The sequence below is a fragment of the Chiloscyllium plagiosum genome, unplaced genomic scaffold (assembly GCF_037043375.1).
Source record: "Chiloscyllium plagiosum isolate Xiang-an unplaced genomic scaffold, Cpla_swu_hap1 HiC_scaffold_42, whole genome shotgun sequence".
Taxonomy (NCBI): domain Eukaryota; kingdom Metazoa; phylum Chordata; class Chondrichthyes; order Orectolobiformes; family Hemiscylliidae; genus Chiloscyllium; species Chiloscyllium plagiosum.
This window is the reverse complement of record NW_028270180.1, coordinates 45,550,336-45,622,424: the sequence shown is the minus strand read 5'-3', so window position 1 is coordinate 45,622,424 and position 72,089 is coordinate 45,550,336. Positions and strand designations below refer to the sequence as shown.

Here is a 72,089-nt window from a genome sequence, read left to right as displayed (position 1 = left end):
CTGCTATCGCTCTTCATTTCGACTTTAATATAGTGTGTATTGCTCGTAAATTTCCCGTGCAGTAAAGGGCAAGAACAAGATTCACTATCCAGTGTATACCAGAGTGTGAGGTGCAAAGAAAAACTTTTGGAGCGGTTTGTGAAGTTAGCCACTAGAGTGTGACTCGGATCCGTGAATGTTGAGAACAGCAGTATAATAACCCACTACCATAATCGCTCGGTCTCCTCAGCACATTTTGTAGAGGGGTGGCATGTGACCTCATCAAGTTACATGCAGTGAAAGCCATGGCTGAGAATTTTCCAGAGGGGAATCGAATCCACACCAATGTGATTCACTTTTCACCAGAATTTTAATGACAGCAAATTCCAATAAATAGCCATGCTCGTCAGAATGAATAGCTGTCATTAATACATTCTGAGTCAGAACTGTGTCAGAATCAAACAGAGAACAAGACTTTTACGTCATATTCTCACCTTCATTTGACTCATAATTTCTTCAGTGACTTTCTCTCTCACGTGGAGAAGCAGCCATGGAGAGGGAAATAAAGGCGATGTTGTGGATCAACGGCCTTTCTCATATGGCTCAACCTGAATTACATTAAACCGCAAGAAACATTGTTTGTTCGTTTCATTTTAATTTTGCTGCAACCTGACAATGTTCATTGTAATATCGCAAGTGAATTAGATTTATCTCATTGGAACGATTAATGTTGTATTCAAATTTGCTCCGACTTTATTTCAGCTTAAGGAGAATACTTCTTATAAAAGCAGAGGGTTAAAGTCCAGTTTTGTTGCTCGTTACTTTGGCAGATTTCACTGAGTATCAAATGGACCAAACATCATGGTGTTTGTCCTCACATCTTTAACGCATATGATTAAAGCACGACGTCGATCTCCAAGCAACTGGTCACTTCTTATTCATTATGTAATATCTTCCCATCGCAATAGAAAAAATCCGCTCAGTTCCATTTACAATGCTTGAAGTGGAATATTATGCCAAATCTTTCAAAATTTAGAGTTTTAGAATCGAATCTTATTCAGCCACACATCTTCACGAAAAGTCTTTACATTTAAAGTCAACCAAATTAGACATTGCTTCCCCGCAACTTCTGACTGACTACACCCCACCCCTACTCCTTACCTATCCACATAAATTTCCTTGTATGTCACCAAATGTGCCTTTTCAAATATTTTGAAAAACAGATTCTCGGAGTGACAGCGATTCTGTTCTCATCATTTCTTTGCCCTTCAAAGGTTTTATCAAAAGATTTGAATGTATGACATCGAGAAGTTTACTTACTTGTAAAAGGAAATTTTCCACCCATTTACTCAGTCCATTCATTTCATAACCGAAAAACCCCGCACTCAGTCTTCCTTGGTTCAGGGTCAACTGTTCTCAATTTTCCAAGAAGACAAGTGAATAAAATCTCATCCTCAGTACACCTCGCCAGCATCTTCTCTAATGGCTTTACACCCCAGTAAACACCATCATTATCCTCTCCGATGGAATCACAGAATCCTACAGTGCAGAAAGAGCATTTCAGTCAATCGAGCCGGTGTCGACTCTCTGAAGGTCATCTCACCCAGACCAAGCTCCCCTCCCTATTCCCATATATTTCACCTGAGGAAGAGTGAGCCCTCCCCCTTATGATTCCAAATAAACCAGTTGGACTATAACCTGTCGTCCTATGACTTCTGACCTTGTCCCCGCGTTACCCATGGCTAATTCACCTAACTTAGTTAATTCACTACCTGGACACGAGAGGGCAATTTAACTTTGCCGATCAACATAACCCTCCAACCGAACAGCAGTGTGAATTACTGACACAATGTTCCATCATACTGAGCAATTGCTGTATCATTTTTTAATGGCTTTATACCCTGGTAACTCAGCCTCATCCAGGCAAATCAACCAAATTCAATGTATCGAAACAATACTCTGTCCATTACAATTTCATTCGAGCTGAGGGAAATGGTTCTGCAATCATATTTGAATGTTTTCCGCTGTTTCTTCCTCGCCATCCAGCTTCCAGTAAACACTTCAATCCAGTACAAGTCTGTCAAAAGATTTTAATTCCAACACAGATATAATGTACAGTTTGCTTAAGTCACGTGTTTGTACTTTCACTGACACTCTGCCTCCCTGAGAGCTGCAGCCCTTCCCCACACTGATTCAGGCAGCACTGTCCTTCCTGTGGCATGCGCCATCGAGAATGGAAGGACAGGTATCAGTGCCCGAACTTGGGAATGGAGTGACAGTTTTAAAGCATTTACACTTTTCCCAGCGGAGAATTGAGCCCTGTGACAGGCGGGGACAATAACCATTCTACTACCGAGGACAGGGGTGTCAAAGGAGGCCCTTCAGCCAATTGTGGCCACACTTGTCAAAAACAACTGCCTAATGAACTGAATCGCATTTCTCAATGCTTATCCCACAGCCTTATCTGTCTTGGCATCACAAGTTCACATCTGAATATTTATTCTGGTTATACAGGTTTTTGCCGCTCTGAACAATGCAGGCAGTGTATTCTAAATTCCAACCACCCGCTGGCTGATCAAGCTTTTTGCACATCCTCTCAAACGTTTCTGCCTTTCTCCTTAAATCTCTGGCCCCTGCTGATCGATCCCTCCGTCAATGGGAAACTCGTTCAGTCAAATCAGTCCATCCCCTAACTCATTCATGACTTATCTACATCTCCTTTGCAATGCGACAAACAGTCCACTCTGACCTGTATTTCTTCTCAACTGAAACTCTTCACCCCAAACAACATCCTGGAAAATATCTCATGCAATGTTCTCAGTGTGATAACATCCTTGCTATAATGTGACTTGCAAAACTGCACACAACACTCTTGCTTGAGCCTAATGAGCATTTGTTTCAAAATTTCTGGATTAGTATGAGGGCGATTCTGGCGAAGCAGAATTTATTACCCATTCCAAATTGCCCAGAGGGCAGTTGAGACTCAACCATATTGCTATGAGTCTGAAGTCACATGCAGGCCAGACCAAATAAGGATAGCAGATTCCATCCTGAAATGACATCAGTAAACCAGATGTTTATTTTTCAACAATTGTCAATCGATCTATCGGAGTCATTAGATTCTTCATTGCAGATATTTGATGAATCCAAATTTTACAATCTGACATGGAGGGGCTCAAGCCCGAGTACGCGGACTATTACCTCGGTTTCAGAATTATCAGTCCTATGAAATTACAGCGAGACCAACGCAGAAAGCCACAAAAGCTGGTCTTTTCCAATAAAATCTTTTTCCCCCAAAACTGCCCTGGGTCTTTTCCGTGGGCCTGATGCTCCAATTATCTCTGGCCGATGTCAGTAAAAGCTTTTACATGGGGATTGATTTCACAACCGCGGTATCCAAATGGATTGACTTGTTTGGAGGTCCCGATGGTAAAGTTGGGGCACATTCACCCAACAACACTGACCGCAGCAGCAGCACAGACAGAACAGTATGAATGTGAAAGAGAGTGATAGATTGTGCATTGCCTCAGAGAAATGGGAGGAGGGACGGAAAGGAGGTTTAATGATCGTTGGAAGGAGAGAAATCTCCGACAACGGGTGTGTTTGAATCCTGATATATGAAACGCAGAGATGTAAGAGAGCGGAATTTGAAGGTAAAACAAATGATTTCTTACCATGTGTCATAAAAAGGACAACGGAGAGAACACGTAATGTCGTGTATGGTTTCGAACCGAGGTTGCTGTGGTCACAATGCAAAATACAGATGACCACGATCACAGCAACAACAGAACAGGATGCTTGCAAGCATCAATAAGTGTACTAGCAGAGGAAATGATCGGAAAAACAGCAAATGTACAATATCAGTACTCAGCAAACAGTGACAGGCATGTGGGAACTGAGAATGAGTTGAATCTTTAAATTCGATGTCTTCAGAGGCTGTGGAGATCCTTAAATGAAAATGTTGAAAACTGAGATTGATAGATTTCGCCAAAATATCAAAGACTCGGGGGACAGTACAGGATATTGTTGAAATGTATGTTTCAGTAGCGTTTTAGCTTAACGTCGGCGACTTCACCAGCTTCCTCAAGGCAATAACCAGTGTTGCAAATAATCACACATAATCTCAGTTCACAGCCTCGATTCAGAGAAACTGTGGCACAGCCTCCCAGATCCAACCGGAAATGGGGATGGGATGAGTGCGCGATTTTACTCTCTGGTTCCAGTGATACAATAGGTGACAGTGCGGTCCTTCTATGATGGTATAGAGGCGCAAGAAATTCCTAGGTTGAGTATGCTCCTGATCAAGGGAATAGTTGTACCCGTTTATACCATCATAGCGATTTATAGTGCATCTTGCTAAGACGGCTGAGTGGCACAATTGAAGCGTGTTGAGCCGTTAACTTTGCAGTGGTGGGTTTAACAGATGATTTTGCTGTTTGGATCTGTGTTTCCGACACTGGCGATGGAAGCTGCTTTTGCTTGCATCAGCTCAGAATCAGTTTCTTCCACACAGTCAAGACTGACACCTGGAGAAGGTGGTGTTGGGGTGATATTTTGAACTGGTTGTCCTTGGGGGCTGGGACATGGAAACGGTGATGTTTAAGTTCGATGAATAAAACCCCGAATGCAAGCCTGACCTCAGGAACAGAGATAATAACTTTAATTTCCTGCAATCCCATTCATTCATGTCCCTTATGCAGAATCTTCACCCAGTCCTGCCTACGAGAGACTCCAGGGCCAGAAAAACATGAGCCGACCCTTAATTCAAGAATCCCCATCGTTTGGGGAAGCAGGGTAGTCGGCCCTTCCAGTCCAGAAGGTCCATCCGAAATGCATCCCACCAGGACCCACGGTATTCCCTATCCCATAAACATGCATTTCCCATTGTTGATCCCTGTAACTGGCACATCTTTGGTCAGAGGGAGAAATAAAAACGCAAACACACAGAGAATGTGCAGACTGCCCATTCTGTGTAGACAAAGACCCGAGGCTGGGATCGCACCCGGGTGTGTGGCGTAGCCAGGCAGCAACGAAGAAGGGGCAAAGAATAAATGTTATCCTGACCAGTGATAATCACACCCTGTGGGTGAATGAGAAAGAATGAAAACACATTCACAACATGGAAAACAGGATTTGTATTTGTGTGGCCACAATTTGAAAGGATCGTTCACCCTGGGTTGTAAAAAGGACACCGATACCACAGAGAAAGCAGGGAAATGAGGGAACTGCAGGAAGAGATTCAATTAACCACAGAAATGGAAACTCATTTAATCAGTAACACTGGGGAGAGGCCGGTCACCAGTCCCGTGTGTGGGAAGGGATCACTGAGCAAAACAACCTCCGGAGACTCCAGCAGGATTACACATCCCATCAGGTGTTCCATTATGCTGTCAATGCTGCAGTTAATCCCAACCAGCTATTTGTTCCATAGCGTCAATCATAGAGTCATACAGCATGAAATCAGGCCCGTCAGTGCAACCAAACATGCTGAACGTACTGCCAAACTAATCTAGTCCCATCTGTCTCCTGCTGTACCCGCTGAGTGGTTATAATGCCCTTGTAGTTTTACATCCAAAAATCCAAGTAATATTTTGGGGACAAAGGGTTCAGGTCCTGGCATGACAGATAGTGGAGTTTGAATTCAATAAGCACCTGGAATTGCAGAGTCTCGTGATGACCTGAATCAGTTGTGTGGAAACTCCCATCTGATTCACTCATACCAGTTCGTGAAGCAAACTATCATATTCATCTGCTCTGTCCCACAGGAGACTCCAGATGGATAATATTTTGGTTGACTCTTAACTGTCCTCTGCGAAATAACTGATGTACTAGGCATGAATGAATTTATTTTTAAAATCCCACTTTCCCATTCATGTTTGGATCGAATTGTTCTTTAAATGTTGCAAATGTACCCTCATCCATCACTTCCTCAGCAAGTTAATTGCACAAGTAAAACACCTTCTCTAAAAAAAAGCCTCACATGTCTTTTTTTAACTCTCTCTCTCTTTTCATCTTAAGCATATGCCCTCTCATCTTGAAATCCCCCTCCTGGGAAAAGGCAGCTATCGGTAACTCTAACTTGCCTCTCAAGAAGTCATAAATTTCTGTCAGGTCGCCGCTCAAACCCCTAACCTAGAGTGAAAACAGTCTCAACTAGGAGAAAGTGAGAACTGTAGATGAGGGATCAGAGTCGATAGTGTTGTGCTGGGAAAGCAGAGCAGGTCAGACAGCATTTGAGGAGCTGGAGAATCGACGTTTCAGGGAAGAGCCTGATGAAAGACGCTTGCGTGAAAAAATGATTTCCCTGCTCCTCGCATGCTGCCTTACCTGTTGTGATTTTCCAGCACCCCAATCTCAAATCTGAAAATAGTCTCAGCCTATCCAGCCTTTCATTATAACTCAAACATTCCACACATGGCAACATGCGTGTATACCATTTCTGAACCTGCTCCAGCTGAATAATATCATCCCTACAACTGGGCGACCGGAACTGGACATAATACTGCAGAAGAGGCCTCATCAATGTTCTGCAAACCTTCGACATAACGTCCCGACTGCTATACACAAAGGACTGAGCAATGAAGGGGAGTATGTTAAATATCTTTGAACACCTTGTCTGTAGGTGATGAAAACTACAAAGAATTATGTACCTGCATCCCTAGCTTCTGTGTTCTCCAACACTATGCAAAGCCCTACTCTTTTTGTTGTCCCAAAATGCAATACCTTCCATTTAATCAGATCATACAACAGTTAGTCATGCAATTAACCATGAGGAAGAAAGCCGCAGACTGCAGGGAGATATTAAACAGTTGGAAATAAAAATGGTGAAAACAATTCATTCCAGGGAAGTAGGTGATGGTGAAGGAAAATCAAACTTCAAACCAGCCGCCCTCGCTCCAGTTGTGGCACTCAGTTGTCTCAGCAAGATGCTGTGTAGATCGCTATGTCATTATAAACGGGAACAAATTTCCCTTCAGTCCCGCCTTTGCCCAGGAGCATTCGCAACCACGGAACTGCTTACGCCTCTAAACCGTCATAGAAGTACCGTGCATTCTCCGGTTCTGTCACTGGAGCCCTCGAGTTTCTGTGCGACCTCATTCCCATCCCGATTTCCCGCTGGATCTTTGTGACTGCGCCACTCAGTTCCTCTGATTCTGGGGCTGGGAACTGGGACTCGGTGGCAGCAGTGGTTACTGCCTTGTGTGGGGGGAGCTGGTGAAGGAGCCGATGTTAAACTGCATTGCTATTGGAGCATACATTTCAATAAAACCTGCACTGTCCCCGGAGTCTTTGATGTTTTGGAGAAATCTATTTATCTCAGCCTTCAGCATATTAATGATGGAATCACCCCAGCCTCTGTGAGCACCAATGTTAAACGGTCAGCCCATTCTGAGTTCCCATACATCTGCCACTGTTCGCTAAGAACGGATATTGTGTTAGGTTCTCTGCCTAGCATTGTCTATGCTACTGTACTTATAGCGCCCAAGTCGCGTGCTGGATTATGGGATGCCGCGATCCGAGTCACGGCAGAAGTTTCTCTATTCGCCCCAGTTTTTGTGAAGCACACAAAGGTATAAGTTGTTTTAACATGGTAATTTTGTCCAAGGCAATGATATTCTTCCTTCAAATTCTGCTCGCTCATAATTCTGTGTTTCATATGTTAGCATTCAAATCCACTCGTTCTCAGAGATTTCTTCCCTCCGACGATCATTAACCCGACTTTCCGTTCAATACCCCATTTCATTAATTTGGGGATGCCGGTGTTGGACAATGGTATACAAAGTTAATAATACACAACACCAGGTGATAGTCTTACATGTTTAATTGAAACACTAGCTTTTGGAGCGCTGCTCTTTCATCATGTGGCTGTGGAGTCATATCCTATTTCATTAAGTCACTGCCGAATCTAACACTGACTCTCACATTGATACCGTTCAGTCTGTGCTGCTGTGGTCACTTTTGCTGGATGAACGTGCCCCAACCCCACGATCTGGACCTGCAGACCAGTTGATCCATTTGGTTACCACTGTTGGGAGATCAATATTCATGTAGCAACTTTTACTGAGATGGACAAGAGATTATTGGATTGTCAAGCTCAGGAAAATGACACAGGACAGTATCGGGGAAAAGCAACTCCATTGGAAAAGATCAGTTTGACCGGTTTTCTGCAATGGCCGAGCGCTCTTACCACTGGACTGTTAATTCAGACATCAGGGACTCGGGTTTGACTCCGACCATGCTAGGTGGTAGAATTGGGATTCAGTAAATATCTGGAATTACGAATCTAATAACTCCCATAAATCCACGGTCAATTGTTGAAAAAAAAATAAATCCATCAGTTTCACTGACGTCCTTTTAGGAAGTAAACTGCCTTTCTTGTCTGGTCGGGCCTCCATATGACTCCAGACTCACTGCAATATAGTTGAGACTCAGCTGCCAGCTGTGTACTTAGAGATAGCAAAATATGCTGCCGAACCAGCGATGCCCTCATACAGTAACAGAATAAAAGAAAACTTTATTTGGCTCTTGCTCGAGTACTGTGTGGAGTTCTACAATTCACATTATAGCATGGATGTGATCGCACTGGGAACAGTGCAGGAGAGATTCACTGGGGTATTGTCGGGCTGAATAGTTTCAGTTATGTGGACAGACTGCGGTTGTTTGTCGCCGAGCAGCGGAGATTGAGGAAGACATGACTGAGATGTACAAAGCAATCAGGGGTACGGCTCAGATAGACTGAAAGAAGCGTATCCTGTTGATGGAGGGATCGAATACCGAGCCAAGAGATGTCGGGAAAAGGCAGAAAGCTTTGACTAGATGTGCACAAAGCATCAGAGAGGCGGAAACCCTTTACACCTGAAAAAAAGTTCAGTTGAGACTTTGTGATGCCAAGACATATAAGGCTATGGGCTGAATGATGGAAAACTTGATTCAGGTCGTTAAGCAGTTGTGTTGGAAAGTCCGGCCACAACAGGCTGAAGGGCCTCCTTCGACGTTGTTGTCCTCCACAGTATTGTGGTTAGTGTCCCCGCCTGTCACAGGGCTCAATTCTCCGCTGGGGGCATCGTAAAAGTTTTAAACCTGTGGCTCTGTTCCCCAGTGAAGGTTATTAATGCCAGGCCTTCCATTCTCGATGGGATATGTCACAGGAAGGACAGTGTTGTCTGAATCAGCGTGGGGAAGGACTGCAGCTCCTGGGGAGAGAGAGTGTCAGTGAAAGTGCAAACACGTAACTTTTGCAAACTGCACTTTGTATCGGTGTTAGAATGAAAACCATTTCATCGATTTGTTTCTGACTGAAATGTTTGCTTAAAGCAGGAACCTGAAGGAGAAAACAAGGTAAACCCATTCAGATCTGAGTGCAGAAACATTTCCTGTAGCACGAATGAGGTTGTACAGAGCAGAATCGCGTTTGGATGCATTGAATTATGGTTGATAGGCGCAGCTTGCTTTCACTAGGCTGAGTTACCAGTGTATAAATCTATTAAACATGATGTAGATGGTGCTGACTGTTATGATATAATTGCCGTGTGGCTCCATAATTTTAGATCTGCAGTTGAGGTGGATTGACCATGTTAAATTGCCCTGTCATGTCCAGGGATTGAAATCACTAAGTTAAGTGAATTAGCCATGGGTAATGCGGGGATAAGGTCAGCAATCACACGATGCAATGTTTTATTCCAGTAGGTTTATTTGAAATCACAAGTCAGAGGGCTGTTCTTTCTTCAGGTGAAATATATGGGAGAGAGTCGGGGGCTAGGGCTGGTTGTGATGCTCTTCAGAGTGACCCTATAGACTCGATTGGGTGAATTGTACTTTCTGCATTGTAGGCAATCTGTGATTCTATCAGAGAGGACAGTGCCAGCGTTTACTGGGCTGGTAAGACATTAGAGACGATGCTGACGGTGTTTAGTGGGGATGGGATTTTATTTATTTGTGTGTTGAAATATTTGGAACTGAACCAAGGAAAACCGAATTGAAGTTCTCCAGAGTATGTGAGGTTTGGAGGGAGGAAATAGGTGGTAAATTCACTCTTTCAAGTTACTAAATTTCTGAACGTCAGGTATTCAAAACAATTGATGTAGGACAAAGAAATGATGGGAGCAGAATTTCTGTCACTCAGAGAATCCGTTTCCAAAATATTTGGGAAGGCACATTTAGAGACACACAAGCAGTGAGTTTCACCAGGAGAGAGAGAGACAGCCTGTGGCTGGGTAAAAGTGATAAAGTGGGGTGTGCGGGATGGAAGGTGCGAGGAAAGAATGTCTAATTTGGATAAATTGAAATGTAAAGAAATATCAAAAACGTATGCAGCCGAAAAAGAGACAGCAAAAATTTCAGAGTTTTGAAAGATTTTCATTAATATTCCACATTAAACATTATAAATGGAACTGAGCAGATTTTATAGATTGTCAAGGAAAGATATTCCATAATGAATAGGAAGTGACACGTCGCTTGGAAATCGATTTTCTGCTTTAATTTCATGCCTTAAAGATGGGAGGACAATTGCCATGATGTTGGGTTCATTAGATACCCACTGAAATCTGCCAAAGTAACTGAGCATCAAAACTGGCTTTTTCTTTGGAGTTAAACTTTCAGTTTTCCTCATCAGTATTTTCTTTAAGCTGAAATAAATTCGGATCAAAATTGAATACAATATTAAACATTTCAATGATACCAATCCAATTCACTTCCGATCATTGCAATAAGCCGAGTGAGGTTGCAGCAAAATTAATAAAATGAAGCGAACAAAACTGCATTTCCGGGAACTTTACTCAGTTCAGGTTCAGCCATATGAGAAAAGTCATCGAGCTAAACCATCACCTTCACTTCTCTCTCCATATATACTTCTTCACGTGAGGGAGAAACTGTCTGAAGAAATTATGAGTCAACACTAAATATGCGTTTGAATGTGACGGGAATTTCTTGTTCGCTGGTTCATTCTGAGGCAGTTCCGACTCGGAATGAATCAAGGACAGCTATTCCTTCCAAGGATGGTGTCAATTCCTTGGATTTTGCTGATATTATCATTCCTTTGAAAGCAGAAACATAATGGTCTGGCTTCGATTCCGCTCAAGGAATTTCTCATCCCCTATTAGCACCATATGTAATCTTGGCAGGGTCACGTGTGAGCTCCTTTGCTATGCGAGGAAATGGCCCCAAGGTTATGGCGACGGGTAGGTAATTCATTGTTCACACGTGGATACAAATCCTACTCTGGTTGTTACTTCAATTAAACGCAGCTGTGGTTTTCCTTTGTGACTCGCATGTTTAGTATACATTACATGGAGAATCTTGCTTTGCACTTCATTGCACCAGAGATTTGAGATAAACTGATACCTCATCAAAGTCGAAACAAACCAATTTGATTCTGTTGTAAGTTGAATTGGGATAATGAAAAGGAGTGCGACTTTTGTTTCCTCCCTTCCTTTCATCTTGACTTTATATGAATATACATCGAATGAAATAGAAACAAATAAGGAGATTTCGGGAGCAATAGTTTATCCAGTGGGATTGTGAATGAGTATTTTGATGTAACACTCCACACAAAGGTCTGATCAGTATTTCAAACAGTCAATTCGAATTGGAACTGCTGAAAACTTCTCCAATGAAACAAACCTTTCAATCTTTCACAAACTATTGCCGTGTGAATCACTATGCGATCGATCATCCAGCACGATCACCAAGTTGCCAACAGCATTAGATCCACCAATTTTCTTTAGCAATCCCAACTTCTGCACATATCCATCTGCGGTGTGCCCACTGCCATTTGTTGTTTCCAGGCCACAACACATTTCTTGTTCATGGGTTTATCAGCCTTGTTCCTGATTTTGCTGACAAGTTTGAGAAACCTTTTCTACCACTTCATCCCATCCCCTCAGAATTCCAAACTTATCAATAGAATAATACGTTCGACCAAATGATGTAGGATTGGAAGTCGGCCATTCAACCCATCGAGTCTGCTCCACCATTCAACGAACTCATGGCTGACCTGATAATCCTCAACTCCATTCTCCAGCCTTAAGTCGACAGAGCTTCATCGTCTTTCTGGTTAAATATCTGTCTGGCACATTTTGAAAATACACAATAACTCAGCCTAAACAAAAGTTTCTGGAAAGGGTTCCACAGAATCACTGGACCCTGAACAAAGAAAATACTCCTCATCGCTGAATTAAATTGGCAATAACTAATTGTGACTTAATGTCCTCTGGTGCTCTCCTCGTACCAGAGGCCAAACTACCTGCCCGTAACTACCTTGTTGAGAACCCATGAATATTGAACGTTTATAAATGTTATTATGTGATTATAGAGCTCCCCTCCGCCTCCTTTGTTTTAAGGAGAATAAGACTCTGGTGCGGCCGCATCTGGAGTATTGTGTGCAGTTTTGGTCGCCATACTATAGGAAGTATGTGGAGGCACTGGAACGGGTGCAGAGGACGTTTACCAGGATGTTGACTGGTATGGTAGAAAGATCGTATGAGGAAAGGCTGAGGCACTTGGGGTTTTTTTCATTGGTGAAAAGAAGGTTTAGGGGTGACTTGATAGAGGTGTACAAGATGATTAGGGGTTTAGATAGGGTCGACAGTGAGAATCTTTTTCCACGTATGGAGTCAGCTATTACAAGGGGGCATAGCTTTAAATTAAGGGGGGGGGGGGGTAGGTATAGGATAGATGTTAGGGGTAGGTTCTTTCCTCAGCGAGTCGTGAGTTCATGGAATGCCCTGCCATTAGCAGTGGTGGACTCTCCCTCATTATGGGAATTTAAGCAGGCATTGGATAGGCATATGGAGGATAGTGGGCTAGTGTAGGTTAGGTGGGCTTGGATCGGCCCCACATCGAGGGCCGAAGGGCCTGTACTGCGCTGTATACTTTTAAGTTCTATGTTCTATGTTTTAATCCCAGCCTAACCAATCATCTTACGAAGGTCCAGTTTATCCAATGTTGACAACATCCTCGCAAATCTCTGTTGTCCCCTGCAGCGTCCTTACATATTATTAAGGCAAGTAGAGAAATTTATGCGAGGAAACGATTGAAATGTCAAGCACAGACGGGAAATGGAGCTTGAAAGCAGACAGCGACTGGAATCAGATCGTTCCACACAAGGACGGAATACAGTAATGATAACTCTGAAAAATGAGAATGTAATCATATCCCACTGACATTCAATGGCTTTACTGTAACCAAACTACCCCATGTAATCGTCCACAGAGCTAGTATTTTGGGAAAAAAGGATATGAACTGGCTATAAAAACACTTTGACAACAAAAACATGTTATTTGGTAGACATTTTTTGATTATAAACTCAATTCGTGTCACCGTGAATCTTACATCGTTTGCAACGCACAAATGAGACGTGGAACGCGACTCTCTGCATTTGCTGAGATGGGTGTAACTTCAATAACACTGAAGGAACTGGATACCATTTACGACAATGCAGTCACTTGATTGTATCTTCTTCAATACCTGCAATATTCATTCTCTTCACCGCTAAGGCACAATTCAACAGAGTGCACCAACTACAAGATGCACTGGAGTAAGTCATCTGGGCATTTTAACAGAACGTTCAAAGCTGTCCTGACTATAAGGACAATGTTGGAAGATGCAACGAAACGTCACCATTTGCAAGTTACCCTCCAAGGCGCATAGCACCGTGACTTGGAAAGGAATCAGTGATAAACTCATTGTGTGGTGAAACAGTCTTGATGGGCAACATTTCATATTTCAGCCTTTCATCATTTATCTTAGAATTTTTAAAAAAATGTTGATTTATGCGGTGACCAGACTTGTGCTCAGTCCTTTCGCTCTTCCCTAAACTGGTGGTTGCTAAAGTTCTACTATCATCCACAGCCTGTGGTCAACAACAGAAAATATCCGAAAACCCTCTCAATCAACTGATTCCCCTTAAGATTAGAGTGGTGTTGGAGAAGCACAGCAGGTCCGGCAGCATCTGAGGAGCAGGAAAATGAACGTTTTGGGCAAAAGTCCTTTATCTGAAATGAGACTGGGACCATATGGGATGGAGAGATAAATGGGAGGGGGTGTGGCTGGGGGGAACGTAGATGAGAATGCAGTAAGTGGATGGAGGTGGGGGGTGAACATGATATGTCAGAGAAGAAGGTGTAGTGGATATGTGGGAATGAGAATGCACAGGTGGGACACGTCAGGAGGACGATGTTGAGCTGGAAGTTGGGAACTGGGGAAAGGTAGGGGAGGGGAAAATGAGGAAACTGGTGAAGTCCGAATTGATGCTATAGCGTTGAAGTGTCGTCAGGTGAAAGATGAGGCTTTCTTCTTCCAAGCATCGGGTGGTGAGGCAGTGGCGATGGAGGAGGACCAGGACCTGCATGTCCTTGGGAGAGTGGGAGGGGGAGTTGAAATTTTGGCCAAGGCACACTGTGGTTGATTCTTGCGAGTGTCCTCGAGATATTTTCTGAAGTGCTCTGCGAGAAGACATCCAGTCTCCCCAGTTTAGAGGAGACAACATCGGGAGCAACAGATACAATAAATGACGTCTGTGGAAGTGCAGGTGAACCTTTTATGAATGTGGAATCCTCCATTTGAGCCTTAGACGGAGGTGATGGGGTAGATGTGGGTGCAGGTTTTGCAGGTCCTGCAGTGACAGGGGAAGGTGCTAGGAGGAAAGGGTGAATCATTGGAGGGCGTGGACTTGACTAGGTGGTCATGGAGCGAACGGTCTTGGCAGAAAGTGGATAGGGGTGGCGTCTGTTTAGAGGTGGCGAAACTGCCATCGGATGATGTGATTTATGTGGAGGCTGGTAGGATAGAGGATGAGGACCTTGTTGCGGTTGGAGGTGTGGACTTTGTGGGTGGAGGTACGGGACATGAATGAGATGCGTTGGATGGCATCTTCAACCAGAAAGGAGGAGAAGTTCCGGTCTTTAAAGAAGGAGGACATCTGGTGTGTTCTGTGGCGGAACTGGTCCTTTGGGAGCAGATGCGATGGAGGTGGAGGAATTGGGAATACAGGATATCATTTACACAACAGGTGGGCTGGGAGGACGTATAATCGAGACAGCTCTGGGAGTCAGTGGATTTGTAAAAAGTGTCAGTAACACTGACCTCGAGTGAGAAATTTCCTTCCCCACCACTATCCACTTTTCACAAAGACTGTTTCCTCCACGACTACCTAGTCAAGTCCACATCCTCCAATGACCAACCCTCCCCCCCCAGCACCTTCCCCTGCCACCGCAGGAATTGCAAAACTTGCACCCAAATCTTCCCCCTCACATCCTTCCAAAGATCAAATGGAGCCTTCCACATCTATCAGATGTGCATCTGCACTTCCACACTTGTCATTTATTGCATCCATTTCTCACGATGCGGTCTCTTCTACATTGGGGCCACCGGACATCTTCTCGCAGAGCGCCTCACAGAACATTCCCAGGACACCCGCAACATTCAACCCAACGCCCCATGAACAAACACATCAACTACCTCTCCCCACCCACTCTCCTGGGCCTCCTCCACCGCCATTACCTCACCACCTGACGCCTCATCTTCCACCTCGGGACCCTTCAACCCCAGGGCATCAATGTGGTATTCACCAGATTACTCCTCTCCCCACGTCCACCTTATCAGAGTTCCAGCCTTCTAGCTTGGCACCATCCTACTGACGTGTACCAGCTGTCTATCTTCCTTCCCACCTATCCGCTCCACCCTCTTCTCCGACCTATCACCTTTAACCCCACCTCCATCCACCTATAGCATTCTCAGCTAAATTCTTCCCAGACCCAGCACTCCCGTTTTTCTCTCCACCCTCGAGGCTCCTAGCTTTAGTCCTGATTAAGGGCTTTTGCCCAAAACATCAATTTTTTTGCAACTCGGATGCTGCCTGACCTGCTGTGTTTCTTCAGAACCACTCGAACCTTGACTCTGATCCCCAGCATCTACAGTACGCACTTCCGTCCAAATGATTCCCCTGTCCATTGATCTTCAGCGATCGTGAATGTCCACTCCATTATCTCTTTGTCCGAATACTCACTGTTATTGTTTCTTCTCCCCAAATTCATTAACTCTCGTTGATCTGGATTCAATTCCATTCCGCATTTTACTTTTCCACCTGACTCATGCATCCCTGCAGTCCTTGGCATTCTTCACCAAAGTAAATTACACGACCAATTGTTATATCATCAGCAAACTTGCAAATCATGGCTTCTACAACTAAGTCGAAATCATTGGTCTACATCAGAAAACAATGGCACTCCACTGGAAACAGGCATCCAAACAGGGTTCATTGCTGTTTGGGATAAAAAGCTTCAATAACAGCAGAATCGAACTCCTGCTGTCACTTGTAAACTTCCTGGTGACTCTGTCAGTTGGTCTCTTCTCACATATGTGATCACTTCTCACATATGGGAGTGGTGAATGACCTGTGCCCATTGTGACTGAGCAAGTGAGTTTACACCTCTGCGGGTAATTGAATCCCTTCCTGCAGTCACCCCATGATCCTGACGTCTTGGCGCTGCGGGTATTCTTGTGTCTATTTAGTTTGGATATCAGTTGAATTCGAGTCCACACAGACACGATTCCCATTTTCCCTGTTGTTCATGTATTTTTATTATTCCTTATTCTCCCGTTGAATGTGGCTATCATTGGTCTGAAGACCATTTGTTGTTCATTCTAATTCACCTTGAACTGAGTCAGAGTGCATTCATGGGGGAACTACATTGTCGTGGGTCTGGAGTCACATGTTGACAGGACTTGTTACGGTCGGTAGACTTCACTTTCGAAGGGACATGAATGAATGAGTTTTCAGTATATTAAAGTTATTGTCTCTGTTCCTCAGATTGGGTTTGTTTTCCAGATTTTATTCATCGAATTTAACTAACAGCAGCTGCCACGTTCCAGTCTCCAAAGATTACTCGCCCAATAGATCGCCGCTGCATGAACAACTCCCTGCTGCATTTCTCCATTCAAAGAATGACATTGTCCATTCAGATTATCCCAAATGGAGAGAGAATAGGACGCGTTTCTGTGTTGGAATGGAAACAATGTACGCTGGATTGGAGTGTTTACTGGAGCAAGAGAGTGATGTGGAGACGATGTGAGCAAAAGGAATTCTTACTGTCAAAGCAACAAAATACCGCATTGTTAAGGAAAATCTCTTAGAATGCCTTCAATACGTCGACCTCTCACTTAAGGCTCCAGCACGCTTCCTCTGAGACAATTCTCAGTGCGGGTTAATGCTGCTGCTCAATCTTAATACTGTAATACATTGAGACCAATATTCCTTCCACCCCGCCTTTGAACAGAAGCACTCACAGGCTCAGCATTTCACGCGCTTGGATATACAGACAAAATCTTTTCCCTGGTGTCGGAGAGTCCAGAACTAGAGGGAATAGGTTTAGGTTGAAAATGGAAAGATATAAAAGAGACCTAAGGGGGTATGTTTTCAAACAGAAGGTGGTGCATGTATGGAAGGAGCTGCCAGAGGAAGTGGTGGAGGCTAGTACAATTGTAACATTTCAAAGACATTTGGATGGGTATATGAATAGGAAGGGTTTGGAGGGATATGGACCCGGTGCTGGCAGGTGGGACTAGATTGGTTCGGGAAATCTGGTCGGCATGGACGGGTTGGACTGAAGAGTCTGTTTCCATGCTGTACATCTCTATTACTCTATGACTCTATGACTGGGCCTTTATCAATCATGTCACTAGTGCCACAGCATAGCATCACGTGCTCATGTCCACCGCCACTTCCAGTCCCTATACATATCCATCCCCCATCACGAAGGCCTCAAAGCCCTCCGCTTCTTCCTTTCTCGCTGAACCAACCAAAACCCTTCCACTGATACCCTCCTTCGATTGACTGAACTGGTCCTGTCTCTGAACAACTTCTCTTTCCAATCCTCCCACTTCTTCCAAAGCAAAGGAGTAGCCATGGGCACCCGCATGGGCCCCAGCTATGCCTGCCTCTTCGTTGGATATGTGGAACAGTCCATCTTCTGCAGCTACACTGGCACCACCACCCACGTTTTCCTCTGATACATCGATGACTGTATCGACGCAGCCTCGTACTCCCACAAGGAGGTTGGACAGGTCATCCAATTTACTAACACCTTCCACCCCGACCTCAAATTTACCAGGACCAATTGCCACCAGGACAGAACCCCACTGGTCCTCACCTACCACCCCACCAACCTCCAGATACATCATATCATTCTTCGTCATTTCCGCCACCTCCAAACAGACCTCACCATCAAGGATATATTCCCCCCCACCACTATCAGCGTTCCGAAAAGACCACTCTCTCCACGACTCCCTCGTCAGCTCCGCATCCCCACCAACCTAACCTCCACTCCCGGCACCTTCCCCTGCAAACACAAGAAATGTAAAACTTGCGCCCACACCTCCCCCCTCACCTCCCTCCATGTTCCCAAGGGATCCTTCCATATCCGTCACAAATTCACCTGCACCTCCACACATATCATTTATTGCATCCGCTGCACCCGATGTGTCCTCCTCTACATTGGAGAGAAAGGCCGCCTCCTTGTGAAACGTTTCAGAGAACACCTCTGGTACACCCGCACCAACTAACCCAACCACCCCGTGGCTGAACACTTTAACTCCCCCTCGCACTCCGCCAAGGACATGCAGATCCTTGGCCTCCTCCATCGCCAGACCATGGCAACAGGATGCCTGGAGGAAGAGTGCCTCACCTTCCGCCTAGGAACCCTCCAACCACAAGGGATGAATGCAGATTCCTCCAGCTTCCTCATTTCCCCTCTCCCCACCTTTTCTCAGTCCCAACCCTCAGACTAAGCACCGCCTTCTTGACCTGCAATCTTCTTCCTGTCCTCTCCACCCCCACACTCACTCCGGCCTATCACCTCCAGCTTAACCTCCTTCCACCTATCGCATTCCCAAACGCCTCTCCCCCAAGTCACTCCTCCATACCCTTTATCTTAGCCTGCTTGGCATGCCCTCCTCATTCCTGAAGAAGGGCTTATGCCCGAAACGTCGTTTCTCCTGCTCCTGTGATGCTGCCTGACCTGCTGCACTTTTCCAGCAACACATTTTTAAGCTCTGATCTGCAGCATCTGCAGTCCTCATCTTTTCCACCGCCACTTCCAGTTTGGTATTCGCGGCTGTGCCACAAAGTTTGTCTGATTCTGGTTACAGGAACTGGAGTTATGTTACTGACTGCAGCAATGTGTACTTCCTTGTGTGGGGAAGTTGGTGAAGAAACTGTTATTAACACATAGTTAATAACACATTGTTATTGAAACATACATTGCACCAATATCCCGCACCATCCCCTGAACCTTTTTTTTCCAGAAATCTATCAAACTCAGTCTTCGACATGCAGTATTCGATGGAACCACCACAGCGTCTGGGGATATCGAATTTCAAGATTCAGCTAATTCTGAATTCCCACATGTCTGCAGTCGCTCACGTTATATTCCTGCTGTGTATCTGCTTCTCTTCCTAACGCATCCTCTGTCACTGTAATGATTGCTGTTTTTAAACGCGGGTCTTTGCATGACTCAGTGGTGGTTTGAATGTTAAAACATTCTGCATTGTGGCCGCAGTAAGATCGTTCGAATCCGAGTCACTGCATTTTACTCCTTGTGATTAATGCTGAAGAAACACAGAAAGGAATCAGTTGATTTTACATGAAGGCATTCTTTAGATTATATTTTTTTCCATCAAACCCCTCTCTCTCACACATCTCTGCGAGTCATAAACAGGATCCAGACTCACCATTCTCGGAGAATTCCCTCCCTCCCGCAAACACATGCCTCCTTAAAGTTCCCCGTCCCATTTCCCTTACAATCACTTTCACATTGATCTCGTTAGGCCTGTGCTGCTGCGCTCACTGTTGCTGTGTGACCATGCCCAAGTCTTACCATCGGGACGTTCAAACCAGTTGATCCATTTCGATACCGCAGTTGTGAGCTCAATCCACTTGGCGCAGCTTTTACTGACATGGAACAGCGATTATTGAAACATCAGGCTCAGGAAAAGGGCACAGGGAAGCATTGAGGAAAATAAACTTTATTCAAAAAACACCAGTTTCTGTCGACTTTCTCATCATTTATTTCACTTGTTCATTCGACTCTAGCGAGACTATTGTGTGTAGTTATGCAGGGGGCATTTGCCAGGGTATTGTCTGGCTGAAGAAGAGAGATTGGACAAACTGGAGTTGTTTTTCTTCGAGAAGAGGAGATTGAGAGGGGCATGATTAAGATGTACAAAGTACTGAGTGATATGAATAGCGTAGACTGAAATATATGTTTCGCTTTGATGGAGATTTCAATCACGGGGGCCATCGATTTAAGGTCAGAGGCGGAAAGATTAGAGTGAATGAATGGAAAAACGTTTTCAAACAGTGAGTTGTTGAAATGGGGAACACAGTGTATGCAAGGGTCGGAGAGGCAGAAATCCATATAACTTTCCGAAGTATTCAAATGTGAATTTATGATGCCAAGACATACAAGGATGTGGGTCGAGTGATTTGAAAAGGAGTTAGGATAGTTAAGCAACTGTTATTGAGCAATACAGATACTCCGTTCCAAGTACGGATTATTGATACCTGTCCTTCCATTCTCGAACGGACATGTCACAGGAAGAACTGTGCTGTGTGAATCAGCGTGGGGGAGTACTACTGCTCTCGGGGAGACAGGGTGACAGTGACAGTGCAAACACGTAACTTCTCAAGCTGCACCTGGTGCTGTTGTTGAAATGAAAATCATTTGATACTTTTGCTCCGTAGTGAGGTGTTTACTAATAGCAGGTAGGTCAGGAAGATGTACATTCTACTACCCTTTCCCCACTGGCCCACACCACTGAATACCGGCACTATGCAGGACAATTGCTCTCTGTACACCATCGTCCAATCCTCTATGACCCCCAGCACTTAACCATTTGGCACCATTACACGAAATCCCAAAAGGTGTAATGCTGCTCGTTTACAATGTCTCCCCTCACAGTATAATATTCCACTGATTTATCTGCCCATTACTCAATTTAGCAAACTGCATTTCCTGCTCAGAATGTTGTCTCATCGAGACTGTGGAGAGAAAAACAAAGCGGGTGACAAACATGAGTACACATACGTTCTGTCGGCAAGCAAACTAAGACCCTGAGCTTCCAGGTTCCTGTCACTGCAACATTCCACTGTGTACCCATGCCTCCATGTCAGTTTGGTGTGCTGCAGAGCTCCCGCATCGCACAGCGCGAGTTGGAAGAGCGAGTTGGAAGAGCACGTCATTTCCTACTGAGAGACCGTGCAATCTTCAGTTCCCAACATTGAGTTCAATCATTTTAGATCCTGCCCATCTACGCATACCATTCGTTCCAAAGGCGGATCGTTGGGCTCTAAAATCTCTCCCCAGATGCACTAGAACTGCTGATTTTGTTCAGATATTTCTGCTTTTCTTTGGATAATTTTGTTCAATTCTGATCGCCAGCCTTCAGGAAACGTATGTTTGCACGGGAGGGTGGTCAGAGGAGATTTACCAAGGTGGTGCCTGAGCTCGACCATTCCCCCAGCGAAGATAAGAGAAAGTGAGGGCTGCAGGTGCTGGAGCTCAGAGTCGAAAGTATAGTGCTGGAAGAGCGCAGCACGTCAGACAGTATCTGAGGAATAGGAGAACCGATGCTTCGGGCACAAGCCACTGCCATTCCATTACCAGCCGATGCCTGGCGGAAGAACGTCTCATATTCCACCTTCGGACCCTACAACCACACGGGATAAATGTGTATTTCAACAGCTTCCTCATTTCATCTCCCCCACATTATCCCAGTCCAAAACCTCCAACTCGGCACTGCTCTCTGGACCCGGCCATCAATCCCCCTCTCAACTACCACTTCTCCCTCACCTTCATCCACCTATCGCTTTCTCAGCTACCTGACCACCAACCCCATTCCCCTTCCTCAAACCCCACACAAAAGTCTCATTCCTGACGAATGACTTATGCCCGAAACATCGATTCTCCTGCTCCTCGGATGCTGCCTGACCGGCTGTGCTTTTAAAGCACTACACTCTCGTCACTGCAACGATAGAGGAGCTCGATTGGGGCTCTTAATCTGACAGTGGAGAAATCTGAGAGAGGAATTGATTAACGTGCACAGAAAGGGGATAGTTGTGTGTGACAGGAATAAAATTCTAATGGGTAGAGTTAATACCAGGGATATAGATAAAACGCTAGAGAGAGGATATTCAGAGAAGATTTAGGAAGAACGTTTGCACCCTGAGAGTGTTGTTTGTCTGGAATTCACTGTGTGAACGTGTGGTAAATCTAACAGTCATCCAAACACTTCAGGAGTATTTAGCCGAACACTTGAGGAGCTAGAGCATGTACGGATAAGGACCAGGTACTGGAAAGTGGGGCGAGGATAAATAGATGTTTGATGAAAGACTTGAACACCGTAACGTTGGGTGCAGTAAAATGTAGGCTATCTCACCTCTGTAGCACAATGAAAGTCGTGTTGGACTTCTACTGCATTGTTAAGATTGTGATTCAATGTTTGTGGGTTTGAATCCCAGCAGAATCGGAGCTTCGTTCAGATTTCAGCTGAATCAATGATTGTTCTGCTGACTCATCATCAGTTCCCATCGTCTGGAGTTCTCGTCCCCGCTACCGACCAGAGAAGATTCCTCACCTTCTTGGTGGTGAGTTTTGAGGGAATCGCATCATTTGAAACATGATCAGTCTAGAATACGCTGCTCATTCACAAAACCAACTGCTGAAGCCCACTGTCTCTAAATGCATTTCCCTCCCACGGTTGCACAGAGTTTTTCGTTTTATTCAGTGTCTTTTCGCCTTTGGGTGACAGGTTGATGTGGATGGGCTGGGAAAAGACATTGACGTGTTCGCTCAGCCATAATGATATCAAACGGCGGGATAGCGCTTGCGGGTGAAATGGCCCCTTCCTATTCCTCTCTGTCTGTGCTGTTTCTGACAGAGGGTCTTAAACAATAACATGATGAGGACCCTGTAAATCTACACCACGGAATACCAAGCACCTCCACTTTATCCCACCGCTCTCACAGCTGGAATACACAGCTCCTGTTGTAGCCTTAGATCAGACAGTGGAGGGTTCTCCCAGGCGCTCTGTCAGATTCATGCTCTTTCACACAGGTTTCCAACTGGACACATGGAACGAACGGCTGTGTGGACATTGGGGATTCAGGGACAGATTTCCCCTTTGCCTGGCTAGAGTTCTGGACACAGTAATAATCATGAATGTCGGGCATTCTTGATCTTACTCTGGATTTTTATCACTTTACAATTTAAACTGAAATTCAATTTACTCTTGCATGACATTCTGATATCTTCAGTATTCATGAAAACTCTACAACATGTCCTTGGATGTAACCATGTTGAATATTGATGATGAGTGCAGTATATTTCTTGTTGTCTGTAGGAACATGCAGAAGGAAGATAGTGAAGTGTCGTTGAATCGAATTCTGTGCCAAATTGAAGCCGACCGAATGAGAAGTCCTGAGACAGCGATAATGTAACTTTGTCTGTAAACAACGCAGCGACCCACAGAAACCCAGTTTTCAATCATGTCTATTTTGCACAACGATTTTCTGTGTCCCAACTCCTGAACCTGATGCTCGAAAAGTCACAGGTCCATATCAGTTCCTCCTCCTCTGCCTTAGCTTTAATTTCAGAACCACAGCAAAAGTAGGCCAGGCGGGTCGAAGGTCCCAGAGGTACGATTCTGGTACGCTTTGGGCTTCCTGCCAGCGGCTCCAGTGGAGCAACTGATCTGCGCTTGGTACTTAACAGCGTGTAATGCCTCAGTTGTAATTCCAATCGTTATCTAAAGCTGCTTTTACTGACGTTAATCAGGAATTATTGGATCATCAGACTGAAGCATAGTTGAAGAATAATGTCGAATAAAGCAGCATCTATTCTAAAACTCCAGTTTCTGATTTGGGAAAAGTATCAATTGTTAACAGAGATGATATTTTAGCTTGATGACCTTTTTCAAATCTTTAACACTGCACTGGATTATATTCTTGAAAAGGCTTTTAAACTCGTTTCATATTATCCTGTTTGCTGCAAACTCACACAGCTCATTAAACCGTTCGAAAGGAATTAGATTTATTTCTTTGGGTAGATTGAAAGTTGTCACCGAATCTGGTAAAGCCATGACAAATAGTTTCGATGCTGTGTGGAACAAAGGGTTCAAACAGGAATGAGGATGAGTCTTGTCGCTGGATTTTTCGGACGGAGATGAGTGAGTATTCAAAGGAATCAGTCCCGTTTATGGTCATTGTGACCAAATGTTCAATGCAACAAATGGCAATGATAATGATGCTTGACATCGACAGGTCCGTTCCTACTCACTGGAGTCACCATTGTATTACAGATCACGTGAGCGGAGGAGATGATGATCCTTATAGCAAACTGAGACAGTGCGACAGTTAATCCCACGTCGTTTGTCTCACTCTATACCATAAACCAGTTAGCCAGCGGACTGAGATAACCGGCTTCTATTTAATGCAAAGCGAAAACAAACAGCTCAGCACATTAACAATCTGTAGTAGTTCACGGAGAACCAGCTACTACACCTTTCAACACCATTAGATCTTCTTACACTTAACATGTTCAGTTGCAGGTATTTAGCAATTTCTTTCCGATGAACGTTGAACAATTTGTGAGTGCGTCCATTTTGCCTCCCCATTCAGGCAGCTCAGAATCCCTGTCCCTGTTAAATTCGCTCCTTGTGTGTCTGCACGTGGCCTTTCAAATATGCTGGAGTCATCTTCTAACATGTTTTCTTCTGCTGAAAAATCATCTCCGATTTCAATAACTCTCAGAATAAAAGTACCTGCCGTCAACGCCTTTGTCGTTCCTCACTGATGTTGAAGCTTTAACCTTTACTTATACATTCACCTGAACGAGGGAATTTCCCTCTATTTATCCTTTCCAACATCACATCAGCTGGAAAATCTCCATTAGGACACAAATCAGTCATTCCTGATTTGAGTCGCGTGATTCTTCGTCTATTCCACCATCCAATTAAATCCCTTCTTTTCTTTCCTCGTGGCTTTATCTCCCAGTAAACCTCCTTTCCGTCATCTCTAACGATTTTGTGTCAAGGGAACTCTGGCCATATCCTTTTTAACTATATTCCACACCCCAACCCCCGTCTATTTCATCATCTCTTTATATCGCAGTAAATGTCATCCTGAGAAATGATGCTGAGTCTAATTCAACTCATTAAAACTTACCACTATGCTATGAAGTCTCATTACTGGCACAGGAAAGGTGTGGGCTATTTTGCTTGCAGCTGAATCGTTTGGCTGCAGCAACATTGGGTCAAATCGCAGTCACACAGGTGACTGTTGTTCTCATTTTAATTTCTTCTCAACGGATGTTGAAGTAACACAGTGAGGAATCAATTAATATTGTAAGACATGTTAAATCTAAGGTTATGAGAATAGGGCAGTTTTAATTAACATAGACCAGAGATTGTTCAAATCTCAGGCACATGAGATTGACAGAGAGCGATGTTGAGCGAAATACACTGTCTTGGCAAATGCCATTATAGAATATAGAATATAGAAGAATACAGCGCAGTACAGGCCCTTTGGCCCTCGATGTTGCGCCTATCCAAGCCCACCTAACCTATACTAACCCACTATCCTCCATATACCTATCCAATGTCCGCTTAAATGCCCATAAAGAGGGAGAGTCCACCACTGCTACTGGCAGGGCATTCCATGAACTTACGACTCGCTGAGTGAAGAACCTACCCCTAACTTCAGTCCTATATCTACCCCCCCTTAATTTAAAGATATGCCCCCTTATAATACCCGACTCCATACGCGGGAAAAGGTTCACACTGTCAACCCTATCTAACCCCCTAATCATCTTATACACCTCAATCAAGTCACCCCTAAACCTTCTTTTCTCTAATGAAAACAGCCCCAAGTGTCTCAGTCTTTCCTCATACGATCTTCCTTCCATACCAGGCAACATCCTGGTAAACCTCATCTGCACCCGTTCCAGTGCCTCCACATCCTTCCTATAGTATGGCGACCAAAACTGCACACAATATTCCAGATGCGGCCGCACCAGAGTCTTATACAACTGCATCATGACCTCAGGACTCCGGAACTCAATTCCTCTACCAATAAAAGCCAGTACGCCATATGCCTTCCTCACCGCACTATTTACCTGGGTGGCAACTTTCAGAGATCTGTGTACATGGACACCAAAATCCCTCTGCTCATCCACACTACCAAGTATCCGACCATTAGCCCAGTACCCTATCTTTTTGTTATACTTCCCAAAGTGAATCACCTCACACTTAGCTACATTGAATTCCATCTGCCACCTTTCTGCCCCGCTCTGCAGCTTCTCTATATCCTGCTGTAACCTGCCACATCCTTCCTTACTGTCAACAACTCCTCCGACTTTCGTATCATCCGCAAACTTGCTCACCCAACCTTCTAACCCCTCTTCCAGGTCATTTATAAAAATGACAAACAGCAATGGTCCCAAAACAGATCCTTGCGGAACACCGCTAGTGACGGCACTCCATGAAGAAACTTTGCCATCAACTACTACCCTCTGTCTTCTTCCATCCAGCCAATTCCTAATCCAAACATCCAACTCACCCTCAATGCCATATCTCCGTATTTTCTGCAGTAGCCTACCATGGGGAACCTTATCAAACGCCTTACTAAAATCCATATATACCACATCTTCCGCTTTCCCCTCATCAACCTCCTTCGTCACCTTTTCAAAGAATTCAATAAGGTTTGTGAGGCATGACCTGCCCTTCACAAAACCATGCTGACTATCCTTGATCACATTATTCCTATCCAGATGTGCATAAATCCTATCCCTTACAATTCTCTCTAAGACTTTGCCCACAACAGAAGTGAGACTCACCGGCCTATAGTTACTAGGGTTATCCCTATTCCCCTTTTTGAACAAGGGAACCACATTTGCTATCCTCCAGTCTTCTGGCACTACTCCTGTAGACAAAGAGGACATAAAAATCAAGGCCAATGGCTCTGCAATCTCCTCCCTTGCTTCCCAGAGAATCCTAGGATAAATGCCATCAGGCCCATGGGACTTATCTATTTTCACCTTTTCCAGGATTTCCAACACCTCTTCTCTACATACCTCAAAGCCATCCATTCTACTTATTTGTGACTCAGTATTCACATTGACGACAATGCCCTGTTCCTGAGTAAATACTGAAGAAAAGTATTCATTCAGTGTCTCCCCAATCTCTTCCGCCTCCACACGCAACTTCCCACTGCTCTCCTTGACTGGACCTATTCCTACCCTAGTCATTCTTTTATTCCTAACATACCTATAGAAAGCCTTAGGGTTTTCCCTAATCCTACCGACTAAGGACCTTTCATGTCCCATCCTTGCTGCTCTTAGCTCTCTCTTCAGGTCCTTCCTGGCTACCCTATAACTCTCAATCGCCCCAATTGAACCTTCACGTCTCATCTTGAGATAGGCCGCCCTCTTCCATTTAACAAGGGATTCCAATTCCTTATTAAACCACGGCTCCCTCGCACGACCCTTTCCTCCCTGCCTGACAGGTACATAATTATCAAGGATACGCAATAGTTGCTCCCTGAACAAGCTCCACATATCATTTACACTCTTGCCTTGGAGTCTACTTTTCCAAGCCACAACTTCATTGTTATGAAGTTGTGGTGTAATGTACTTTTAATGGTGCTGAAATGTCTGGCTAGCACAAGGAGTCCAGAACAAGGTAACAACATAACATTAGGTCGAAACAACTAACAGCTGTGTTACATGGATACAAAAACAAATTCGAATTCGGCCAATCAGTTTCAATTATGCCCCAATCAAGTTTGGATGTTTTACAATGTTAAAACCAATTAAACGATCCGACGTTTTGTGGGACAAATATCGGCCATTTTGAACAGCTACCGAGAGCGGCAAAGAACAGCAAAGAGAGCATCCAAAAGACCAACAGATGGAGGATGTTAGTAACATCTCCAAGAGCTGCCTATCCTGAGAAATAGATTGCATAGAAAAGAAGCATCAACACCGACTTGGAAATAAAATCTACAGAGAAAGATACGAAGAGAAGATTCGACAACTGGCTGGTTTGTAACTTGATTTTTTTTGTAAATGTTAATGGGGTCGGGGTTCGGGAAGGTATTGTAGAGCACAAGGTTTAGAGAAATGAGTTGTAATTAGTTATAAGTTGATTATTCTCTTTCAAATGTTAAAAAAAAAAGAATTGTTATTTTTAACTTTAAATAGGGATTTTTGGAATAGTTCATTGCCTCTTGAATTTTTACAGAATACAGTACGGGGTGAATCCTTTCTGTTTTGTCGGTTTACATTTGCAGAGGGGTTTACCCCGTCACGTAACACCAATTCCTGTGGTTGCTTTGTTGTTTCACACATTTGTGAACTTTGCCGCATTAACGGTTTTGAAGTTGTCCCCTCTACAGAAAAGGTCCGTGCTTTTGCACCATTGTACAAAAGGTGCAGTGTGTCTAAGCGACAGGGCTCCCTACAATAACATCCGACGCTGTTTCAATCTATCTATCCTGATATCGACCCATGGAAACAGCATTGCGCAGTCTCCTCGAGTCTGGAAAACAATCCCTTCACAGAAAATGTTACATCCCGCTCTCAAGCGGCTTTTCTTTCCATCGCTTTCAATTCCTCACAGAATCCGTTTAAACAGAATTTATCACTGAGTCATTTGTTTATGTTCAAATCCTGTGAGCAGAGGGTCACAGTTGGAGAGTGCTGAGCCCATAACCCAGATGGCTGACCATACTCTGTGAACTATACTCTGCTGTTCATCATTTCACTAACAGCAGATAGATTTGTCTATGCTCTGCAAATTTTCACGCCTGTTTTAAGAAGCAAGATAAACATTTCCTGGTACTTGCTCTTGTTGTCACACAGACCACAACAACAGCACGAGTCTAGATTGTCTGCACTCCGACATCCGTTTTCTTCCCAGGGGTGTAAAGATGATGGTCTGAAACGATTTCTTCAGTTCCCTGTCACTCTGGGATGATGTGAGCTGTGAAATGTATTCTCTGAGCTTGGGGTAACGTTATAAAGCTTATACATATCAGGTGCAGTGTGCCTGAGCGACAGGATATGCTGCAGTAACATCCCATGCTGATTCAGACAGCAGAGCCCTCGCTGTAACTTCGAAGAGGACACAGACACAGTTCCCGATGACTGGAAGAGACTCTCTCTTTCCCTGCAGTTCTGCTTCAGAATGTTTCATCTGTTTCAGATGGCGTTATTTGCACAAGGTTCCCAAAAGAAGATAGATTCCTGTGTATGTGCAATCTCCCTTTTGTACAGCTTTCCAGAATTTGCATAACTCCCACTCCCTCTCGCCGCCTACCCGATCCCTAAACCCGTGTTTGATATGGAACTGTAGAGCGCGTTCACGTTTCTCTCCCACTGATTGCCATGCCACACGCCAGACGAAAAGCTGAAGGCTGCGGGAAACTGCTGTGGTCAGCGCTAACAGAGCAGCCCAGCGGGAGCGTATTGGGCTCATAACCCCTAAATTAATGGATTGAAAACCTCCTCTGTTCGTTGACAATTCCAGTTTCAGTGTGTGTACTGTCCCCGCTAGTGTTCCTGTATAACATAGCTCCATTCTACGTATTGCATGTTGTTTCACTTTCCGCTTCCTTTCACTCAATGTATCTGAAATGAATACTTCGTACTGATACACCCTCCAAATTTACACAGGTGAGGAAACACACTTGTGAAGGTCTGGAAGCTCTTTTCCTCTGTCGGTCTGCTCTGATCTGATTCGCAAAATCATTTGCCAGAGCTGGGACTAAACTGGTGAAGGTGAGGTATATCAATTGTAGAGTGGTCTATGCGCCTGACGCCCTGCAGTTATTCCCTATGCTGGTTCGAACAGCAATGTCCTCCCCGTGAAATGAAAAGCCGTGAGTGACAATTGGATCAACTTGTTGGAGACAGCATTATGACACTGACACAGTTGCGCATTATTATAACATAGATGGCCAATTATCAATAACCACAGAGATATACAAGCTCCAGAGAGTCTCCATGGACTCGATGGGCTGAATAGCTTCTGTCGGCGCGTGAGTGACGCCACACGTTGATGCTGGCCCTCCTCCTGTCTCTGGGATGATGGTGAAACAATGTTTCATTTTAACCCTCCCTTCCGCGTTGGACTGTCTGCAGCCCCGCAGCTCAGGGTCGTGGGGATGACTCTCAGTGACTGGGGTTTCATTCGCATTCTCTTCATCTGGGACAGGTATTAGCTGCTGCCCGATTGCAGCGTAACCGATGTCACTGTTACAAAAGTCTTTCTGCAGGTTGCTGTGAAGATGGATTCTGAACAGCAAACAGGCTGCACAAAAATGCCCTCACATGAATTTACATACGGTAGAGAATCCGGAGTACATTCTGTCTTTCCCAACAGCCAACTCTCAGATAAATGATATTTTCAGTAAGTTCCCAAACAAACTTGCTGATTTCCAGCATTTGATGGAACTGGCTGTGCCGATCAGAGCGAGCCTAAGAGCACATCCACGCTTGCCTCCCCTCAGACTGCCTGCCATTGGAGGGAAATAGCTGAATACTCTGCCGATGGAGTCCAAGCGGAAGAGACAAACAGCACTGTCCCGTGAACAAGGAGACAGAATAAGAAGGCGATATTCTTGAATCTCTTTGGAGCTTAGGAATCCGAGAGCAAAGTGTAATGTAGTAATATTTGAGTGACTTTGAGCTGGTTTGGTGTTGGAAACGTAAGAATGTCACTTGTCTAGGGACATTATCGTCGCTTAGTAGCTTGAGTTAATACTGGCATGTCAGAATTTCTTACTTCATGTCGCCATCGAGCCTTGGTTGTTTGATTTCACTTTGCTCGGTCGTCCTATCAACTGTTTGATAAAACCAAGGTGTAAATCATGAAGTTGCACCCCTTGAAATAACGTTGAGTTTAGGGGTAATAAGTGTCATGGTAGTGAGCATGGCACAGTACCACATGCGGTGAAAGTGAAACAAGTGTTTCAGGATGTTCACCCACACAATCCCACTCTGAATAATTCCACCATCTGGATGTTTGCACAGTTCTGGGTTTGACCCTTCAGGAAGTGGGGACGGGAAAGGATTGGAAACAGCGCTGAACAGGTTGATGGGAATGGTCTGGTACATGACGAATGTCAACAATAAAGGTCATTTGGAAAGTTGGGGCAGTTTTCCTTGGAGAGCAGAAGGCCGAAAGCTGGCCTTGTTAAACCTTTCCAAGACATGAGTGGGATAGACAGAGGAAATAAGGAAGGGAGAATGCTCCCTCCGCCTGAAAGGATCGAGAACGAATCGGCAGATATTTAATGTCATTAGTAAAAGAAGAAAAATGTACATGAGGAGAAACGTTTTCACATAGGCAATGGTTAGGGTCTGTAAACCACTGCCTGACATTGACAAAGACGCAGTTTCAATCGAGTTACTTAAAAACTAATTCGATGTTTATGTTGAAAGTAAAAGTGTGGAGATTACAGGGAGAAGGCAAGACAATGATACCAAAATAGAAACACATTTATCTCTGTGGAGAACCAGCACAGCTAAGGTGTTTTGTGACACATTTGTGATTCTGAGTGGAATCATAATTAGACCAACAGAATGTAGGGAGTTAAACAACGGTGATATCGGCAAAACCGGGACACATCTGCACAACAGAATCTTAGCCAGCACGTACATGTCACAGGGAGGATGGCGCTACCTGATAATCCTGCATGGTGTCCTGCGGATCAGATACAGCACCCTTCATTACTCAAAGAATGTCAGGGCTCTGCAGCGTGGCCAAGCAGCCTAAGCCTCAGTATTCAGGTTCCAATTTGGCAGGTGGTGGAGGTCGGAATTCCACTGCTACAATTTCCATCGCATCAGCTGCAGCATGTTAAAGTGCTGTGGTCAAAGCACAACTGCGGGTCTGTCTCTTGGAGAGTAAAATGCAATGTGGGAGAGTACAGATTTTCTCCAAAGTGTCAGTGTCCGTGCTGTCATGAGGTGTTCGCCTTCCACAAGGTAAATCGCGGACGCAAGCAGCTCTCCTGCTGCTGTTTCATTCCAGGCAAGTTGAGTTTTCACTGGAACCGAAGACAGACTGTTGTTTCATTGCTGTTGTGAAACAAAGTCCTGCGGTGACTCTACTCGTTGTTATTTGGTTTTCTGGCGCAAGGGAAAATTATTCCAATGAATTGCGATGTCATATGTTCTTAAATTTCTTCTATTTCCTTCTTTTCTGTCCTGGAGACGGCGGAAGGGAAAGCTAATCTAATCGAGAATGCGATTGATGAAATTGACTTTCTATGGCCCATTCTTATTGTGTTCTTTCTTTCTCTCTTTTCAGCACTTTCTAGGAAGTGGTAGTGCACTAAGGTTCCAGTGTGCTTGAAAGAATAATTTGGAATAGCCCTGCTGTTAAGGGTGAGATTAGTTTATGGCTCATGCCCTCGGACTGTCTCACATTTAGCATTCATGCTTCGCTGTGTCTGAAAATGCATTTGGTTTGTCATTTTTGTTTGTGTTCCGTGCTAAATCGTGACTGTTTTGCCATTCGTTCAATACGTTTCGAGATAACACAGTTTGTGAGATAATTTCCAGCAGCAAAAACTCTCAATTGAGGATCCGGGAATATTTCACGAAGTGTGGTCTGTCGGGACAAAAGTAAGGAAGTCTTTCAGTTCTGCAGTTTTTCACAATGCTACCTTTCCGTTGAACAATCGAATAGACTAAACTATTGCGCCACAGCGAGCGATGGCAAGCCCCGCTAATAGTAATCCTTTAAGGGGGGGGGGTGTAAGCAACACAACGTTATTGAAGTATCCAGCATGGGAACTCTTCGGTTTATCTCGTCCATGCTGACCACATTGCCAAAATTAAACAAGTGCCATTTCCCACTATTTTGCTTCCAGTGTAGCTTGTTTCTATAGTGTAGTGGTTGTCACACACGCCTCACCCATGAAAAGTCCCCAGTTCGAATCTGGGCAGAAACAGCCCTGGTGAAACGTTGTTAAGTGTTTTTCCAACCTGCTTCTGAACATATGCCATTCTGTTTAAGAGTGTAGTTCCCGCGTTCTAATCCTTCCACAAAAAAACAGTAACACATTTGCATTCCTTGCGCAGATGGCCCATTTCAAAGCCAAGGAGAAAGCTGATGTGCTGGTGTCACGGTGAACCATGGATTCCTAATTTAGCCCCTCTGTCAAATGTACCCCCAAGTCCTCTCTGACAGGCCTCATTTGGAAGCTGTCTGCGTTATTCAACGTGCGAGAATTAGCACCAGAAGTCCTGAATCATGCTTTTGCACGTTCGCGGCTCATTCCGTCAGCAACAGCAATGAACGAATTTACACTCTCAGAGGAACGTCTGGACTTGTGCTGTCATAGCGTCACTAATATTAAGGTGTGCCCCGAGATCTAAGCCATGTTGGAAGTGGGAATTCGGAAATAACAGCCAGGCTACCGAATGCCATTGCATCCATTTGGTTTTCTTTAAATCATAGATGAGCAGAAAAATGTAAACGGGGAGGGGAGGGGGAGGGGAGGGGGGAAGCGGGATAACAAAGTGAGGCAGTTGCAGCTCTGGTGAAATTCCTTCTTTGTCATTCACTCAGCAACCAGAGACCTGAAAGGTGACTCAGGCGTGAGAGCTCTTCAAATCGAGAACAAAAAGCACTCAAGTGCAGTTAGCACATCTTTGACATCTTGTGGGGTGGGGGTGGGTGGGATAATCTCCTTTTGACTTCGGTAAATATGTTCAGAAACTGCCTTTTGCATTGACGTGAACAGAAACTGCATCTCTAATAAGCATAAATTTTGTGAAATTTACTGAGTCGATTCCCACACAGGTTTCCAACTCAGTTGGCAGCCATGTCGCTCATGTCCAGGTGGAGACATCTCTGCAGCAAGTTGCATGGTTAATGTAACAGACAAGAAAAGTGCCAACTCGTACTGGCACCGAGGTATGAGCATGCTGACATTGTGATCTATCTTCTCGGATTGTACTGCTACCGCGGCTTTTCAGAGAACATTCCCTGTGACGCTAATTCTGCAAAACAGACACAGTGGCTGAAACTATGCTGCATGATATGATGTGGAACACGGCCTGCTCAGCTTTGTGTATTTTCCCTGTAGTACGGTGTGTTTCATGTTCTGTGTAAACGTGAAAGTTGATCTGTTTCGACCAATGGCGAAATCATTTACGAAAGCAAGAATCGACATTCCAGTAATGTCATGGATATTTTATCAAATCATGACGGAGCTTACATTCTCATACTCGCATATACATTTGCAACTGAAAAGAGTCTCAGAAGATAGATTCAACTTTCCATTGATTTTTTTGTGGATTGATGGGTTACCTTTATCTGTTGCGAAATTGATCTTGTAGTCGGGCATATCCCAGCTGCGATGCGGGCAGGACAGGGATCTCGGAGCACAATTGAAAATGTATGAAAATAGATGACACGCTTTCGGGTGTTACCGTGGCCGAGCGGTCGAAGGCGCTGGAACCAGGTTTCAGTCTCTAAGGGGGCGTCGCTTCCAATCCCACCACTGCCATTTCTGTGGGCCAACAACAAAGCTGCAGCGTGTTTAAGTGCCGTGTTCAAAGCAAACAAAAAAAAATACTGGTGGGTTTGCTACTTGGAGAATTAACTGCGGTGTGGGAGAGTGCAGACTCTCTCAAAGGGATCAGTGTCGAATATCTGGAGTGCGATCTTTCCTCTGGCCTCAGAGCACTGTCCACGGAGCAATTGGCTGTCATCGCACAGATTCCCCTACCTGTCACAAACAGGCTGCTGCAAGTGTTTCTGTGGCTGGTAAACTACTGCAGGCCCTGGATTCCTGTCCATTGTGCTATTGATGCACCTCTGTGCGAGGCAGCTTCCCCGAAACAGCCAACCAGAGTGAAGTGGACAACCGAAATGCAACGGGCATTCACTGAACTGAAACAACAACTAAACCTCACTCCTGGTCTGGGAGTCATAGATTACTCACAGCCCTTCTATCTTTATGTAACCAAGTCAGAAGGGTTCGCATCTGGCATTTTAACACAGCTTCATGGGGATCTCCGTCGCCCAGTTGCGTTTTATAATGCTTAGTTACCATCTGTTATGAGCAGAATGCCGGCATGTTTGTGCAGGGTGGAAGCAGCCACAATAACAGCGGATAAGGCCACCTCCATTGTGCTAGATAACCCGTGTACTGTTTTGGTCCCACTGTCACTCTCCCTGCTGCTTAATTCAGCAGCAATCCAACATTTTACTACAACTCAGAGAACTGGTCATGAAGTTGAATTGTGATCGATCTCGGCATACCTTTCCCTTCACTGCGCCCGAACTTTGAACCCCGCCACTCTAATTCCGCTCACCTAACATGATTCTGCAGACAACCACAACTTCTTGGACCTGGTTCAGCATTCCTGACAAAGGGATCCTGCCAGAAACGTCGATTTCCCTGCTTCTCGGAAGCTGTCTTAACTGCTGTGATTTTCCAGCACCGCTCTCATCTTGACTCTAATCTCCAGCATCTGCAGTCCTCACTTTCGCTTGGTTCAGCAGGTGTCCTGACCAGTCTGAGAAAACCCGGTCCAGATTCTTTTCACCAGCGGCTCTTCCTTCCGGCCATCAGACAAATACACAATAGCAGGCCAAGCCATTTTCACCCCCATCACCACTCTCGAATCAGCTGCATTACCAGATGGGGTGTCCACACAGGCGGCAGAGTTCTTTTCTCTCACCAGAGCCTGCCTCCTGGCACAGGGCAGGACAGTCAATATGTACACAGACTCCAGATGTGCCTTTGGAGTCGTTCAGGACTTTGGCACAATGTGGAAAGAAAGAATGTTTATCAGCTTTGCAGGGAGACCACGCAAACATGCTGCGCTCGTTGCCAACATCCAACAAGCAGTCCTGCTACCTGCCGCTGTCGCATTATAAAATGTGACGCCAATAACTCTGCCACCGATCCCGTCAACCAAGCAAATGCCTCAGCTGATGCAGCCACCCGGGAATCTGCACTACACCTTGCCACTTATGTCCTTCAGACCCACACGGTGGTGAAACCTCCAGAGTCCCCCGACTCTCTCGATGCAGACCCAACAGCACAGCAAACCGCCACGCCAGAAGAGAGGGCCGCATGGGTCCGCATTGGTGCCATACAATTACCGTTCTTACAGGTTCTTACCCACCGCTGCATCATTTAACTGAAAGCCCACCTGCACTTATTGGCCCTGGTGGTACACGTAAATAACAAACAGGCAAGATGCTGTCAGCCATTCCTGGCATGCAGCGGGAATCGCTGAAGCTGCCTTAGCTTTGCTGTCACAGTGCCTCATCTGTCTACCAAAAAATGCAGGGAAGCCGATAGCCAAACGTGACTACATTCCAGTTCCTGATGGTCCATTCACCCACCTTCTATTTGACCTTGCCCTCACACCTCTGAAGAAGGAATAAAAATTTGACCTAGTTTTTGTCGACATGTTTTCAAAATGGGTAGACTCATTCCCCATCAAAAAAATGACGCCAGAGCAGTGATAAAGTGTATCCAGCAAGACGTTATTACAAGAGTTTTCTATCTCCGGGTGCGCATAGAAGTATACGGGGGATGCTGCCAATTTCTCCGCGAAGCTCATTACTGCTGACTGTGACGCCCTCGGAATACCCAGGAGATAACACATTCTGTACCACCCCCCGTCATCAGGAATATTGGAGAGAATGAACAGCACCCTCAAAACCACCTTCCCCCAAATCACTCGGGACACAGGACTGGCTTGGCCAGACGGCCGCCCACTGGTGCTTCACACAGTAAGTGGACAGGGAAACCGAGCGACGGAAATTACACTATTTGAAGTGCTAATGGAACGTCCCATGTCCACAGCCACCGGACCCCCAAAACTAACCAATGACACAGCGCTGCTCTGAACACAGGAAGTTCTCTTTGATTACGTTCAAGCCATCAGTAGAAAGATCACTTTAAACCAAGATTTGCGAAAACCTGCGATGTACTTGGGTGCTTCTAATCTTCCTGCTGGTGGAAACGGAATAAAGATTCGTGCACCTTCAATCTTTCACTGTGTATCAAACCTGCACACACACAACATGGGTGCTGGGGAAAAAATAAGCACTGCTGCAATGAGACGATAGTGTGGGGGTACAACAAAAGAAAAGCAAACAAAAAAAAGCTGCCATGTCCACCCCACGGCAGGAACGCCTTTACCCGTTTAAACTGGGCACTATGTAAGGAGACAGTCCCTGCCGAAAGATTCTCTCTCCCCGGGATGGAAAGGACCACTTTTGGTCTGTCCCACGACCAGAACAGCAGTCAGGCTCCAAGGGAGACCAGAATGCGACCCAGTGAAAGAGGGCTCCGCCTCCACAGAAGGATAACCAAGCAGAACAGGATACAGCTCCAGACACCACAGTGGGATCCAGCTGCTCGCTGCAGCCATCGGGATGATCACTCTTGGTCTGACCTGCACACCACCACTGATTGGTAACAGGGCACACAGAACAGAGCACTTAATCCACCGTGAGCCGTGGGTGAGCATTTTCCTTGACATGACCCACATTTGTGCCCAAAGGTAAACCAGACCAGCTGCTGGGTCTGTGCCCGTATCCCTGGACATTCCCACAGCGGCAGTCCCCAGGGCGCAGTCCATTTTAAGACGAATGTGAAACATTGGTCCGAAACCCTAAAATTGCTCCTTTGTCTCACAGAGCAACGTGAGATATAACTTCACTCCGAGCTGAGGATTTGTCCACGTTTCAGACTCTCAAAACCTCCAGTATTGTCTCAGTCCCTAGATGAAATTGATCAAGAACCTCTCAGAGAGTCTTCCTGCATTCTATACAGATGTCTTCCCACAAGAGGAGTGTTCGCCAGCTGAATGTGTAAAGTGATTCATCCAGTTATTCTATTTACAACTATACACAACTGTACTGTCACAATGGAGGGAACACATTCACGCATTTCAACTGGAAAACGCTGTTTTCAGCCTTTGCGCCAATACAGTGTTTAGCTTTGATACCCAATGGCACATTGTTACAGCGAGAAAGCGTTTTCTATCTGAAAAAAAAACCTGTCACTTGATTACACCTCCTGCGTGGACTCCAATCCGTTCACATCTGACACGAGGCTTGCTTTTCTCTCTGCTGTTCATCACATCCAGGAGAGAACTGTGGCAGAAATGATTGCTGTCTTCATCGACCTAAGAAGTTCACGCCGATTGCTCACCTTGTATTCAGAACTACCAACAAGAGAACTTTTCAACAGGAACACAGTTCTGCCTTCTGTGCAGGGGATCATTGCACAAGCACAGTATCACTCTTCTCCCAGGCCATGCACAGTCATTCTTCCTCGAACGTTCACAGTATCCGACTCTAACCAGACCAAAACCAGATGGTGCTGGAAAAACTCAGCATCTAAAAAAAAGAACTCCGAGTTAACATTTCGATTCCAGTGGCCATTCCTCTGAACTGACGATAGCTTGGAAAATGTTGGTCTACCTGCAGAAGAAATAGTGGGCGTTGGGGGTGGGAAAGGTGTAAGTGATAGGTAGGGATACAGTTCAAATAGAGAGAAGAACAGTTAGACGAAGGATTGGATGATGATCTGGCTGGCAGGGTGAATACCACTTAATGGAGACTGTCAGTGGCGAACCATATGTAGAGGACTGTTACTGTAACAATGTGTCATTGGGTATCAAAGCTACAGTTTATCGGCGCAAAGGCTGAAAACAGCGTTTTCCAGTTAAAATACGTGAATGTGTTATGGAAGGCCATGTGACAACAAGGCATGGCGTTTGGGATAGGGGGATAGGACAAGGGAGAATTCAAGCTCTAACAAAATAAATTGATTTGGGGCCTGGAAGGCTGCAGACTCCACAAAAGGAAACTGAGGTGGTGTGCTTCCAGCATGCGGTGAGGTTCGCTGTAACTCTTCTTGAAGACAGAACTTAGATGTTCTGCAGTTTGGTGACCCAGTCCAAACTTCGTTTCCCAAAATAGTGGAAACCACATTGCTAGCAGTGATTGCAGTAGAGTGGATTGCGTAAAGTGCAGTTCATGTGTTGCTTCACCTGGAAGGTGTGTTGGGCGTTTGGAAACAGAGGGGAGAAGACGTCAATGGATAGGTGAGGACAGACAACAAGCAAAACGAGATATTATTACAGAAATCATAAGGACAAGAAACCTAACAAAAAGGCACTTCACCTGAATGCTCGTCGCACTTGTAACATGGTTGAAGAGCTAATGGCACATATCAACACGAATGAAAATGACTTAATAGACATTAGAGAGACACGTCAAAAGGATGGCCATGACTGCAAATTCAATATCCAGGAGTCCTAGATTACTTGGAAGGTCAGACAGCAGTGTAAAGAAGATGGTGTCTCTCTGTTATCAAGGCCGACATCAGGGCAGTGTGGAGAGACGCTATAAGTTCGATGGAGAATGAGTTTGAATTAATTTGCGTGGAAAGAAGAAATTCTCTGAAGAAAAAGTCACTGATAGGTGCAGTCTCTAGGCCAGTAAATTATAACATCACATTGTTGAAGGCAATAAACAAAGAAATCAGCAATGCCTGTAAACATGGGTCGGCTATTATCATTAGGGATTTTAATCTACATGGAGCTTGGTCGAAGCAGCTCAGTCACAGTACCTTTGAGGAGGAGTTCTTTGAGTGTACCCGTGATAGTTTCCTTGAACAGAATGCAATGGAACCGACGAGAGATTAAGCAACCCTCGATCTGGCCCTGCGTATTGGAACAGAAATAATTAATGATCTCATAGCTAGGGATCCTCTTGGAACAAGTGATCACAGAATCGCAGAACTTAGAATTCCGTTGGGGAGTGTGAAGATAAAATCCAATACCAGGGTCCTGTGCATGTGCAGGGGAACAACAATAGAACGAGAGGGCACCTGGCTCAAGTAGACTGGAAACAAAGGTTACGTGGTGGGACAGATATCGAGCAGTGGAGGACTTCCATCAAAGATTTTTTTCTGGAATTGTTCAGCAAAAGTATATTCCAGTGAAAAGGAAGGACTGTAAGTAAAGGGATAATCTGCCCTGCGTGTCTGAGGAAATAAGGGAGGCTATCAAAGTGAAAGAGAATGCATACCAAACGGCAAAGAACAGCATGAAACTGGAAAATTGGGAAAATATTAAAGATGAAAAAAATAACTAGTAAAGAATACAAAGACGGATAGCAAAAGTTCCTATATAAATATAAAAAGAGAAAAGAGTGGCTCAAATAAAGGTTGGTAATTTTGAGGATGAGAAGGGGCACTTTGTTATGTGATGTGATGAAATGGCCGAGGCATTGAACAGGCATTTTGTGTCAATCTTCACAGTGGAGGATACTAATAACATGCCAGTGAGTGGCAAAGAGACAAATGTAGGTGAGGACCTGGAAACAAACATTATTACGGAAGAAGTAGTGTCAGGCAAGCTAATGGAGCTGAGGATGGACAAGTCTCCTGGCCTGGAGGGATTGCATCTCAGGGTATTAAAGGAGATGGCGGGAGAAACAGCAAGTGCACTAGTGGCAATTTTCAAATTCACTAGGCTGCGTGGCAGTCCCAGCAGATTGGAAAAAAAAAACTAGTGTGACACCACTGTTTAAAAATGGAGATGGATAAAACATTGGGAATTATTAATCAGTTAGCTTAAGTTCTGCAGTGGGGAAGATGCTTGAGTGTATTATCAAGGAAGAAATAGCAGGGCATCGCGATAGAAATTGGACAGATGTAACGTAGGTTCCTGAAGGTTCAAACAGAAATGCTATGTTGCAGCTGTACAAGGTGCTGGTGAGGCTAACCTTGGTGTACTGTGTGCACTTTTGGTCCCCTGAGTTGAGAACGAACGTACTGGCACTGGTGGGGGAAGGGGTGCACAGGAGGTTCACTGGGTTGATTCCAGTGTTGAGGGGGTTAGCCTATAAAGAGAGACTACATACATTAGGATTATTTTCTTTGGAATTTAGAAAAATGAGGGGTAAATCTTACTGAAACATAAAACATTGAACAGAATAGATTAGAGAGAATTATAAAGGATGCTTCCACTTATGGGTGAAATTCGGAGAGGAGGGCATAGCCACAGGATTAGAGGGAGCAGATTTAGGACTGAGTTCAGAAGGATATTCTGCACACCGACGGATGTTCATATATGGAATACCTTGCCCAGCGAAGAAGGTGACGCTAGTGCAACAAATTGTTTGAAGAGCGATACTTCTTTTGAACAATAAATGAAGTAAGGGATACAGTGAGAGGGCGCATAAGCGTTTTTGAGTCTTTAGAAAGATCAACAATGATGTCATTGAACGGCGGAGTAGGCTTGAAGGGCCGGACAGCCTATTCCTGCTCGGGTTTTTAGGCTCTATGAATTTATGTCTCACAAAATCAGCGATGCAGAGGGAAGACTCCATGGGGCGAGTTGGTTCAGATGTTGGGAGTGAAGGCAGAGTGCAACAGGGTTTCCTGCTGGAAATGGTCCCTGTGGATGGTGGGCAGGGACTGAAGAGGGATATATGTCTGATGATGGTATCTCGCTCCAGGAGTTCGAATTTTTTTTTAAAAATCGATGATCAATTGAATCACCACTGCGAATACATTAGCCAACTTTTATAGGTGCGCAATTGAGAGCTTTATGTCTGGATGTATCAGTACCTGGTATGGCGCCTGTACCATTCAAGATCGGAGATGTCTACAGCGAGTGGTGAGCTCGGCCCGGAGAATCACAAAGGCCAACCTAGTATATGTTTACATCTATGCTACTTAACATTGAGATCTGTTTGTATTGATTGCAAGATAAAGCTTTTCACCGTGCCTCACTACACGTGACAATAAATTCAATTCAATTCAATTCAATTCAATTCAATTGTGGAATGTTGACGCGATGAATTTTTGGAGCAGCTTGTGGTGGAGCCAAGTCGGGAACAGGCAATACTGGATTTAGAGTTGTGCAATGAGGCAGACGTGACAAGGGAGCTAAAGGAACCCTTAGGAAGCGGTGATGATAACATGATTGAATTTACCCTGCAATTTGAGAGGGAGAATATACAATCAGAAGTAACGGTACTAATGTTGAATAAAGGCAATTGCAGAGGCATGAGGTAGAAGCTGGATGAAAGTGGTGAGAAAGGAACCTAGCAAGAAAGCAGGAAAGTGGAAATGCAATGGCAGGACTGTCTGAGCGTAATTTAGCAGACACATCAGAGACACATCCTGTGGAAATTGAGGTATGGTGCAGGGTGGTTGAGGCAACCATGACTGACTCAGGAAGTCATCGATAGCATAAAAGCAAAAGAAGGGCGAAGGGCAGTGGGTAATCAGAGCATTGGGAAGCTCACAAAGACCCACAAAGGGCAATAACAAAACAAATGAGTAGGGAGAAGATTAAGTGTCAGCTTACTACTTATATAAAGGAAGACTGCAGTTGTTTCTTTATTCATATAAACGCAAAAGAGAGGTAGAAGTAGACAATAGGCCACTGGAAAATGACACTTGACAGACAGTAGTGGGGAAAAAGGAAATAATTGAGGAACTGAAAAATTACATTGTGCCAGTCTCCACAGTGGAAGACATGAGTTATACCCAAACATACAAGAGAATGGGGGAACAGATGTGAGTCTAGTGGCAATCATTGAGAAAGTGCAAGAAACACTGAATGGCCTGAAGGTGGATAGATCAGATGGAGGACCCTCCAGAGTTATGAGGTAGACAACTGAAGAAATAGTGGATACGTTAGTGGAGAACTTTCAGGCATCAGTAGAATCAGGAAGGGTGCTACAGGACCAAAAAATCACAAACGTGACACCCCATTTTAAAAAGAAACCACACAAAAGCTGGAAAATTACACACCAATCAGCCGAATCTTGGTTGTGGATAAGGTCCTGGAATCCATTGCGTAGAAAGAAATTTCTGAACATTTGGAAGTATCTGTCAAAATAACGCAAAGTCAGCATGGTTTCATCAAGGGGAAGACATGCTTGACAAATCTGGAAGATTTCCTCTTTGAAGAAGTAACAAGGAAGGTAGACCAAGGAGAGCCAATGGTGGTTATGTCTCTGGACTATATGAAGGCCTTTGATATTTGCCGCACAGGAGACGACTGAATAAGATAAGGGCACATGATGTCAGTGGCAAGGTGCGCTCACAGGACCGAATGCAGTGATTAGGAACAAAAGAATCCTTCTCAATATGGCAGCTGGTGACAAGTGGCGTTCCTCAAGGCTGTGTTGGGACCACAACTTTTCATTTTCTCCATTAGCGATCTAGATAAAATACCTGAGGGCAACGTGTGTCAATTTGCAGACAATGCAAAGACAGAAGGACAGGTAGCATGAGAAGGCGGGGATGCTGCAGAAGGATATGGACATGTAGGGCAAGTCTAACATTACATGGCAGATGGAGCAAACGGTTGGAAAGTGTGAGGCTATGCACTTTGGCAGGAAGAATAAAGATGCGGACTATTGTCAAAATGGGGCGAAAGTTCACATGTCTGGAGTGCAAAGATACTTGAGAGTCTTAGCCCAGGACTCTCTCAAGATGAACTTGCAGGTTGAATCTGTAGTTAGGAAGATAATTGCAATGATGACATTTATTTTTGGAATACTTGAATATAAAAGCAGGGATGCACTTCTGAGGCTCTATAAGGGTCTAGTCAGACCACATCTGGATTACTGTGCGCACGTTTGGTCCTCAAATTTCAGGAAGGATGCTCTAGTCCTGGGGTATGTTCAGAGGTGATTCACGATTATGGTCCCAGGAATGAAAATATTGACACATGAGGAACGTTTGAGGACTCTGGGTCTATACACACGAAGTTTAGAAGGATAAGAGGAAATCTAATTGGTACTTATAGAATCGTGAATGGCCTGGACAGAGTGGATGCTGGGAAGGTGTATCCATTTTTAGTAGAGACTAGAACCTAAAGGCACGGCCTTGGAGAAAAGGGAAGACATTTGAGAGCAGTAATTAGAGACAATTATTCAGGCAGGAAGTGGTGAATGTATGGAATTCATTGTCAGATAAGGCTGTGGAAGCCAGGTCTTTGATTATATGTAAGACTGAGGTATGTAGCAGCGTGGTTGTCAAGGGGATCAAGGTTTATGGGGCGAAAGCAGGAGAATTGGGTTTAGAAATATATCTGCCATGATTAAATGGCAGAGCAGATTCACTGCGCTGAATAGTCTAATTCCTGCTCCTATTGTCTCATGGACTTATGCATCGACTGACTCCATCTGCAGGTTCCCCTCCAAGGAATGTGCCAGGCTGACTTGGGGCATTGTCAGCGAAGATCTGATTGAGTTCTCATCCAGACTTGATCGGCAACATGGTCTATTTCAGCCCTCCATCCTTTATGTTATCATTCCTCCGAAAAAAAAATATTAATGCAACGACCAGACTTGTGGCCGGTCCTCTGACTCTGCTCTGAACAGGCAGTTGCTAAAGTTCCAGCATCACATCCCTGCTCTTATATTCCCACCTACGGTCAAGAACAGAATGTATCTCTAAGCCCTCGAGAGCACTTGATCCCTTGTGCAATAACCTTCAAAAATTCGTGAAAGCCTACTCCAATTTCACTTTTTGTGATAGGGCGTTGCATAATGTTGTGGAGCACGGTCGCCGGGGATGCAGGTACATAATTCTTTTTCGTTTGTTTCACATTTAGACAGAATGGTTAAAAAATGTCATCTTGCCTTCGTTGCTCAGTCCTTTGAGCGTAGGAGTTGGTACATTATGTTGAAGTTGAATAGGACATTGGGTGAGGCGTCTTCTGAAATATTGCGTCCAATTCTTGTCGCCCAGTAATCGCAAGGAAATTGTTCAGCTGGAGTAGGTTTAGAAGAGGTATACTAGCATATTGCTCGTGGGGAAGGTTTGAGTTATAATGAAAGGCTAGATTGGCTGAGAATATTTTCTCTCGAACACGGGAGCTTGAAAGGTGACCTGATAGAAAGTTATAGACTATTAAGAGTTCGGATAGAGTTAACTGTAACTGTCTTTTTTCCAAGGAAGTGGACTTTTAGACGAGAGGGCAAATGTTTAAGGTGAAAAGAGAGAGATTTAAAATAAGGCATGAGAGGCTTTTTAAATAGAAGATGGTTCATGTATTGCAATTCACTTCCTGAGGCAGTAATGAATGAAAGGAAATTTACAACATTTACAGAATATTTCGATCTATAAATGAATTGGAAAGTTTCAGTGGGATTAAAAAAGCCATTCATTCATGCCCAGTCCATTATTTATTGTCCATAGAGCAGTTCAGAATCAACCACGATTTTTTGGATCTGGAATCGCACCCCAGCCAGACTAGATAAATATGGCAGTTTTCTTCGCTAACAGGCATTAGTGAATCAGATGTACAATAGCTGATTCAACATCATCATTATACTCTTCAGCTCTAGCTATTTATTGAAATAAAATTCCAGCATCTGCATGCCAGGATTTGAACCCGTGTCCACAGAATCATATCTGGACATTCGTATTGACAATGCAGTAATAATATCACGACGGCATTATTACGCCTCAGCAGCTACAGGAGCCATCAGATGCGACTCTTTTAGTTTGGCATGATGTTCAGCATGAGCTGGTAGGAGTGTAATGCCTGTTTCCATGCTGCCGTGAGTCTATGACTATAAGTCTATAGAAATGGCAGCTGGTTGTGATAAACATCAGCATTGTCAGTTTAGTTCATCTCCTTCTCGGATATGTAATCTTGCTGGTTACCCCGGAGGTTCGTTTGCTCACTGAGCCCTTTCCACACACGGGACTGTTGAACAGTCTGTCCCCAGTTTGACTGAATAAATGAGTTTCCACTTCAGCAGTCAACTGAATCTCGCATTTCCCTGGTTTCTCTGTGACATCGGTGTCATTGCATCTACCCAAGGGGGAACGATTGGTTCAAATCATGTCCATGCAGACGCAAGTCCCGTTGTCCTTGTTGTGAATGTGTTTTTATTCTTCCTGATATACCCACAGGGTGTGGATGTCACTGATCAGGACAGCATTTGTTGTTCTTCCTGATTCGCTGCTGTCTTGCTGCATGAGAGACATGGATTTTATCCCAGTCTCGTGTGACTGTGTGCAAATTCTCTCTTTGCTTGTCTGAGTTTCCTCCCACAGTCTGAAGGTGTGCAGGTTACTGGGATCAGCCATGCGAAATGAAGGGGGAAAGAAATAGGTATGCAGTGTGGGTCTGATAGGATGTGTTTCAGAGGGATGGTGTCGACTGGAAGGGCCGAATGGCCTGCTTCGCCACACGATCAGCATTCTCGGATTAAGGGTCAGCTATGTTGTTCTGGACCTGGAGCCACAAGTAGGCAGGATTGGGGAAAGATAGTAGCATCCCCTGCATAAGGGGCATGCATGAATGCGATTGCAGGAAAATAAAGTCATGTTCTATGTTCCTGAGGTCAGGCTTTAATTCCAGGGTTTATTCGTCGAACTTCAGCATTACCAGTTCCGTGTCTGAGTCCTCAAGGATGACTAATTTATTATATAACCACAACACCACCTTCTTCAGGTTGCAGTATTTACTGGGAACAAGAAGCTGATTCTGAACTGATGCGAGCAAAAGCAGCTGCTACTGCCAATGTCAAAAACACTGATCCAAATAGGAAAATGAAATTTCGAACCTTCCCACCTCAAAGTTAAAGTCTCAACAAGCTTTAGGTGCGCCAATCGGCTGTCTCGGCAAAATGTACTACTTATGGCTATAATATTATAAATGTGGCAATTATTCCGTTCCGTCCCGCTTTTGACCAGGAGAAATCCCACCCTCGGAAATACACGCGCCTCTCTCCTGTCATTCCATCCCAATTTCCCATTGGATCTTCGTGGCTGCTTCATACCGTTTCTACGATTCCGAGTCTGGAACTCGGATTATGGGTGATTGCCTGCAGCAGTTAGTAGTGCCTTGTGTGGGCAAAGTGATGACGTAGCCGATGTTAAACTATAATGCCATTGAAACATCAGTTTCAATACTATCCTGCGCTGTCCCAGGAGTTTGGAAAATTTCATTAATCCCATTCTCCAATACTCTCATTCATGGAATCTTCATAGTCTCTGAGGACGTTAAAGTTAAATATTCAGACCATTATGAGTTCCCACACGCCTGTCGCAAAGGCCTGATATTGTACGTTCTCCCTGACATTTCCTCTGCTACAATACTGGTTGCAGTTTGCAAAAGTGCTCTGTTGGAATACTGTAACTATTTAGTGGTTCGTATTCTGCGTTGTGATGGCAGCGTCCTCGGCTCTAATCCACGACATGGCTGTTAGTTCTCTCAAAGTTTTACTTTTGGTGAAACACGGTAAGAAATTAATCGTTTTTACATGATAATATTCTCCGAGGTGTTTTCCATCGAATCACCTTCTCTGATGTTTCTGCGTTTCATATATCAGGATTTAAACCAAAAGTTTTGGAAGATGTCTCCCCCTCCCACTCTCCCTAACTCTCTTTTCCGTCTCACATCCCATTTTACTGAGGCATTGCACAATCGAACATATGCTTTCACGTTGACACCGTCAAGTCTGTGCCGTTGCCCTCACTGTTACTGGTTGCGACAATTAAGAATATGCTAAATACGTTGTCTAAAAAACCCATCTGTTTCACTACGTCCTTAACTAGTCTGACTCCTGACCTCAAGGCAATAAATGCTGCAGAGCCACCCCGCATGCTGTTACAGAATGAAAAAAAAGGTTCATTCGGCTCGACCTAGACTATTGTCTTCAATTCACGATTCCAGGAATGTGATCGCAGTGGGAAAGGTGGAGGAGAGATTCACTTGGATAGCGTCTGGGCTGAAGAGTATCAGTCATGAAGAGAGACAGGACAGGCTGGGATTGTTTGTCACCGTGCAGAGGAGTTTGTGAGAAGGCATGGTACAGATATACAAAATGATGAGGGCTATGGATAAGGTAGACTGAAAGAAGCGTTTCCCAACGATCACAGGGGGCCAGAAATTTAATGAGAAAGACAGAAACGTTTAAGTAGATGGGTGGAAAAGCGGTATAGGCTGGCAGGTGTTCGAATTTGGAACACACTTTCTGTAAGGGTCAGAGAGGCAGAAATATTCAGATGTGAATATGTTCTGCCAAAACTTATAAGTCTGTGGGTTAAACGATTCGGGTCGTAAAGCAGATGTTTTTGACAAATGGAGCCACAACGGGAAGAGGGGTCTCCTTTGCAACTGTTGTCCTCGGTAGTATAGTGGTTCGTGTCGAAAAATGTTATGCGGGAGATAGAAGCTCAATTCCTCGCTGGGGCAGTGTAAATGTTTTAAAACTTTCGCGCCGTTCCCAAGTGAAGCATATTAATGCCTGTCCTTCCATTCTCCATGGGACATGTCACAGGAAAGACAGTGCTGTCTGAATCAGCGTGGGGAAGGACTGCAGCTCCCGCTGAGAACCAGTGTGTCAGTGAAAGTACAAACACATGACTTCTGTAACATGCACCTTATGTCTGTACTGGAATCTAAACCATTTAATAGAAAGAAGAAGGAACCTGAAGAAGAAACAGGGTAAACTAATTCAGATGTGAGTACAGAAACATTTTTCACAGCATTTTGAGGAAAACTGACAAACGGCTCTGAGAAAGAGTTTGTTTGTCAGAACTGTTAGTTCACAGAGATGTTTTGTTCCACTTAATCACTTAAGAAATTGAATAACAATTTAACTGAAGACTTGAAATGTTAGAACACACCAGACGATGAGTCACGTGCTGGAAACTGTGTTTATAAATTAGATGTTTGATGACTGATACTGATGCAATAGGCTGAAGGGCCTCTCGCCACGGTTTTAAAAACTCAATGACTGTCATTTTTCAACTAAACCAAAAAGGCAAGAACAAAGTCACCAAGAAAAGTTGTAAGCATTGCATATGTCTTTTTTGGTGCGCAAGTGCTGAAATTCAGCTCTCTCACTGGTATTTTCCAATTTTGATTTCCAGTCAGGGAAAAAAAAAAGATTTGTTGCTCCTTATGAAAATCTTAAATTGAACATGAATTCCTGACATTACAAAACTGCAAAGATAGCAGTTCTGTCAGAATAAGTGAGAATTTCATATCGGAGATGAAATCAAATGGGGAGAAACGCTGAAATCAGTTGCTTTTGCCTGCTCAGACACAGTACTACAAAAATGATCCTTTTTGAAACATACAGGTTTTTAAAGGATTGTAAAAAGTTGGATGCAAAAAGGTTGGTTCTGTGACCAGAGCGCCTCGTATCGAATGACTTGGAGATACCGGTTTTGGACTGGGATGAGCAAATTTGTAAATCACACAACACCAGCTTACAGTCTAACAGGTTTAATTGGATGTACGAGCTTTCCGACTGGTGCTCATTCGTCAGGTGGTTGTGGAGTACACTGTTATGAAGCACAGAATTTATAGCACAAATTTGCAGTGTGATGCAACTGAAATTATACATTGAAAATCACCATGATTGTTTGCTAAGTCTCCCATCTGTTAGAATAACCATGTTAGCTTCACTTCTTTCATTTGTAAAGCGCAAAACTTTTTATTTTAAAGTTACCTTCTCAGGTGAACTTGAAGAATTGGTGTCAGCCCCCATGTGCTGCTGTCTTTTCCATAATGTTGAGACTGATTCTAATTTAATAAATGATTTAACAGAGGCTGACATGGATTCATGTAGTTTTTGAGCAAAGTACAATGTAATTCTGCAAGTACAAATTCACCCCACAAACGTAGAGATGTGTGTGTGTGTGTGTGTGTGTGTGTGTGTGTGTGTGTGTGTGTGTGTGTGTGTGTGTGTGTGTGTGTGTGTGTGTGTGTGTGTGTGTGTGTCTGTGTGTGTGGGTCTCTGTGTGTCGATAGAGCAATGGGATCACCTGTTCTGTGACATGAATCCAAGGTCTCGGTTGAGGTCATCCTCATGGATAGCGAACTTCGCTATCAGCTTCTGCTCGGGCACTTTTAGCTGCTGCCGGCTCCGAATTCCGCCCTGGTGGATTGTCACCCGAAAGTCCTAGGTGAAATGTCCTGGACCACTGATGTTCTCTCCAACCGGGAAGGGGCAGACCTGTCTGTTGATAGATGTGTAGTGCCCATTCATCCGTTGCTGTAGCCTCTGCTCGGTTTCACCAATGTACCATGCCTCAAAGCATCCTTGGCTGCAGCATTTTTTTTAGATTAGCGTCAGTCTAAACATTATGGCACGGACACAGCACACAGGAACTAACAACCTCAACATATTATCTGGACTGACACTAATTGTTAAAGTTTACCTAAGAATGTAACTACTAAAAGAAAGTTTTGCGAATCACATAACAAAGAAGTAAACCTAACATAGTCATTTTAACAGATGGAAGACTTAACAAATAATCAAGGTATTTTTCAATATATAATTTCAATTACATCGCACTGTAAACCTTTGCTATAAATTCTGTTTCTAACAATTGTGAACTCCACAACCACCTGATGAAGGAGCAGCTCTCCAAAAGCTAATGCTTCCAATTAAACCTGTTGGACTATGACCGGTGTTTTGTGATATTTAACTTCGTATTACAATGCGGATTTTACAATTAAAACAGAGATGAGGAAGCATTTATTCTCTCAGACAGTTCTGGATCCGTGGACTTTCTTGTACAATAAGGCTGTTGGGGAAGGGTCATTCGGTTTTATGAGGCTGAGATCGGCAGATCTTCAAACAGCAAAGACATCAAGCGTTATGGGGAAAGGCAAGAAAGTGCAGATCAAGGTTATCAGATCTGACATGAAACCATTCAATACAGGAATAGATTTGTAGGTCTGAATGGTGTCTTTCTGTTCATAAACTTGTTTGCCTAAATATGAAGTAGCAAACCCGACCTGAGTAAAATGTGCCAAATTAAAAATACGTGGACCCCCGGAACACTGAACCGAGGTGAAATGTCCAAAGAACATCACGCAAAGGGCAGACAATGTGGGTAATTGATCCGGAGTGGTCAGTATACCAAGGTAAACAGGAAAACCAATATTCATTATCTACTTTAAACCTGGCTCCACGAGGCATGCAGTTCACTCTCACAAACCACCATTCCCCTTCCGTTTTAGTGACGCCCCCTCCGTTCTTCATTTAAACTGATTGAACGTCAGGCAATTGCAACTGACATTGCTGATGTGGACCTGTAACATGCAGGGAAGCGATTCGGAATGCTGCACTACATCATTCTGTTTCGAAAGATCAGGCAATATTTCATATTGATTACTGTAAATGTTAACCTTTAAGAAGCCAAGACAGTGAAATTATTGACTCCTCATCACTATACTACCAGGGAAGATTTCTGTTACACCACCCTGGACACCATGAGATTCGTCATTGTATATTGCCATCCTTCTGTGCATGGTCCCATCGGCTCCATTCCGGTCTTGTTGGTTGGTTTACAATGCTGAGGCTATCCAATCATCTTTGCATTGCAGTTTCTGATGTATGAGACCTTCTTACTGAGCTGGCAATGGGCTGGCGCAGTGGTGATAACACTGGTCTGCGTGCTTCAGTCTATGCGTAAAAATGGGATTCAGCTCCCTGACTGGGTGTGAACACATTTTTCCCCATCTCAAACTTCAATCCAATTTATTGTGTTTTACGAGATTAAAACGTTCCAAAGAAATTAGCATTGAAATGAACACGTGAAACGTCAGAGTTCACAAGGTTGCAGACCAAGTGCTGGGAAGTGAGATGATGGGACCCATTTCTGTGCTGTAAACATTCGATAATTCAATCATTTTTGAGGGCAAACATATCTGCAGTGACATAATTCCAAAAACCGCGTTATGAAGAAACTGTGCAACTGCTTCTGCCCTCATCCCTGGTGGTCTAGTAGTTAGTATTCAGCGCTTTGACTGAGTGGGCTGGATTTCATTACCGTTCAGGAAATCAGGAATTCTTGTTCCTGATGCAGAGAGCGCAGCTCTACCAGGAATCTGTTTAATGCCTTAAATCAGTCAATACCCCAGCCCTTGAATGAAGGTAAAAGTGCCTTCCCTCTCTCTATACAGTCGGACAGTTAATCCTTCATTCTCCTCTGATTCCACTTCCCAAAGAGTTTCAAAGAACTGTCAAAACTGAGTCTCAGCTATTTCATTTCTGTGCTTTTCAAACACAGGAGCTGCAGCGATTGAGTGGGTTGGTTTCTGAAAATGAAACGTACCTTATGAGCAATGTGTGAGGCTATTCCAGGATTGTCTTCTCTGACAGCGCTGCGACATGACTGATGTTCTCTATGATATGGAAGTGCCAGTGTTTGAGTTGGGTAGACAAAGTTAAAAATTACACAACATCAGGACATAATCCAGCAAGTTTATTTGGAAACACCAGCTTTCAGAGAGCCGCTCCTTCATTAGGTAGGTGTCTTTCTGCAGAAACTTGATGCGTGTGTCAATATGCGCGATGTTGTGGAAGATCATCTGGACTTTAACCGACCGTTCGTGGTGTCGATGGTACCCATGACTTGGATGTGTTGGTATTGGACTGGGGTGGACAAATTAAAAAAAAATCACAAAGCCATATTAGAGTCCAACAGTTCACAACCACCTGATGAAGAAACAGTCCATGGAACACTGCTGCTTCCAAATATGCTAGTTAGATACAATCTGATGCCATGTGATTTTTAACTTTGATAACCCTTGGTAATGTTTAACTGATCGTAGACAGTAAAAGAATTTTCGTTCCTGGAGATGAAAATTTCAAACATTATCCACCTCAGTGTAACAAAAAAGATTACTTTGGATGTGTGCTGAATCTCCACAATGCGCTTGCACAAAGCAAAAGTCGAACCTACACCCGCCTGATCTGTAGCCAGCTATACGAATGGCTGTACCACTGGCCAGATGCGCAGCTGAGATTTTACATGCTGCAGAGCTGTGATGCGAATTTTGACAGGAGCAATAAAAGTAACACTCACAAGGTGAACAAAGGTGAATCACCATCAATGATTCACTTCACATTGTCCTAAAAAATTGATCAGCCAATCAATGAGGTCACTGCTGATCAAGGGAATTGCAACTTACTTTGCTACGTGTTCACCAAAATTAGAGGTAAACTCCAGCCTAATCATTACATCGCATATTCCCATTAATTTTCAGATTTAGATTATGTTAATGATCTGTCCGTATTTGCAGGAAACTGAATGACATGAAATGAGTGAAAACGTGCTTCTGGTGATGTAATCTAGTGCAGAGTCGGCCAGAAAAGAAAAGTCAAAGACTTGAAACATCACTCCCAATTCTTTCTGTACCAATGCGTTTTCCTGAGTTGAATATTTGCAGGAATTGTCTTTAATATCTAATGAATTAATTATTTTCCCATGACAGAATCTTCATAAATCAGTTAACACCTGAGGTGTTGAATCCTATTTTACTTCAGATTAAAATAGTTGAATACCCTTTCCTCCGGCCTAATGTCCCAATACTCTCTCCTCTTCCATGCAAACACAAGCTGCTCCAAGAGAGGTTGGAGATCCCAACCTGACGTTCCAATGTTCCTTGCTGCTCCATGTCAATACAAGCTACTCTAGTTGAAGTTGCAGCTCCCGGTCTGATATCCCAATGCTCCCTGCTCCATGTAAATAGAAAACGTCCAGTTGCTGTTGGCTCTACCAGTCTGATGTCCCAATGTTCCCTGCTGCGTCATGTCATTAAAAGCAGCTCAAGGTGAGAGTGGAGCTCCCAGACTGATCTCGAAAAGTGCCCTGCTCCATGTCAACTGAAGCTGCTCCAAATGAGGTTGGATCTCGCAGTTTGATGTCCCAATGCTCCCTGCTGCTTCATGTCAATAGAAGCTGCTCCAGGTGAGGTTCGAACTCCAGACTGATGTCACAATGCTCCCTGGTCCATGTCAACAGACGCTGCTCCAGATGAAATGGGAGCTCCCATCCCTGGCTCTCGTTGACGTTGTAGCTCCCAGTCTGATGTCTCAATGCTCCCTGCTCCGTGTCAATAGAAGCGGTCCAGTTGAAGTTGGATCTACCAGTCTGATGTCCCAGTGCTCTCTGCGGCGTCATGTCAATAAAAGCTTCTCCAGGTGTGCTTGGAACTCCCAGACTGATGTCAAAATATTCCCTGGTCCATGTCAACAGACGCTGGTCCAGATGAGGTGGGAGCTCCCATTCCTGGCAGATCACACACCTCTATACCATCATGGAAATACTGCCCACTGACCATTTCCACCATTGGAGCCATTGGTGCAATATCCACATCATGAGAACCTAATCTTACTTTTAATCACCACCGACTCATTATTTCCAAAGGACTTCTCTCTTAAAACTTATTTTGCATGTGCACATTGCAGTCAATCCGAAGTAAGATACTCGTGCTAATTGACATCTGCTCACTAGAAATCACATTCTATTTTTCATGTTGAGTAACTGCTACTTAGCAAGGACAATGTTTTTAATGGAATCACTCTTTTATTTCACGTTAGGGAATTTGGTTTGTATTATTTAAATTAAAGTTTGTTACTGTGTAAAATGATCAAATAGATCTCAATTTCTGAACAAAACTGGTAATGTTGTCATCCACCTTGAAATGTGGTGTCTACTTCATTCAGCCACACGGGTATTAGAACGAACCGTCTGTTAATGACATGCGTATAAAGACATTTCAAATCAGTTTTCATGTTTAAGCTGCATAAATCTGCAGTACACAGTTGATACACAGTTTCGATTCAGTCCCTGCAGTTAACTTGCTGACTTCTCCAGTTGTTCATAGTTCAATATGATGCATCAAGTGTGTGCATAACGAGAAGGAGTTTGCTTCCCACATCTTGTGTTTATATGTGTCTTATGTCCAGCATTCATCAATGGCGAGAGCAAGGGGGAAAGGATAAGACCAGTGTGTCAGTCTGTCCGTGCCCATGCACGGCACCCACATCGGTAATTCTCTATTGTGCATTTACAGCCAGTTCTCGGGTGCCCCTGCACCCAGCCCCTGCCACTTTTGAAATACCTCCATTGTTTCGTGCTGTCTCTCTGTGCTCTTTTTACCAAGGTGAATCACTTCTACCCAACTGCTACAAATTTCATCTGACAAAACGCTCATTAAGAATCGCATGCATCAACATGCACTTCGCATCTCTCGTTATTTGGTTCTCCTGGATCTCTTTCATACGATAAAAGTTCACAGCAACTTGACTTGGAAAAGACAATCGCGTTCCTGTTCATTGTCCCAATTCAATCTACATTTCAATGCAGTTTAGGCAACAGACTCAAATTATTCTTTGAGATTTTATTATAGCGTCGATGCATATAAACAGACCATTGGACAGCTGTGATCATCCAAAGATAGCAAAATTTAAAATCGCTGATAACAGCGACGAGAGTGGGATTCGAACCCACGCGTGCAGAACACAATGGATTAGCAATCCATCGCCTTAACCTCTCAGCCACCTCGTCGCGTAAATTCCGGGCACATTTGACCTTATGAATAAGTGAATTGCGTAAATTATGCTGAGCAGCAGATATTTCTCCATATTGGTGAAATGATAAATAGTACAGGACGGTTCCAATAGTATCGTCTTACCTCTGAGTTGTGGGGCGAAGAGACTCCCACTGTGACACTCTGCTCACAGTGATCTGAACAAAAATGAAGAAATGACGATGTAACAAGGTCTGTTGAAATCTGTGAAGATTTGAAGCCAACGGACTGAAGAGCCCGTGACATCAGGAGGTGTAAAGTTGTCTGTGAGGAATTGTTTTCCAGACTGGAGGAGAGCGCATAGTGCTCAATGTCATTATTCAGAACACCTTTCTTCCACTCAGATATTTTTGACATGCACTTGTGTACAGGACAGGCAAATTTGAAATCCTAAATAAGGCTAAACTGACAATTGAATTCAACAATGCAAAAACCTTGATCTGTATCATTTCCCTGGCTGTGTGACACCAAATCACTGTATGATCACAGCAACGCAGTGAGCAAGTGTCAGAAGGAAAATGAGTGCAGTGCCAGAGCGAATGCTGGGAGCAGCAGTTCACACACTGGCAAGTGCATTCCCCTGAACAGGAAAACTTCCCAAACAGTGGACTGCGGTGGAAGAATTCAGAAGGGGCTTACATTTTGGAATTTGATGCCAGAGACACAATGGAGATCTGTTATTGAGTCTGTTCAAGATGAAGGTTTTAAAATTTCTACAGATGAAAAACAAAATAAAAGGCTCATGGATTAGTGAAGGCAAAAGTTGAAGTTGCACATTTTTACATCTTTGCAATGAGTAGCTCACCACTTGCCTCACACGGGGTCAGAACCACTGGTGAGGATGATCGTATAATCGCAGTGACCAGCCATGGAATCAGAGAAACTCGGTTTCCCAACCGCTAATGTACAACTAGGAATGTGGAGGTAAGCATTAATGTGTTGCTCCAGTGCTGCAGGTGACCAGTGCACGGTATCTCTGTGCCAGTGTAGTGGGCTGCGCTCTGCCGAAGTTTTAAGTTTGAGCCTCACATGGAGCAGTTTCAAGTTGACGTGTTGAGCGGTACGGGTAGAAGGTGATATTGAGCAATGTCACGTTTATGGGAAAGTACCAGTTTATGTGGATTGAGAAACGACCTTTTCAGGATAATGACACCTTGATCAACAAACATACTGCAAATACTTAAAACGTGAAGAGACATGTGTGGAGGGAGAGCCGAAGGTGATTTTTCAGCAGACGGATAAAGTTTCCCATGTGCACTGCGTTAAATTCCGGGAAAATAGATGTTGATCTGTTTTCCCGTTATGTAGTTTGTTGCAAACTCGCAATGGCCAGTGTAATAATAAAAAAAATAGACTGATCGCATAGGACCGTCTGAATATTGTATTCACTTTTAGTATGAGCATCTTTCAGCTGGAATGGTGTGCTGCAGAGCAGCACAGAGGGTTAAAAATACAAAAAAGACAGAGTAGACTTGGTGGTGGATATCAGAAAGCGTGAAATGCACCTAACGTCATGTTAATGTGGTCAAATCCTTTAGGTGTGGCGTCTCCAAATGACGATTCAATTGCCACTCATGAGGATGCAACTTCTGTCTGCAGTTATTTTACGACATCAGCCCCATTTAGAATGCTTCACCTTGAATAATACGCTTTATCTTTCAAATCCAGGAACTTTTTATACTCAATTTTATTCAGCTGAACGTGTTCATGAAGTGTCTTTGTGTCTGAAAACAACCAAATCGAAATTAATCCACATCCACACTTTTCCTTTCTTTCAATGGTAAATTCCCTCCTTGTATGTTTGTTCGTGTGTTTTTTAAAACACTATGAAATCATAAATTTACGTTTTATTTCCAGAAAGTCATTCAGGAATTCAGTAACTTTATTGAGTGGAAGAAACTCTCATCCAATCTTTTCTTAATCATTCACTAATGGTTTTGAAGCTCCAACTAAAGTTGTTGATACACTTAAAAGACGGAATTTCCCCGATTTAGTCACTTCAAACCACACGTTATGAGAAAATCCTCTTTTGTTTACTTTTAAACTTGAGTGTTTCTGGTCCAGCATTTCCACATGTCGTGAATAAACTCCGTCATTCTGTCCATAATGCGGATGAAATCATTTCTTTCCTTTCTGATGTTTTTATATCTCAGTACATCCCGTCACTGGGCTTCCCAATATCTTGCTAATCAGTAAGCAGCGTCTGTGCCCTTCCTAACCTCTTCACATGTCTTTGTTGGGGAATAAGGACAAGGATTATACACAATGCTCCCACTGAGGATGACCTAAAGATTTCACAGTTACAAGATGAACTATTTGCTTTAAATATGATTTCTCTAAATCTCCATGATCTGAGTGAGTGTCAGCTATTTCTAAAGGTAACTGAAGTTCAAATACATCACAGTACGGCTCGAGTCATTCCAGTGCAGACTGGTTCTGGACAGTAAATATCATTACAAAAAGCCACCGTGGGTGTGAAATCGACACTTTGCACATAGAAATTGTCGTAGCTATTGTGTATCATATTTCCGTGTTCTTGCCCACCTTGGTTATCACTTCATGTGTCCTTGTATTGAGTTCTACTGAATGATTAATTTGTGAATGGAGACATTCCCTTCACCTCTTATTTGAAACTCCATGGAGCATTGAATAATTGTACTCATATGCTTGCAGAGGACAGTCTTGCCATTACTGGGATGAATCAGCGAACATTCCGCACGTATGCTCGAAGGCAAGGATTTCCTTCTACAGTTTATGAGATCATTACACACTGAAACCCATGCGTGCAATCATTAAACCTAAAACTGATGCTGCAAAACTTTCAGACTAAGATTTTGCAATCTGCTTGTTTTGCTTGTCCTGAAAGTTACATTCCACATTGTGGTATGTTTGTGAATGCTAGCATTTTCTGAATCTTGAGCAATGACATTTAAATTTTGCCAGAACACTATCTTTCACTGTTCTCTCTTTCCCTTATGGTTCCCCATTTAATATACTGTATTTTATCAGTATACCTTACTTTTTCAACAAGTCAAACAATCTCGCTCCTGATTACCAAACCGAGAGAATGCTATAATTTTGTTAACTTATCTGCAGTGCAGCTGTAGGGCGCAGTGACCAAGTGGAAAGGCATTGGTCACGTGAACCAAGTAGCAGGAGCGGGCTTTTGAAATCTGGCTATTCTATCGCAGTCATATTCAAAATATTCAACATAATCTTAAGCCAAATCATATTGGTAGAAAATAAGAAAAAAACGAAAGATCCGCCGATGTTGAAAATCAAACAAATACAAGTTCAATATTTCTGACAGATCTGTGGAGGAACGGACCAATAGATCAGAAACTGGATTCGTGATGGAAGAGCACAGCAGTTCAAGCAGCATCCAGGGAGCAGTAAAATCAACGTTTCGGGCAAAAGCCCTTCATCAGGAATAAAAGCAGAGAGCCTGAAGAGTGGAGAGATAAGCTAGATGAGGGTGGGGATTGGGAGAAAGTAGCATAGAGTACAATAGGAAGTGGGGGAGAGGATGAAGGTGATAGTCGGGGGAGCGGGGAGGGTGGAGTGGGTAGGTGGAAAAGAAGATAGACAGGTAGGCAGTGTTGAGCTGGAAGTTTGGGACTGGGGTGAGGTGGGGGGAAGGGGAAATGAAGAAATTGTTGAAGTCCACATTGATGCTCTGGGGTTGAAGTGTTCCGAGGCGGAAGATGTGGCGTTCTTTCTCCAGGCGTCTGGTGGTGAGGGAGCGGCGGTGAAGGAGGCCCAAGACCTCCATGTCCTCGGCAGAGTGGGAGGGAGAGTTGAAATTTTGGGCCACAGGGCGGTGGGTTGATTGGTGTGGGTGTCCCGGAGATGTTCCCTAAGCGCTCTGTTAGGAGGCGTCCAGTCGCACCAATGTAGAGGAGACCGCATCGGGACCAACGGATACAATAAATGATATTAGTGGATGTGCAGGTAAAACTTTGAGGGATGTGGAAGACTCCTTTTGGGCCTTGGATAGAGGTGAGGGAGGATGTGTGGGCGCAGGTTTTGCAGTTCCTGCGGTGGCAGGGCAAGGTGCCAGGATGGGAGGGTGGGTTGTAGGGGGGCGTGGACCTGACCAGGTTGTCAGGAAGTGAACGGTCTTTGCGGAAGGCAGAACGGGGTGGGGAGGGAAATATATCCCTGGTGGTGGGGTCTGTTTGGAGGTGGCGGAAATGTCGGCGAATGATTTGGTTTATGTGAAGGTTGGTGCGGTGGAAGGTGAGCACCAGGGGCGTTCTGTCCTTGTTACGGTTGGAGGGGTGGGGTCTGAGGGCGGAGGTGCGGGATGCAGACGAGTTGCGTTGGAGGGCATCTTTAACCACGTGGGAAGGGAAATTGCAGTCTCAAAAGAAGGAGGCCATCTGGTGTGTTCTGTGGTGGAACTGGTCCTCCTGGGAGCAGATACGGCTGAGGCGGAGGAATTGGGAATACGGGATGGCATTTTTGCAAGAGGTAGGATGGGAAGAGTTCGAATCTAGGTAGCTGTGGGAGTCGTTGGGTTTGTAAAAATATCAGTGTCAAGTCGGTCGTCATTAATGGAGATGGAGAGGTCCAGGAAGGGGAGGGAGGTATCAGAGATGGTCCGGGTAAATTTATGGTCTGGGTGGAATGCGTTGGTGAAGTTGATGAATTGCTCAACCTTCTCACAGGAGCAGGAGGTGGCGCCAAAGCAGTCATCGATGGAGCGGAGGAAGAGGTGGGGAGTGGTGCCGGTGTAATGACGGAAGATCGACTGTTCTCCATAGCCCATAAAGAGACAAGCATGGCTGGGGCCAATACGTGTGCCCATGGCTACCCCTATGATCTGGAGGAAATGGGAGGATTCGAAGGAGTAATTGTTAAGGGTGAGGACCTGTTCGGCCAAACGAATGAGAGTGTCGGTGGAAGGGTACTGTTGGAGACGTCAGGAGAAGAAGAACCGGAGGGCTTGGAGGCCCTGGTCATGGTGGAAGGAGGTGTAGAGGGATTGAATATCCATGGTGAGGATGACGCGTTGGTGGCCGGGGAAACGGAAGTCTTGGAGGAGGTGGAGGGCGTGGGTGGTGTCTCGAACGTATGTGGGGCGTTCCTGGACTGGGGGGATAGGACAGTTTCGAGGCAGGTAGAGATGAGTTCAGTGAGGCAGGAGCATGCTGAGACAATGGGTCGGCCAGGGTGGTCAGGCATGTGGATCTTGGGAAGGAGGTAGACCGGGGCAGTGCGGTGTTCCCGGACAATGATGTTGAAAGATGTGTTTGGGAGATGTCCTGAGGTTATGAGGTTCTGTATGGTCTGGGAGATGATGGTTTGGTGATGGAGGTGGGGTCATGGTCGAGGGGGCAGTAGGAAGAGGTGTCGTCGAGTTGGTATTTGGCTTCAGTGGTGTAGAGGTCAGTGCGCCAGCCGACCACTGCGCCCCCATATCTGCTGGCTTGATGGTGAGGTTGGGATTGGACCTTCCCCTCACTGAGGACGAACGATCAGTCCTCAGCAAAGGAATCACCTTCATCCCCCTCCGTCCATGCATCAATGAATTTAATACACACCGTGACGTCGAACCGTTCTTCTGCTGCCTCCACCTCCGAGCTTACTTTCACAATCAGGACTCCCGCCCACCTCCCAAGGACTCCTTCACCCACCTCCAACAAACTGCATAAACCTGGACAACCCCCGCTGGCTTATTACCTGCCCTCGAACTCTTCATTTCCAACTGCCACTGGGACATTAACCGCCTCAACCTGTCTACCCCCTCCCCCAACTCAATCTCTCACCCTCACAACGTGCAGCACTCCAATCCCCCTGCTCCAATCCCAACCTCACCATCAAGCCAGCAAATATAGGGGGCGCAGTGGTAGTCTGGCGCACTGACCTCGACACCGCTGAAGCCAAATACCAATTCGAGGACACCTCTTCCTATCGCCAGATGCTGCCAGATCTGCTGAGGTTTAACAGCAATTTCTCTTTTTGTTTGAGATTAGCAGATGTTGTGCATGGTTATGAGAACAATGCTTTCTCGAGGCAAACAGGCTGCAAGCACCTGGCAGTGTGAAATGAAAGCGGAATAATGAATGAGTCGGCAGTGTGATGCTGGAGAAGCACAGCAGGTCAGGCAGCATCCGAGAAGCAGGAGAATCGAATTTTCGGGCATAAGCCCTTCATCAGGAATGAGGCATGAGACGGCCTGAGGTACACTGCTGAAGACAGGCGCCAACTCGCTGATACCTCTTCCTACTGCGCCCGATCACAGACACACCTCCCATCATCTCCCAGACAATCACAATCTCATCACCTCTGGGGAATCTCCCACCCACTGCCTACAACATGATTGTCCATGAACCTACCACTGCCCGATTCTACCTCCTTCCTAAGACCTGCTGTCTCAGCCTGCGCCTGTCTGGCACGATTCATCTCTTCCTAGCTCAACATCTTTCTGTCTCCCCAGTCCAGGAAATTCACACCGACGTTTGTGATACCAGCTATGCAATTCATCTCCTCCAAGGCTTTTGTTTCCCTGGTCCCCAACGCGTAATCTTCACCTTGGACATCCAGTCCCTGTACACATCCATCTGACATGATGAAAGTCTCCAAACCCTCTGTTTCTTCATCTCACCCCATCCCAACTAGTACCCTTCCATCGACACCCTCATCCACCTGGCTGAACTGGTCCTCACCCTCAACAACTTTTCTGTCCAATCCTCCCACTTCCTCCAAACCAAAGGGATAGCCATAGGCACCCGCATGTGACCTACCTATGCCTGCCCGCTTGTCAGATATCGGGAATTGTCCATCTTTCACAGTTACACTGGCACCTCTCTCCACTTGTTCCTCCGCATTGATAAATGCATTGGCGCCACTTCGTGCTCCCACGAGGAGGTTGACCAGTTCAACAACGTTACCCGTATCTTTCACCTCGACCTCAACTTTACCTGGATCATCTTAGCAACTTCCCTCCACTTCATGGACTTGTCCATCACCTTCTCCAGCGAATCACTAATGACAGACATATACTGCAACCCCACTAACTCCCACAACTATCAATACTACACCTCCTCCCATCCCTTATTCCCAATTCCACTGCCTCCACCACATCTTTTCCCAGGGTGACCAATTCCACCTCAGAAAGTCCCAGTTGTTCTCCTTCATCCATAATCGCAAATGCCCTTCCCACGTGGTTGACGATGCCCTCCAGTGCATCTCATCCACATCACTCACCACCGCCCTTCAATCCCACCATTCCTGCAACAAGGACAGAAACCCTTGGTCCTCAACTTTCACCCCACCTACCTCTGCATAAAACACATCAGACTCCACCACTTCTGCCATCTCTAAACACACCCCACCATCAGATATATACTTCCCTCCTCACCCCTATCAGCATTCTGAAAAGGCCATTCCCTCCACGAAACCCTCGTCAGTTCTACAACCCAGAATAAGCCCACACCCCACGACTGGAATCTTTCCCTACCACCACAGGAAGGGTAACACCAGCGCCCACACCACTTCACTCATCTCCGTCCAAGGCCCTGAGGGATCCTTCCACATCCGTTAGACATTCACCTATATCGCTTGCAATGTCATCTACTGCATCCGTTGCACCCAGTGTTCTCTCCTCTGCATCAGGGAGACAGGACACCTTGCAGATCATTTCAGAGAACATTTCTGGGACACTCGCAGCCACCAATTTCACCATCCCGTGATTGAACAATTCAACTCCTCATCCCATTGCGTCTACGACATAAAGGTCCTGGGCCTCGTTCACCACCAAACCACAACCACCCAATGCCTGGTGGAGGAACGCCAAATATTCTGCCTTGGGACTCTGTCACTGCACAGGATAAGTATCAATTTGAACAGTTTCCTCATTTCCCTTCCCCCAAGTTCCAAACCTCAAACTTGGAACCGCCCTCTGGACCCATTCCATCTCTGCTCCTTCTGAACTATCATCTTCTCCCTCATCTTCATCCAACTATCGCTTTCCCAGCTACCTCCCCCCAACCCAACACCCCCACTATTTATCTCTATTCCCGACTCACAAGCATTATTCCTGTTGAAGGGCTTATGACTGAAACGTGGATTCTCCTGTTCCTCGGATGCTGACTGACCTGCTGTGCTTTTCCAGCACCACACTCCCGACTCTGATCTCCAGCATCTGCAGTCCCAACTTTCTCCTAGGAATAATCAATGACCTCGGAGTGAAGATTTCCCGGATTGCAATGATCACAGTGGGACTGAGTTTTGCATTTATTTTGGGTGAGGGCAGGCTGGATCTGAGACGAGCGCGAAAACCTAAACAACGGGAATGGTATCCGATAGCGAAGTTAGGGCAGGCTGAAGTGAAGTGGAAAATTCTGTCAGACGGTGGATCAGGACAACTGCATCATATCAACCAGACTGGAAAAGACATGCAGAAGGAGCAAACCAACTTCAGTGCAGGCACAATAACAGGTAAAGTGGAAAGAAGACAATACAAAACAATGAGATGGAATGGACTTTTTTATGAGAAAGGATTAAATATTTAAGCTATTTTACATACAGACTGTCGTCACATTGGAAAAAGGAAGTTACAGCAGTGTAACGGTGATATTTGCCTGCGACATCACAATTCCAAGAGACATTGACATTTTATCTTCTACTGCAGCATGGCCAAGTGAAAGCATGATCGTCCCATCAATCAGAATTCAATACTTCAAAGCTCTCCTCTGTGCTGCTCCTGTAGTCAGATCCCAATCGCTTCACAGTCTATCTTTTTCTGCTTCCTGCCTCACGTAAACACTTGAAACCTGATCAAATCTCTAGTTTCTGCTTTAACCCATATTTTGAAACTCCCGAGCTGACGCAGGTACGAGTGACCAATTGGCCTTTTCGAGCGCTCTCACTGTGGTATGATCTGAATGATAAAGTGCACTGTATCTGGTCCGCAGGACACACTGCAGAAATTATCCCAGCCCAGCGGACTGAGCTGCCTCCATTGATCGAGCTGTCTCCATTGGTAGAGTGTCACACAGTCACAGCGAACATCTTTTGATGTCATCCTCGAAGGTACTTGCTACAAAAAAGCTGAAGACGGCTGGAAACTGCTGTCGTCAGTGCGATACGCAGAGGCCCAGCGGGAGCCTAGTGGCCCATAAACCAGAAATCAATGGATAAAAATATTCTTCTTTTTAGAAGAATCCAATTCAGACCATCAAGTTAACACTTCCTGGGGAGAAAATGGATGTGGGAGAGCAGACAGTCTCAACTGGTTCCAACATTTACAATCTTGGTCCGTGTGACAACAAAAGCAGAAACCTGGGACTGTTTATCTTGCTTCTGAAAAACAGGTTAGTAATTTTTGAAGAACATAGATATTTCTTACTGGTGTTCATGAAATGATCAAGAGCAGAGTGTGGTTCTCTGAGTACGGTCTGACTTCTGGGTTATGGACTGTGATATTCTGCTCACATGATCTGAACACATACAAAGAAATGACTCAGTGACAAGATCTGCTGAATCGGATTCCGTGAAGAACAGAGGCCGATGTAATGAGAAGAGCCATGAGAGTGGGGATTCAGCAAATTATTTTCCAGACTCGAGGAGAGTGCACAGTGTTGTTTCCAGGAGTCAATATCTGTACAAGTAGACTGAAACAGCGTTGGGTGTTATTGTACTGCATCTTTTGTATAATGGTGCAAAAGCACGGAACTTTTGTATAGAGGGGATAACTTCAAAATCCCCAAAGAGGCAAAACACACAAATGAGGTAAAACCAAAGTAACCACACAATTTGGTGTCACATCATGCGGTAAACTTCCCTGCTCAAATTTCGTTCAAAATCGCTCTCTGTCTAATTCCTAAGACTGATATTCGAACAATGAATGGCCTATGTCAATAAAAACTGCTCTGATCTCACAACTTCAGCATTTCACACGTCCCCTTATGTATGTCTGGCAATAGCAATTGATCCCTCACTGTGTTACTCCAGCACACGTAGAGAACAAATAACTATAAGAACAACAGTCAAGTATGTGACTGGGTTTTGACCCGATTCTGTTGCAACCAATCCATTCAGCTGTAATAGAAATTGCTTCCACCTTTCCTGGGTCGGTAATAAGATTGCATAACTTAGAAGTGAGTTTTTCTTGCATTGAATTGGACTCGGCATCCTTTCTCAGGTTGAAATTTACTGGGATATAAAGACATGATGAAGGACTCGAGCAGCGTTTATTGAAATATAAAGACGTTAGGAATGACATGGCTCACTTGATATCATGTCGGTAAAACGATGGAAATGAGGTTTACTGGGTGATAAAGCCACTAGAAAAGAATACAGTGGGTTTAATTGGATGTAGCATAGATAAAGAATAATGCGAGAGAAATCAGGAAAGATTTAGTTGTGTCCAAAGAGAGGCTATCCAGCTGATGTGAAGTTGCTAAGAGTAACATACGAGGGAAATTCCCTCGTTTAGGTGAGTGGAAACTAGAGGTTAGAGCTTCCAACCCCGCGGGCACGATAAAGATATTTGCAGTTGGCAATCTTTATTCTGAGCGTTATTGAATGCGGAAATGAATTTTTATAAATAAAAGCATTTTAGCAGCTGATTCCAGAATATTTGAAAAGCGCGTGCAGGCACACAAGGAGTGGCTTAAACAGCGACAGGGATTCTGGGCTGCCTGAATGGGGATGCAAAAGGGAAATAGTCTCGAATTGGTTAATATTCAAAGGAAAGAAATTGCAAAATACATGCAACTGAAAATGTTAACAAGAGCTGGTGGAGTTGGAAGGTGCAGAAGCTCATTTTACATGAAATATTATCTAATGTAAATGCACTGAGCTGTTTAGTTTAACTTTATATTAAATGGAAGTCTGTCAGCTCAGTCCGCTGACTAACTGGTTTATGAGAAAAGTGAGACCGACAGCGTGGTATTAATTCTCTCACTGTATCAGGATTCTGCAAGGATCATCATCTCCATCGCTCACTTGACCAGTAACACTGTGGTGCCTCGAGTGAGCAAGATTTGGCCTGTCGATGTAAAACATCATTATCATTGTCTTGAAAATTGGTAATACTCAAGCGAAAGGGGAGTGAGTCCATTTAATACTCTTTTATCTCCGCTTGAAAAATCCTGTGTCAAGACTCAACCTCATTCCATTTTGACCCCCTGTTCCTCCCAACAGCAAAACTACTTGTCCAGATCCTTTACCAGGTTTGCTGACAACATTCAAACTCCACAAAGAGATAAATATAATAATTTCGATTGGTTTAATGATCTGTGCAGCTCTCAGGAATGGAATGATATGAAACGAGTTAAACAGACTTTCCCAGGATGTGATCAAGTGCTGGGTCAGCGGTTTGAGGAAGGTCATCAAGCTGAAACTTAACCTCTGTTTCTTTATCCACAGATGTATATTCAACTGGCGAAAATTTGCAGATTTAATAATTGACATTTTTCCTGAAGACAAAACTTTTCCCCACGTCAGAAACTGGAGTTTTCAAATAAATGCTACTTTACTCAGCATTGTTTTCAACTCCCTTTCAGTCTAATACTTCAATAATCCCTGTTCAATGTCAGTAACAGCATCTTTAGATCAGCATTGAACTTACAACCTTGGCATTTTATGCACCTTTAAGTGCTAGGCGATGACCAATTGCGCGACTGGAGCCGCAGACAGCAAGCCTGTCACGTGACCTACACATACTTTGGGAACGTTAACTCAACTACTCCACTTCTGCTGTGATGATTCGATGCTCTACAGTATGGAAACAGGCCCTTCGGACCAACAGATCCAGACCAATTTTCCGAAGAGTAACCCAACCAGAACCATTTCCCCTCTGACAAATGCACGATGGGCAATTTAGAATGGCCAACATACCTGACCTGCACAACTTTGGACTGTGGGTCGAAAATGGAACACCCGGAGGAACCCCACGCAGTCACGGGGAGAATGAGCAAACTCTACACAGACAGTCCACCGAGGCTGGAATCGAACTTGGGACCCTGTTGAGGCAGCAGTGCTAACCACTGAACCACAACACTGTGGGATCTTTGGTGGTGATGTGCTGCCCCACTGGTACCTCAGTCACTCACTCTGCTTCATTTCCCTGAACCGTCTGGTTCTGAAATTACAGCTAATGCAGACAAGGTGATACTGACATGAACGTGTGATGATTGAAGCATCAAGTTCACGAAAAGGATACAAAAGGGACACAAAAATGTTAAAAATAGACTACATTGAAAAATGGGTTTCCTCGGTTCCTGCGTTGTTTACAGACAGTGTTACATTGCCGCTGTCGCAGGGCTTTTCCTTCGATCAGCTTCAATCGGCACAAAATTCGAATCAATTAAACTTCAACAACTTCCTTCTGAAAGTTAATATAGGTAACATGAAACATTTTCCATTAATCAATAAGCTTCACCATTCCTGCATCCAAGAACACGTTGCACAGTTTCCATGAATATTGAAGATGTAAGAATGGTATGCAAGAATAAATTCAATTACAGTTGAAATTGGAAAGTAGGAAGAATGCACAGAAAGTCTCAGCATGTAAGAAATTCATGTGACCAGAACTGCAGCCCAGCAGATTAGAAATCTGTACCTGAATCCCAATATCCACACGTTTGCTCGCTCCATGTGTGCAGTTGAAAACCTGTGTGAATGAGCATGCAATATGACAGAGCGCCTGAGAGAATCCTCCACTGTCTGATCTAAAGTTGCAACAGGATCTGTCTATTCCAGCTGTGAGAGCAGTGGGATAAAGGGGGGGACCTTGATATTCCGTAGTGTCGATTTACATTGCCCTCATCAAGTTATTGTTGAAAACCCTCTGTAAGAAACAGCACAGAAAGAGAGGAACAGGAGAAGGCTATTCCAAACACGTGTCCTACCCGCCGTTTGATATCATCATGGCTGACCAAACACGTCAACGTCTTTCCCCAGGTCATCCACAACAACCTGCCACACAACGGAATAAATAAATTTAAGCAATCAAAAATTTATGTGCAACATTCGTAGGGAAATGTGTTTACAGACAGTGTGTTTCTGACCGAAATTTGCAGGTTTTGCGGGTGAGCATCTGATTCTGGTCTGATCATGTTTCAAAAAATATGATTCCGTAAAAACTCCCAACCAAGAAGGTAAGGAATTGCCTCTGGTCAGTAGCACGGACGAGAACTCCAGACGACAGGGAGTGGCGAGGAATCAGCACAACAATCAATGATTCAGCTGAAAACTGAAGTTAACACCAATTTTGGTGTTCACAGACACCACAAGCATTGAATAGCAATGTTCCCAAAGTTGTAGAAATCTAACACACTTCTCACTGCGCCACAGAGCTGCAGTCACCACAATTTTACTGCACCCAAATTTGCGGTTGTCGTGGAGAAAATGTCGACAATCACCAGGAGATGCGGGGAGTTTTTCAATGAGGAGATCTTTTATTTGCAAACAAAAACCGTGACATTCAGAAACCAAATTCTTGAATGCCGCCGAACCTCAGGGCTCGTGGCACAGAGTCATAGAGTCACTGAGATGTACAGCATGGAAGCAGACCCTTCTGTCAACCCAATCTAATACCACTTGCCAGCACCCGGCCCATATCCCTCCATATCTTCCTATTCATATACCCATCCAAATGCCTTTTAAATGATGCAATTGTACCAGCCTCACCACATGCTCTGGCAGCTCATTCCATACACCTATTAGCCTCTGCGTGAAAAAGTTGCTCCTTAGCTCTCTTTTATATCTTTCCCCTCTCATCCTAAACCCCTCTCACCCTCTTACCTTCTAGTTCTGGAATCCCCAAACCCATGGAAAAGACGTTGTCCATTTATCCTAACCATGCCCCTCATAATTTTGTAAACCGCTATCAGGCCACCCCTCAGCCTCCGAAGGTCCTGGGGAAACAGCCCCAGCCTGTTCAGCGTCTCCCTATAGCTCAAATCCTCCAATTCTGGCAACATCCTTGTAAATATTTGCTGAACCCTTTCCAGTTCCACAACATCTTTCCGCTCGGAAGAAGACCAGAATTGCACGCAATATTCCAACAGTGGCCTAACCAATGCCATGTACAGCAGCAACATCACCTCCCAACTCCTGTGTTCAATACTCTGACCAATAAAGGAAAGCATACCAAACGCCTTCTTCTCTCTCCTATCTACCTGCGACTCCACTTTCAAGGAGCTATGAACCTGCAATCTAAGGTCTCTTTGTTCAGCAACACACGCTAGGACCTTACCATTAAGTGTATAAGTCCTGCTAAGATTTGCTTTCTCAAAATGCAGCAGCTCGCATGTATCTGAATTAAACTCCATCACTTCATACCTTTTCTTTAATCATGTTTTGTTAACATATCAGAATGCCCAATTGTGTTAATCAGAATTACCTCACTCCAGCTATACAATAAACCAATAGTGTTAGTTCCCATTGTCGTTCTACTTCTGCCACTGTTTTCTTTTCCCTAATTCTCCTTAATATTATTCGACTGTCACTATTAGGTGTTATACTGCCACCTGTGCTACAATGATCTTCCATCTCAGACTAATCTGTCATGATTAGATATTTAGCTACCCCATCTATCACAATGTTTTCCTTTCCCAAGCTGACTCTACTAACTACTGATTAGATATTTAATATCATATCCTGCTACAAGCGTGTCATGCAGGCTGACTCTACTATCAATTTATTATTTAAAGTCAGGTCCTAAGTATTTATTGTAACGACTTGTCCCAACCTGCCATGATGGTAGTTAGTAGACGAGGCTGACTTTACTAATTGTTATTATCTCAGTCTGCCATAGTAACCTTTCAGCCCAGTCTGACTCTGCTAATTGGTGTAGGAGCATTCCACTATTCTTATCCCATCCTGCCACAATGGCCCCATCCTGCCCCAGTAAACTTTTGACGAGTGTAGCATTCGCGGACCTTTGTAACAGATCGCCAGTAGTTTCCATGCCTTTACCGTTCCCATGCTTTCATTCTCTGCATTTTCTGTACAGTGTTCGAAATTTTCATCAGACATCTGTTTATCTTCACTCCACTTTCCAGTACCTGGTCTTTATCCATGTGTGTTCTAGCTTCTCAAGTATTCGGCTAAATACTCCTGAAATATTTTGATGACTCATAGTTTTACCACACGTTCAAACAGTGAATTCCAAACAAACAACACTCTCAGAGTGAAAACGTTCTTCCTATATCTCGTCTGAACATCCTCTCGCTTGCGTTTAACGGAGATCCCTGGTTGTTAACTCTCCCCATAAGAAGTTTACTCATATCACACATACCGATCCCCTTAATGTGCACCTTAATCCCTTCCTCACTCAGCCTTCTCCGCTCTCAGATAAAGAGCCTGAGCTGGGCTCGTCTATCTTCGCCATGGCGATAGTGTCGTCCTGGAATAGTACAGCAGGTCAGGCAGCATCCGAGGAGAAGGAGAATCGACGTTTCTGGCATAAGTCTTTCATCAGGAATGAGTCTTGTGGGTGGGGACTGAGAGATAAATGTGAGGGGGTTGGAGTTGGCGGCAAGGTAGCTGGGAAAGCGAATGGTGGATAGAGGCGAGGAGAATGTGATAAGTCAGAGGGAGAGAGATGAATGGGTCCGGAGGGTGGTGCTGAGTTGGATGCTTCAGACTATGATAATGTGGGGGGAGGGGAAATGAGGAAGTCGTTGAAATCCACATTTATCCCGTGTGGTTGCAGGGTCCCAAGGCAGAATATGAGGCGTTCATCTTCCAGGCTCAGGTGGTAACGGTTTGGTGGTGGCTTATGCCCGAAACGTCGATTGTCCTGCTCTGAAATTCACATGACAGGAGAGATGTGAAAACCAAAGCCTTAAAAAAGGACAAAAGCGTATAGATTCAGAGTTAATGGAATTAGACACAGTGCATACAGAAACCATTTGGCCAGTTGAGTCTGCACTGTGCCGGGCAAGAGATTCACACTACCCCACTCCATCTTTATAAACCCGCATTTATGATCCACTTACAAAAATAGAAATTACTCCAAAAGCTCAGCGAGTCAGGCAGCTTCAGTGGAGAGAAATCAGAGTTAACATTGCGAATTAAAAACAGTTCCGAGGAAGAGACTGTTGACCCGAAATGGTCATTCTGTTTTCCTCCAGCTGCAATTCTGACTTTTGACTCTGATTTACAACACTTACAGTCCATTCAGTTATGGTTTGCCATTTACCTGAATTGCACACCTTTGCACTTTGGGAAGGAAGCCAGAGGAAACTCACACGAGAGAGAGAGAAAAGGAGTTTGCAAATTCCACACAGTCAGTCACACAAGTCTGGAATCGAAGGCGGGTGTCTGGCGCTGAGAGGCGCATTTCTACCCACTGAGCCATCAAAATATGCAAGCGGCCATCCTGGAAGCGAATTGAACCCGGTCTCACGCAGTGACAGGCAGTGGTACTCTTCAGGAATTGTATGCAAAAAGGCGCCTATTTGTTAATACTGGAAATTAACATTCGTTTAACTATCCAAGCTCTTTTTTAAATTACTTGGCCTATAGCCCTGTATGTCTTGGCATCACAAATTCACATCTGAATGCTTCTAGAAGTTATGAAGATTACTGCCTCTCCAAGCTTTGCATGCACTAATTCCAAATTTAAAACAACCGCTGTTTCAAAACATTTGTAGGCACATTCACTGAAACTTTTCCTCTTATATTCTTAAATGTATGGCACCCTACCCCTCCCCCCGT

The 72,089-nt window shown here is 44.5% G+C and overlaps 1 non-coding gene across 1 annotated transcript; it reads right to left on the bottom strand.

The window, feature by feature from the left end:
* Window positions 1-55,305: 55,305 nt before the first annotated feature.
* trnas-gcu (transfer RNA serine (anticodon GCU)) lies at window positions 55,306-55,387 on the bottom strand. The gene has a single exon. It is a non-coding gene; the product is annotated as a tRNA-Ser (tRNA).
* Between the last annotated feature and the right edge of the window lie 16,702 nt (window positions 55,388-72,089).